We start from the raw sequence: 59,386 nt of genomic DNA on the forward strand, positions 1-59,386 counted from the left end.
GCTGTAGCCCATTATCTTCTATTTCACGCCTATAATTGTGACTCATTTATGGGCCTCTAGTCCACAATTAAAACTCTGCACTACTTGTATTCTGTCCAACCTCGATAGACATCATATAGGCCTATCGGCCCATGCACGAGGAAATTAGGTAATGGACTCTTACCTTGGCCCGAACTGTACCGGGAGAAATTCCCGGTGTTCTGACAACTTGATCCCGGGTGTTCAAGCAACATTTTGAAGATGATCCGATGATCCAACGGAGAAGCAGCGCCGTAAGACGCACACCTGCGATATATTTAAAAAAAGAAGCCTAACAAGCTATGCCTATAGAAGATGGCTTCGAACCCGCACTTTCCTGCAGATTTTATCCTCTCGAGAGCGAGTCGAGCTCTGTTCGATGGCAGCTTGACTTCTTGCAAACGTTACAAAGGACGCCCGTGGACCTCTCTCCGTCCTTCAGCCGCCGTGGACGGAAACTTTGAATATTCATCAAGTTGCTCTTTGATTCCAGGTTGATACGCTCGATATGAGGTGGAGGAGGCGATGGGGGCAGTGGGAAAAAGTGTGTGACCGTTTAGCGTCGTCAGCTGACCTGACTGTGAGACCCTGCAGCCTGCGACTTTAACTTCAACCGAAGTGAGCTGCGGTCAGCGCTGCCTCTGTCCACGGTCCTGAAAAGGGGGAGTATCTCTTGACGGGTTGGAGAGGCGTGTGTGTGCTGCTGTTATATGGCCCCGTGGCTATCTTAAAGATACCCCACGCCCCCCGCCCCTTCCTCCCTCCCTCTTCCTCCTTATCTGTGTTGTGGTGCACGTGTCTGTCTTTCAAGGCGCACAATAGGGGGAATTCGGCATTGCTCGGGACATTGTTGACATGCGTTTCCATCGCTGCGTCTCTCTTTTGTTTCGGTTAGAAATAGACCGCCTCGCATTAATGATGCAAGTGTGGACGGAGCATACACACACCGTTATGTTAGCTCATATGGAGTTACCGTTGGGCAATACTGACATAATACAAAATAAAAGAAAAGAAAAAGTCACTACTGAGACTATAGTTTAAAATGAGTGACGTTTTCTGTAGTAGTTCCGAATACTCATGGTTATGGTAAAAAGGTGCAAGTTAAAAAGTTTGCATCTTAAAATACAGTTCACTAATACGCCAAGGCTTTTTTTTCTTTGACAAAACATTGTCTCTAATTTATGCCTTCCAGTAAAATCTTTAAGCCGAGCGTGTGCCCAGCAGCGTTACTGGTGGACTATTTGGCCGGGTGCCATGCCTCATGCCTTTGACACTGTGCCAATTATCACCACACCGCCCAGAACCGCTCTGACGTAGTCCTACAGCTTTGATTCAATTTTACTCGCCCAGCACGCCAGCCCACAAGTGGTGTAAGCCAATTAGACCTATGCTGTTCATTAGTCCACTCAGGGCAATTAGCCTCCCAAACTTGGAAAGAAATCAGCTACCCTTTCTTTTTCTTCTTCTTCTCTTTTCTCATTACCTCTCACTGACTTTACACCCTCCCTCATCTCACGAACTAGAAATTTCACTGGCATGATGTCACAATTTTAAAAAAGCAAAACAAAAAAAAATTAACCAAAAAAAACAAACAGTGTCCATCAGATGTTTGTTTTCATGGACGAGAAGTTTTTGTTTCCCCAGGCAGTAGTAATCTCTGGTCAATGCGGATCTTTGTGCAGATTAAGGGAGAACTGGGAAGGAGCTGTACACAGTAACCTAAAGCCAAAGCAGCATAAAAGGAGCTTAGACAACAAGCACAACAACAGGACTGCTTTCCTTTTCCCTTCATCCGTTGTGAGAAGAAACTCCTTCCAGATTGCCTTTGCTATTTTGCACAAAGACGTGTATTATCCACGTTTAAAATGTGTTGAATTAGGATCTCAAATCAGACTTTTTTTACTATGTTGTTTAAAGAAGGAATCTGAGGGATTCACCGACCAACAACCCAATTAGAAATGTTTTGAAAGACTATGTTTTGACTGACACTTTTCTCTAAAAAAAAAACATTTTATTTTCCTGATATCCTCGGCTCCCCTGCGTGAATATCAAAATGAGCCAACCGCTAAAAACATGCCAAGGCTTTTATCCTGTTTTTGTTTGTCCTTTGTCCATGAAAACCTGGAGCATCATCACAGGAAATTGGTAAAGTATTAATACACCTGGGTCCTACTTGAGGTAGAAGCTTCAATCAGCCACTTAAATGGTCCTCCATTTTTTGCACCTATTGGAACTTGATTTTTGACCTTGAATATGAGCAGGTTGAACAGGCTCACCAGTCCCCCGTGGAATAGACAAGTCCCTTTTAAGGAGCACTTCAAAAGAACAAACGGCGTGCTGAATATGAAACCTAGGTTTCCCTTCAAGTGAGGGCACTTGGAATCGTTTCATGAATACAATCTTTACCCAGATCTGTTGTGTTTCTTGTATAATACAAAATGTTCTCAGCCTATGTTTGTATTTTGCACTGGAAAGGATTTCAGTTGGAGCAAAGACATAGGCCTATACCCTTTTCCTATCCTTTTTTTTCTTGCAGAAGCAAACAAACAACAATTGGAACATAAGAGTGAATTTTGAATGTACTGTCTCAACCTAGGTATGTCATAAGAAAACAAAATGGTATATGTGTGTCTATATCATTCTATAAATTATGTTGAGCCAATTTTTTTATAGCTTTGTTTATTTAGTTAAACAAATAGTTTTATTTTTTCATTAATTTTTTTTACATTAATTTAAGAAACTGAAACATGGTCCAAATTGGACCGTTTTCAAATGCAGCCCCTTTTGCTTAATCAGCAAAACATGAACCAAGAGCAGTTTTATGGATGAGAAATCTGTTACCACTGAAGGCCATGTGACATAAAATACATTAAGAATAATGAAAGATTTTGAGGGTATCTTCCTATAGTCTATAGCCTTTCTCTTCTCTCTGAAATGTACTTTATCTGATCAGAATTCTTGTTTTCATTTATATGAGGGTGTATTTGTTTACTTATTGAAGCACATTGTTATTTCTGCATTCTTGTGTAGGTCGGTCCACAAGTGCCACCGTGGGATGTCCTGAAATGTTGTACATAGATGTGTGTACATGCCATTTGTGTGTGTGACTGCTTATGCACATTTGAGTTGGGTGGCTGAGTGTTACCGCGGGGGGTCGGTGCGCACCCATGCCACCCCTCTGACACCGGGCGGCCATTGTGCTCCTGTCGTGATCAATCATGTCCTCCAAAGACTGGCCTTGTTCAAGAGGGAGGGGACCAATCACACGCCTCATTACCCTGGCTTGGTTACTCCTTAGCGCAGTAGTCCCAGGACACCGTCAGCCTGTTGCTGTCTGGAGGAGCAAGAGAGCAAGTGGGTGTGTGTGTGTGTGTGTGTGTGTGTGTGTGTGTGTGTGTGTGTGTGTGTGTGTGTGTGTGTGTGTGTGTGTGTGTGTGTGTGTGTGTGTGTGTGTGTGTGTGTGTGTGTGTGTGTGTGTGTGTGTGTGTGTGTGTGTGTGTGTGTGTGTGTGTGTGTGTGTGTGTGTGTGTGTGTGTGTGTGTGTGTGTGTGTGTGTGTGTGTGTGTGTGTGTGTGTGTGTGTGTGTGTGTGTGTGTGTGTGTGTGTGTGTGTGTGTGTGTGTGTGTGTGTGTGTGTGTGTGTGTGTGTGTGTGTGTGTGTGTGTGTGTGTGTGTGTGTGTGTGTGTGTGTGTGTGTGTGTGTGTGTGTGTGTGTGACAGATAGAGATATAGTTAGCAAGAGGGTGTCAAAGGTAGCTAGAGCGGTACATCTGACAGTGAATTTGCAAAATAATGGTAGACAAAAATTGTTTTTATTAAAGCTATAGTGCATAACTTTTCTGACCCCATGAGGAATTCTGAGTCAAAACAACATCTAATCTACATCAGGTAAGCCATCAGTGACCGTGCATGGATTTTATTCCCTCTTCTATAAATAATTTTTTTTTTTTAAGATATTTTAAGGCATTTTTATGCTTTATTGATAGTGCAGAGAGACAGAGGGGAGTGACATGCAGAGAACGACTGCGGGCGGGAATCGAACCCGGGTCTGCTGCTGGGCCCGGCCCGGGGGGGGCCCTTAGACACCAACTGAGCTAAGGGCGCCCCTAAATCCAGGTTGTTTCTTATAGCAGCAGAATATACAACTGAAACATTTCGTGGCCCTTCTTGAGCCCCTGTGGCAGTGTCTGGGGGTGACATCAGTTCAATAACATTGCCATACAGAGCCATGCAGAGAGAGAGTTTTGTGGAGCTGATAGGCTTTATCAACTTTGTGTCAACTCGTTTGGCAATGGCTTGAATGTAACCAACATTTATTTGGAAAAGTTACGCACTATAGCTTTTAATATTATTTATACTATAAGATGTTCCTAATCCGTTTTAAGATAGGTCAAAATCGGCTGCTGCCAGTCAGCAAAGGTATTGTACGTAAACTGAAAAACTTTAACCAATCACACATTCTGCAGGTATCAGATGCTGACCCAAAGAATATTTCTAAATGTTAGAAACCCAACCACCGGTCATATACTGCAGAGAAAGGCCCACCCTCTGCGTCCCCTGAGCAACCAGCCTCTGGTTTTCAACCATATAGCAAGCAGCTCTCATTGTTTTGAAATGGCTCCATCTGGCAAGGTTTCACTGACCAGGCCGGCCGCGGCTCGCTCCCCCAGCAGCTGGCTAAACTGCCCAACCGCTTTTCTGCTTGGCCCTCGGAGTAACCGACACTCTCTGGTGGCTTTGCCCCACACACACACACACACACACACACACACACACACACACACACACACACACACACACACACACACACACACACACACACACACACACACACACACACACACACTATAACACAATAACACACAAGGCTAACTGTCCCCCGGCCTGCCAGTCTTGGGGTCAGCTGGCCTGAGTCAGAGAAGGGGAGGGAGGTGTGCCGGAGGGGTGGTGTGAGGGGGTAAGAATGGGTGACACCATTTAGCTCTTTGTCATTCGCCCAAGCGAACTGAAGAAATGGATTCAGAAGTGTTCCATGTCCACTAGAGAGACATTGGAGATGATCTTAGAATCATTTTTAAGAAAAAACACAAAATGGACAATCCCTCCTAATAGCTCTTGAAAGTCAGCTATGCTTTTAGATTGGTGAGCATTCATCCCACTTTTTTATCATTATCAGGTCAACTTGATTGTCAATTAATGCAATATGTGCCAGACATACAGAGGAATCTAAAATATGTTTCTCTCTGAACCATGGTGCAAAGTACAAAGGATTTAAAAAAAAAAAAAAAAAAAAAATATATATATATATATATATATATATATATATATATATATATATATATATATAAAATATATAAATTCTTACAAAAGTAAGGCAAAACCAAATGGTATGGAAAACAAAATAAATTGAAAACATGCAATATAAAGAACATTATTTACAATACACTTAACTCCAACAGCTGGCACTTAAGCGTCAAATGCGGGTTTCATTATTTGTGCATGAGGGTCTACTCCAGGCTAAGGAAGAAAAAAAGGCTACCACCTCTGCCCAGCATCAACCCCTTTGAATATTGATATGCTAATGATGAACAACACAGGGAACAAAGCCTGGCTGCTACCTCTGGAAACCAATACAATGGCCCCTTCAGTCAGGCCTTGACACTTTTACCACCCAACATGTGTCCCCGTTTTCATGCTCAGACAATAAAAGGCCAACAACTGTCCATCCATTTATATGGGGGATGCTGTTACTCAGTTTCCGACGCACCGTCTGGGGACCCGACTGGTTACGGGTCTGTGTAACCCGTCTTTGTCCGGGCTGGGAAATATCAGCATTTTAGAGCAATGATAAGCCACCCCAGAGCCATAATGCCTGGGAGGTCAGAGTTCAAACCTTTTATACAGAGCTGAGGCTTGACCTAACTTGTCATTACAGATGTTGGTCTGCTGTGAACTCTATCTGGTTTGCAGGTTGTTTATTCCTGTGACAGAATAAATGAAACATTCTAAAGAGCTTACTAGTGAGATATGCTTTTACACCTATTTACTGGTTTAATGTACGTTTTTAGACCTAATCAGCTTTGAAAAACTTGATAGGATTTTTTTAAATTGTGTTAGGAATCATCCATGAAGCTGAGGATGGTGATGATTTGTGGTAGACAATTTAACAGAATCCAATTCATATACAGTATGTCTGTGTTGGCCAAAAGTTCTTCATTCCAGAAAATGTAACTTTTTATCTTGTTTGATTTTGCTGTTGGTAAAAAGGGTAGTTAACACAATGTTCAGCTAACACAAATAAAATTTCCGTTTAACAACGTAGTGAATTGAATGCATAATCCACTATTTTTAAATTCGGTATGTACATTTCATTACATTTAGGGGAATAAATAAAAACGTAGATATTCAGGATCCTGTCTATTGTGGGAAGGTTAAGGAATCCTTGTGAAATTAATTTTAAATCTTGTGTAATCTAAACTTATAAAATATGATTGAAATGTATTTCACAGGAGCATTGTTTACTTGACCATTATTTATCCTGACAGTTGGTTTGCTTTTAAACAAGATTACATTTTTTAAAATGTTTTAATACATTTCTTATACACATCTTAGATGAACAGTCTTTAGACCAAAGCTCAGGAGGACTTTCTCATGTTGGACATTTTGGCTTGAAAAGCACAGGTCTAACTAGCAACATTGATCATCGTGACAACTGCACCAGCATCGACAAAACCAGGCCTTTGGTATTGGTACAACCTTTATGGAATGCAGTCTTTATTACTGGTATGTGTCAGTTTTACAATTCAAAATGCTTTATAGGATTTTGTCAACATCAACATCAAAAATCAGCAAGCAAGTGCTGTCCTTACTCTAAGACAATGGTGACAGATTTAAAGGTCTCCGAAGAAATATTTCAAATAGCAGCGAAATTGAAGGCTTTATTGCTACTGTGCTGTGATAGATTAATGAAGAACAATTTTTTTTTATATTGTACTATGTTTACGTCTATCCAGATACCAGAGAGAGATGAAATGTTAAATGTATTCCACACAAAACTGACATGGTGAAAAAAACACTGCAAGTATGACACAAAATGCCGAAAACAGTACTGAACAATATCAGTAGAATGAGACGCCATGGCTCAATTTGCTTTTAGTAAGGAGGTCATTAGTGGCTGTGAGTGCTTCTAATTAAACTCTAATTGAAATTTCTGTTCCGCCCTTCTCTGTCTCTTTCTCTCTGTGCCTCTGTGTCTCTCTCTCTCTCTAAAGAACCCTCGCAGACAGGTCTAGTTCACCCTGTGATTATAGTTACCGTCTCTTTAGCATGAAAACAGCACCAAGTCCAACAAACAACAACAAACTAATAGTTTTGGTCATTTATTCTAAACCTCTTACTTACATCCATCAGAACTGTACCCCTACTTTGTGTCCACCTTTCATAGTCTCCACAGACCCTCATTGATCTATCCCTCTTCTCTCGCTGTCAGTAGCTGGAAAGAGAGAGAGGAGCACTGATTAGCGACTGTATGAGGCAACAGTGACCTCAGATGATGGATGTAATCATTCTGCTGCAAAATGAATGTATTTATTATTAGTAATTTATTTACTGATTAATCACACTCCATGTCAAAGCATACCAGACAACCCGTTCGCCATTAGTATCACGGGGTCAGCTGTTTAAAAGCTAGCATTCATCATGGTGTCGCTATTAGATGTCATTATTGCTGAACTTGTTGGGATTCAGTATAGGCTACTATAAAAAATTATATCGGGAACACTGTACAAATTTCATGGGACATTCTATGTTGTAATTGTTGTGAATAAGTGTTTCCATGAGTTTTAAGGAGTGGAACAGCTTCAAAATAACATTCCTTTTTCTTCGGTTAACCCATCATTGATGACCACTGTTCATCGGGAGTCAGTTCGGAATTGTCTTAGGCAAACAGGCTTACGGCTTAAGATGGATGTTTGTGTACCAGCTGATGGTGGACGGGCATGTTTTTTTTGCCTTTCTTTTACACTGAAGGGAGGGAGTGGGGTTGGTTGGAGAGGGGTGGAGGTGGGGGGTCTTAACATCACGGATAAGAGGCGGCCCGGCACACGCCTGCCTGACGGTCGCTAATCCCACAGTCTCAGACTCATGACCCACTTTCTTGGAGGAGCCTGATGGAGCAGCGGCCCTCTTATCCAGGAGCAGCATCCAGACGCAGGGCGGAGGGGTGGACCAACCCCCCTGCTCTGTCAAGACAAAGGAAAAGACAGACTCTCGTCAAGACTCCTGGAAGCCAAATAAGAGGTTCAGAGACACTAATACCTCAACCTGATGCTCTTATCATTCTATCTAATAAATTATTCAGAGTGCAAAAATATCTGTTAGCTAGAGGCATCATTTATTTTTTGTTCGCACCTGTTGTTGTGCTTAAGATTTCTTAGAGATGTATAGTATTTCAGCGAACCTCTTTCTTACGAAAATGTCATTTTATGCAGATGATATTATATTTTACTCTGGGAATACAAAAATTGATTCGGCAGAACAACATGGATAATATACTGACTTTGTAAGCATGATCTTCACGTCGGATGGACAGTGGTTCTTCCTGGGATGCTTCTTAACACCAGATGCTCATGTGCAATGCAAAGGCTTTGCTTATATTTACGAAATCAGGGAACTGTGAGACTATAAATAATATCAAGCAGAGATCCAAACCATTTCCTAATTAAACCACTGAATTAAGCAGAGATCATCCACTAATACAAAGGAAATGAAAAGAACAGCTTCTCGATTATTATGTCTTATCCCTTGGAAACATACTGACCGACATCATGGCACGCGCCACACGCATATAGGTCAACAAATGCTGCATTATATCATATCACTGGTATACATATACTTATTATTTTATTTAACACCACCCACCCCTCCTCTTCCCTTTTGTGTTGTTGTTGAACACATCTCCTGACGCGTACCACAATGCATGCCGCTCTTACTTCTCTCTTTATCTTAATCCCTGGCAGACTTTAAGTGTCTGGCATTGGGGCAAAATCCCAAACTGGAGAGGAGCATGTTTGGAGACCTAATCCCCTTACCCATAGACTCGAATTGCCCTCAATTCACCTCACCCAAAGTAGGCCAAGAACAAGGAGCCACAACAGAGACGCAAGCGGCTTCACAAGGGCTCAGCATTATTACGCTGCCAGACAGACGGACAGGAGTGACTTACATGTTGACACACACACACACACACACACACACACACACACACACACACACACACACACACACACACACACACACACACACACACACACAGACGGACACATGGACAGATGATGCATAAGCTGATGTACGGTGCAGAATGGACGCACATGCGTCAAGCTGAAATACAGACACACAGATGCTAACCTGAAAACCACACACACACACTTGCTTCCATGGTTTCTCTTTTGCACTCCTAATACTGTGCTGACCAACATACACTCTAACACACTGTCTTCTGCAGCACTTGTCTTTAAATATAGCTCTTTTCCTATTCTTCAAAAGTAGTCAGGTTTGGCCAGTGGAAGGGAAAATCGATCCGCTTAAATTCCAGTGTGTATATTTTCTGTTTCTCCTCATCAGATAATAACTTTCTTTGATTGTACGGCGGCTTAATGGGAGATAACTCTTTGTGTACAATGTGGCAGGAGGGGCTGAGTATAAGCTGTGAACACAAATCAATAATTTTCTAAATCACTTCCCCATGTGCTGTTTTCAGCAAACTATAAGCTTGCAAATATGCTGTAATACCCCGTGACTCTGGAAGAACACATGAAACAACTTTGAAAGGTGTTTGGTAATAGGCGGAGAGTGTTGCAATGCATTTAGTGACAGGTCATGTCTCCATGGGAACCCATGCAGCTGTAATGACAGGTGTAACTAAAGACATGTCAGCCTCAAGTGGTATGAAGATGAAATATTTCTTCATAAGAAATTGCGTGGCGGTCCCATTGTTGACAAAATACACCTTTGAAATTAACCCCTCTGTTTATGATGGCAACTTTATTCAAGTTTACCTCCCATGGGGTTACAATAAATCTTGATTTCCAAGTCTGCAATAAAATAACGCTGCCAAAGCCAAATGTACACTGACACTATTTAGTTGCTGTAGTCACTCCTCCTGTCCACACTGGCTGTCAAATGATCCCTCTCCCATAATGTCATTACAATGTTGATTCCAGGACAAAGCTAGTATGAGGCTTTACACCTGAGTAAAACATAGTCAAAGTTACTTTTTAGTACCACTTTTTCTCTTATTCTTCTGTACATGAATATGGTTATTTAAAAAGAATCCTGATTCCATTTCATGCTACAATTTCTTTACTGACTTCATGCTGTTAATGTGCTTTATAATCTTCGCCATAACAATTGTCGGTCTTATTATACTATCTATGGTCTTGACCCAAGACAACAGTAAGCTACAGTGCCACCCTCTGGTCACCAGGAGAACGTTTTAGAGTTAAAGCTCATACATTAAAAATATAAATATACTTACATGCTATACATAAGCGTACACAGTCAGTATGACAAATGCATGTCAAATTTAGAGTAAAATATTCAATAGAAAGATACTTGTTTTGTATTGGCTATGCTACCCGACAGCTGCTTGCATCTGTATATAGTGTAATTCATGCACACACAGGATATATGAAGCCCATTGAAAAAACACAGTAGACACAGTTACATGCTTTGCTGGAAGTGACACATTGCATGACATAAATCTATATTGCATTATGGAAAACTGTGGCTAAACTCAGTCAACGCAAATATGCTGCTGTATTTAGGGGATTGTGGGAGGCCTAAGCATTGTCTTGCGGATTGCTACAAGATAACGCACATTCAAAGAGGTTTAATGATAGAGCAGCCGAGAGTCTTCAAGCTGTGGTTGGAATCTCAGATTTAGAGGCTCATCCATTGCTTTTCCCTTTCTCTTCCGTCCCCCACTGCACCACTTCTGGAGAAGATTAAATCTGTAATTTCTTTTAAACTCATTATGAAAATTGTTTTATACCCCCCCTCCCTGCCCCCCCCCCACCCCTTCATCACTTAGTTTTGTATAGAGATTGCTTTATCATTTGTACCAAACTGCACATAAAATAGCCAGGTATTATTGTTGTGCCACGTAGGCCTGTCCTGCATTACAGAAATGAGAAAACCCCAGATGTTTCACTAGTAATCTCAATGACAAAAGAAACGACAACAACTCTGGTAAGGGTAAAAGGAAGCAATTGTAACAGATTCATCAGTTCTACACCTATGTTCATGCACATCTGCAGCATATCAGCATGTGTTGAACAAGAAGAATAAAGATGCGTGAGCTCCAAAGTTCATTTTAATAATGTTATTGCCTGCCAAAAATCGTGAACTTGCAGCTTGATTGGATTGGAAAAGTTGTATATTCAGTCATTATGTAGTACAGTGTGCAAATACAAAGCAACAACGTGCAGTATGCTGTTGCTCCTACTGCACAATTGAAAGAAGTTTACCATATTCGACATTTTATTTTTGACATTTTTATTTTTCTTAATCCGGATTAATGTAATAATTAAAATGCTAATCCTATAATAAACTGTAGCCCAAGCGCTCAGAACATTAACAGTATGTCTACCACTTAATTTAATCCCCCCCTCACACACACACACACACACACACACACACACACACACACACACACACACACATGCACTTCACTAGACACTGAGGGGTACACGGTTTTCAATATGTGGAATGCAAAATAAATGAAATGATAAAACAAAATATTGAAAATTAATATTTGATAAAAGAACTAAATGCACGTCTTTAGATAACTGTAAATACAACTGATTAAATCAATGAGGGCACAGAGGTAATCTTAAGAAAGCCTCACATGAGAGGTCAAGTGGTCTTAACCTGGCTTAAACTATGTATATATACATTATGATAAGCCCACGATGTACATACTTAGCAGTCTGCATATTGTGATGGAGAACTTACATATTGGTCTATGAATGGAGAGACACAATTTTCTAGCAGCACCGGGCCAAAAATGTCTTACTCCTTGTTTACAATCAGCCTCCATTTTTTACTGTATGTCTGTCTGTTTTATGTCACAATATTTATGAAGCTGAGGGCTTGGTATAGCTGTGAAGTTGGTCCTTAATTATGTGATTCGTATTTATTTTATAACCTTTTTTTGGCTTCTCTTTATATACTTTGACCTTAAATTCATGAAAGTATTCTGGTGTTTCACATTTTTGCTTAACTTGTTGTTTGTCCCTTCAACTCATTCGGTCACACACAGACTGTAGGCCTGTCACCTCCTGACAAAAGCTGTCCTTTATTTCCCTGGAAGAAAATCAATTCAGCAAACTCTCTAGTTAATGATTTCTCAGGTGCCCCCTTAAAAAAAAGATATATATATAAATATGCATTTTTTTTTGTGTAACAGAAAACAAACAGCAACAAGTGGAAGCATTTGCCAATCCAAAAATATTTTTAAATAAATCATTTATAAGCTGTCCTGGCTGAAGTATCTGCAAAAAAAGAAGCTTTAAAAAACCCTATTATTCTCAGAGTATGGAATCCTCTTCTTATTTTTCTTTCAATGGTCTCACTGTGGATAAACCCTCTGTATCTTTTGTGGCTGATAATCTAAACGTTGTAAATGGTCAACAACAACAGCATCAGCATCAAAAACCCCACTGTTTGTTTATCCCCCTGTTGTGTTCCTGTAATAACGAGTATGCAGTTGGAGCTGTGACTAGATGAAAAATACATTTACAACTCTAGATTCTAAACAGCAGAGTGAGGACTGTTTTTGTTCCCTAGTGGACGGGCAAGTGGACAAGGCACCACAATAGAAACAAAACAAGAAAGACAAATACATTTTAAACATATCAGCGCTTTGTGCTGTGGATGTTCTTTTCAGTGGTCAAACTTACATCATTCAGAAATAATTTCTCTCCATGTGTGCACCTGCACATTTCAGCCAATCAGAAATAAGTCAAAACTTTGTTGCTTTTGAGGCAACAGCATCTTACCTCTTGTAAAGAGGAAACACTAAGCCAAGGCTCTACTCATTTCTTAAGGTGCTTTAATGTTGAATATAATCATATGATATTGAATATAAACAGAATATGATTTGTTTTCTCAAGAGAAAAAACTGTGAAAATGGTTAAATTATCAGAAAGGATACCGATGTGACCATTGTGACTTTTGGCCAATGATGTGCCTAAGCCCAAACATTTTCAGCTTTTATAGTGAATCAGTACTATGATGCATTTTACATTAGTTTTCAGTAAGGAAACTGAATGCATGTCCACTTGAAGCATATACGTACTGACTGTAGTTCCTGTGACCCTTTGAAAGACAACACACAATGTTTGCATGATAACCTAATAGATGCAGGCAGATGGTTTTGTTTTTGGGAGGACAGGCTGCCTGCCCTCACAATAGAGAAACAAATTTGAGTTGCTCAGTTTTAAATCTGAAATCAGCTTACCTCAATCTCATTTTGTTGCTCCTTGTTTGTCCGTAATGAGCTGTCCACGGGTACGCTGCCTGCCACGCACAAGATCCAACAGATACACAGCTGGAGGATTAAGGCAAAAATGCACAACAAAAAACGTAAAGCAAAAAGACAAGAGGAAAAAAGAGAGAGAGAAAATAAAACAGCAAAAAAAAAAAACAAGTGTATGAAGTGGCTCATTTTGAGGGGCTTATTATTTTCAATGTTCAAGTAGAATTTCATTAAAATAAGTGGTTTCCATTGTCATAATATAAAAGCAGAAAAAACAGTACCGTGTAAACAGACAATACTCTAAAGATTAGTGGCTTGGTCTTTGTCCGCTTGGAACATTTTTCTTACAATCCGTGTTTGTCAAAGCAGAGCTTCTGAATAATAAACATTTGATAACATTAAATTGACATTTATTGAGGTAATACATAGACACATTGACACTGTTAATAATGTGACTAGCACGTCATCAACACTTTCTAAATGTAACCACAGAGAGCTATAGACAGTGAAATGATCAGTATAATGAAATTAAAAGAGATAACAACTCAATCATTTAGAACAGCGTGATGTACAGGGTATAACAGTAATTTAGAGCTTTAAGATAAGTTCTTTCTTCTCATAATTAAGATTAGAAAATTCACACTGCGATCCTTTAAGTGCATTGGAGATATTAATTCTGTTTTATCCTCTGTTTATAGGGCACACTAACACGATTTCCTGTGGGGAAAAGAGGCTCGGATGTGTGGCTCCATAAGATCAATAGCCTTTTTTCAAATTTTTTGAATCTTATTATATATCGTCATGTGATTTCCAGCATATTAAATCCCTTAGAGGAGGAGTATTAAGGATTGCTTAAAAAGCCACAAGAACCAATGCACTACAACCAAAACAACAGGATTTTCAACATCGCAGCACAACACTGTAGAGCCTCACTAAAAGAAATATATGTGTAATAACAATTTAAAGATTAGTTTATCATAGAAAAACAATATTGAGTTACCCTATACTATGCAACCATGTTTATATGTCCAAACCGGTCCCGGCACTGTTCCATGTCATGTGAAGTGCAATAAAAAAGCTATTTCATTACAAACAAATAAAGTCACAGACAGATGATGTAACTCAATAATAAATAGCCAAAACATTTTTTTTCATGAAAGTTTTAAAAATGGAAGAATTATAATGACGAATACAGTACTTTTTACATGGCTATTAAATTGTCTAGTTGTTCATGTTATTGTGTCCACTCTTGTGTAGTCCCTTTTACATGTTTTTCTGTGGGATCCAGCATGGGAAACAAAGACTTGTCATTCACTAATGCAATGCTGCTCTCTTGTGGTAAACTTTAGGTACTGCAAAGTCTTCTTAATTAGGCGATGCTCAAAGTGATTGGAGATTGGTTTGATAAATTAAGGCAATTCAAAAACAACATGGCCTCTTTCACAATAGGTTGACAGATATGAAATTCACATATAAAAACATATATTTTGTATTATGAGGGATCATTTCACAATTATTATGTGAACAATGGGATTACTCTATACTATATTAATATTCAAGTCACTACAATGCAATCAAATCTAATACATAAATGTAAATGTATGTATGGAACCATCACACATGCATTGGTGCATCTCTCAAAAATAAATACTAGATAAGCAAATGTGTAAGACAGGACCACGGTTAGGCTATTATCAACAGAAGCCAATTTTTTTTTCTTTTTTTTTTACATTCCCAGCCATTATTCAGGCTAGATAATGAGAGCCCCAGGAAACAGGATGTGTGTCTGCCTGGTTAGCACAACCACTGCAAAGAGCTTTCCTTGCATGCTGCTCTAATTCTTACACACAGTGTGATATAAAAACAGAGAAGCGTACCAATTGTATTCCGTGGCAGGACATGCATAGCTAATGAGGCAGAAGAATGGACTGGAATACAGACATATGCAACTGCCTAGAGATGGGTTGCATTGGCCTAAAGGACATTTTTAATATATCCAGTTTACTAATAGAGCTTGGCAGCATTCTTGAGATACAAAGTATCGCAGGGTGCTTGATGCCCCCTAAGCTAAGTATGCAATTGTCAGGGCATCACACCAGTGTTTAAGGGGCAATACGGTGAACTGCACCTCTACTTAATGTACAAAAAGGACAGTGAACAAACTGAATATGGATCTGCTATAAGCTAACACTGTATGTATTGTTAAGTGGGAGGTTGTTCCAAGGCTTTGCATAGAAGTTGATGTCACCACCTAGGAAGGTGGTGAGATGCCATCTGAATGACAAGTGGAAAGTCTAAGCAATAAAGGTGCAGATAGCTGGAGGCATTATGAGAACATTAAGGACAAGTTGAGAGTTACTGTGCTTGCAGCTTGAGACCGCTGACTCTGCTAATGTTGCCCATGACAGTAGCTGAATAGTGCTCTAATGACAATATATCAACGGTGGTTCAGTGACAAACACTAGCCAGCAAGCAACATGTCAGGCTTGAAGTTGGCATTAGTATTGTCCAACCAAAGATGATTGCAAATCAGTTTTATAGCTCAACAAGTTCCAAACAAGCTAACAACTGCCTACTTACACATACTGCAAGAACAGATCAACATTATTACCACTTGGACTCCTCTCCCTTGCCACCTGCTGAGTGAATATCTAACATAGTCATATGCAAGACCTAGTAGGTTCAATATATATTTTTGAATAATCTGTTTCTCCCAGGCCATCCATCCATCCATTTCCTGACACGCTTCACCCCAACTATATCCGTCTCCAAGAAGCTAGAGAGGAAACGTTTCTCTTTTGCCTTGTAATATTGACAAGCATACCTGACCCAAAGGTCAGTAATAGTACAGTAGTATATGCTACATCTGATTGGTTTCAGTAAGATGGAAATTTTGCCCAAAGTGTGTGAAATCTGCATAGAGCTACAAATGGATTGGTTGATTTCTCATTGGAAACACCTCCACATTGTAGAGGTGGTCTGTCCTTGTAGCAAGAAGATGTGATAGGTTGATGGAAGTGGTGAGAGCGAGCAGATACATGAAGTGTGAAGAATGTGGCAGGCATGCCTGCAAAGCGTCATATTCACTGTCAGTAAATATTGTACAGAAAGTATCCTAATACAAGAGAGTTGCAAGCCTGCAAGAGGTAGCCTATCATTACGTCTGTGGTTTTGGAAGAGAGTGAAACAGGCCTAAGGCTCTACCAGTAAAATAAGTGTTATTCAGCATTTTTCTTTTTACAAGTTATTCTTAAAAGAAAGGCGAAACACATTTGGGAGAAGAGACAAGAAGAATACTTCATTGTTCAAGTATAGCCTACATGTAGCCTACATGAGATGAGTTTGCACAGTTTGTCCTTCCTCACCGGCCAGTACGTTCAACGCTCTAGAAACTCCCCCACCAGTGAGGTCATCTCGTGGGCGGGACTTGTCTTTATGGTTTATTTGCACAATACCTCACTTCCTCAGCTCAGCTGCTGCCATTGCTGTGGTGCGAAAGGAAATAAGGGGCGGGAGGAGAGAGAGAGAAAGGAGACAGCGGTAAAGAACGAGAGAAGAAAAAAAGGGGGAGGGAGGGAGTGACAGAAAGAAAGAAAGGCGGAACGGCTGGGTGAAAGAAGAGAGGAGTAGCTTCAGCTGAGCTGCTGCCTCCGGAGGAAGTCATTTGTGAAGGGGGGCTCGTAGCGGGAGGAAGCGAACCAGGAAGCAGGCACGGTTAACAGCAGCGGCGGTTCGTTCCATGGCCCAGTCGGGTGCTAACGGTGTGGACCAGGATGTGGCCAGCAAGAGGTTGAACTCAAGGTTGGTAACAGAGAGGGCTACACGGGGCTAACAGGTGGGGGTGGAGGGGGTCAGCAGCCTCCTATAGCCTGGAATGGCTGTGTGTGGATAAAAAGACAAGAGAGGTGGTAGGGAGCGGCTGAAGAAGGTACAGAAAAGAAGGGTGGATAGTTCAAATACAGGCTGCTGCCACAACAGGGCTTTGCTAACTGAGGACGAGAAGCCCAGGCAGGCGTAACTTGACCAGCCAGATTGCACTGATTTTAAAAGCTCAGGTCAGGACCCACTGCTGAAGCCCCAGAGAGCCCCAGCTCCAAGCCTTGTTCCTGGCTCGGGTCTCTACAGTAGAGCTGCTGTGGCTGGAATGTGCAGACTGAGAGGAGCCTCGTCAGATGCAGTTTGTCTGTGTCCAGGTTTACACCATACGTGAACGATTTAGTTTAGAAGTGCCATGTAGGTGCAAAATGAATCTAACCTACTGTACAGGGGGTCATCATAACACATGGATGAATATGAACACAAATGCCCCCATCAGTTGTGTGGGAAGATGCCAAGGCCCTAACTGTCAAAATGTAAGCATGCAGTTTGACTCAATATTTGCATACTCAAATGTTCCCCGCTCATTTGCACATTTTCACACTTTTCTTTCCCTCACTACTGTCTGCATTTGCATGTCATAAAAACAACAGAACTATTCCGAGTTATGAAATAGGCTATCTCACACTTAGGGTTTTCAACTGATAAGCAATACTACTAACTGTTAATAGTAATACTGCTTTTATTACTTTCATTATTGATATTTTCTCTATGATTGATTATACATTTCCCTTTAAACTACTGACACATGAAGTAAAATGCCTGTTGTTACTTATTTAAGAGAATTGTCTTATCTTTACTTGACATTTGAACCATAATTAAACTAACCAACATTTAACAGAACAAAAGTTCCCTCTGTGTTTTTGTGTACAACCATTGTGTGACATTACACCCTTGTTAATTTTGAAGCCCATTGTCTATAGCACAGAACAAATGCAGCGTTGGGAAGTGACATTCATACTTTACTTTTTACTTTACTTTAGACTTTATTGTCCCCAAGGGGAAATTCTTTTTCACGTCACAGGTACATTTATGGGCCGCACACCGACAGACAATCGACAGAAACAAATAAACAAGCAGACAGAATATATAAACAGAGTGGGACTGGGGTGTTTTATCTTGGCCTTTTGTTAAGTGCCGCTATGGCTGCAGGTACCAGGCTTTTGCCATATCGAGCCTTCCTGCACAACAGGGACCTGTACCTGCGTCCAGAGGGCATGACAGTGAAGTGGCAGTTGAGTGGGTGTGTGTTGTCCTGTGCTATTGTGGATGCAATCAATGCGTGAGATGGCCTTGAGATTCAGCTCTGACAGTGTGGGTGTGGGGAGACCAATTATTTTGGCAGCTATATTTGTGACACGTGTGAGTTTGACCCGGTTTTTGACAGTGAGCATGTTAAAGAAGCAGGTGGAACAGTAGAGCAGGATGGGTTGGACAATACTTTGATATAACAGAAGGAGGAGATGGGGGGGGGGGGCAACATAGAGTCCTTTAAGTTTACGGATGGCATACAGTCTTTGGTGGCTCCTTTTTTGAATGTCCGTTGTGTGCTGGTCGAAAGTGAGTTTATTGTCCAGTGTGAGTCCAAGGTATTTAAAGCTGTGAACTGTTTCTACTGTGTCATTGTTGATGAGAGTGGGGGGCTGGGGTGATGGGGTACCTATTGTTATTTCTTTTGTTTTGGCTACATTGAGATGGAGGAGCCCTGCAAGGTTGGCATGTCCATACCAAACACACACGTGCACAAACGCACACACACAACGATATAGAGTGACTCACAGGGCTTGTTGTTGTGATCATATTGGCCGGGTCTACCCCTCTGCGATTGCTTTCCCTCTATTTTACAAACAGATACAGTCAACACACGACCTTTTCTACAATGATGGTGGTGGTGGATATGTGAATGTTTGTGTGCAAAATGATATATGTGGGTCATTGTCAACAAACAATTCCTGTAAAACCCTTTAAAAATATATATCTTTTTAGTATGGTTGTTTGGTATCCATTTATTGTATTTGTTGAATGTTGTTCAAATGAAAACAAAGTTAGCTTATTGATAGAAGGCAGTCTGAAAGACGTATTTAAAACTTGAAGTTAAATATTGCATGATATATTTTCTCTTGTCCTCATGAACACATTAAGTGTTAACAGTACAGGACATAATAGCTATTATCAAAAGGAGGTGTGCTTAAACATCACCTCATTGTCAAAAGGATAATATCTGACAATAGAAATGTGCATGCGATTAGATCCCTGTCCCGTTCTTCACAGAAAGAGACCATATCAAAGATCTTAGCAATTAGGCGATACTGTTTATGAAGCAAACCCTGAATCCATATTATATGACTCTAGTATGTAAAAAAAATTTAAAATGTAAAGCTTTACAAGAGAATCAGACAAAAGGACCACGAAGGAGACAACACTGCTTTAATTGAGAAAGACGTGCACAGCGAGAGGAAAACACATTCCTAGAGAGTTTCTCTTTGGTTTCCCTGACAACTAGCCATTGCACTCTGTAATTATGGCTGGATTACTACTCGGAGCACAGAGTTTCTTAGCTAAGACAACAATAATGGGAACAGTAGTGCAGAACCCTGAACATGAAACAAGGGTCCACCAATAAAGGTAAAAGTTCAATATTAAAAAAAACACCTAGAATTACATTTAAATTAAATGAATACATCAGGATTTAATCAGTTCAAATCTCATATTCAGATTTGTGTTGTATTTCTGAACATAAACAGAATTTAATATAATAAGTTTGACCTGGATATTTTTATTAATATAAAATATGAGGTGGAGTTACAGTATGTATTAGGTGTATTTTGCAGAAAGTTTTTAGGTATTTTGTATTCTGGGCTTCTAATGATTACTTTCAATATTGATTCCTAATTCAATAGTTTTTGTCTAAAAGATGTCAGCAAAAGTCTTCAAGCCTAAGGTTTAAGTTTAAAATGTCATGTTTGATGATATAAAGTTTACATTGATGTCAAAGTGCCAGGCAGGCCCTCATTTGACAGCATATATATTGTATTTTACTTCCAAGAAAATATTGGGGTTTTCAGTTCATATTGTAAGCTAAATCTGCTACTGAACTATTCCATAAACTTACTTACTGATAAACTTTTACATGCCACACACAAACCGAACCGCACCGCACCGAACCGAACCCTAGCCTAGAGTTTGTCTTTCTGTTTCCCTCATCTTTTGCAGTACAGCCTTTATGTGGCAGTAAACATGTTCATCAAAGTATGGTGTTTCTCAATGACGGATACCAAAACCTTAGACATGGCATGGACCAGCCTCTACCTCCCCAACTTAGTCCCTGAAACCTGTCCAATATCTTAAATGTGCTCTGCGCTGGTATGGTAACAACACTATGAGACTGTCTCTCTTAGACCACAGGCGGGCTATTATGGGATGACTATCTCCCAAACAGACCAATTATACTGGTAATAAGAGGGGAGAACGGCAGACAGATCCATTCTTACAGCAACCACAAAGATGGCAATAATGAAAGTCTTTGTCTTATTGTGTTATTTGCTATGCCTTTCTGTCCATAACTAATTATTCTCACTCCTGGTCCTTTTTTATGTCTGTCAGATTAGCCTTCAAGCTAGCTCTCTCAAGTAGTACTTTGATCAAGTCGAGTGGTGATATACTGGCCTTTTAAGTTTACAAATGTGCAGCTTAAGTTATTTAACCACGTCGCCAGGCGTTCTTTTAGGCGACACCCTTTTTTTCGGCAGTCTGTTTTACGACTCAGGCTTTTACAATTCTGTGGTAGTTTTCAGAGGCCTCCCCTACACCATCTGCAGCTGGACTGGGTATCCTCATGTCTTCCTTCTTGTATATTGTCTTTACTCTCAAACAGCAAGGACTGTTATCCCCAGTGGTAACCAGTTCCATGCGCTTTTCCAGTGTGATGACTTTCGACAGTTATTGCCAGCCCAGCTAAGAGATGTTTGGAGTGTCTTTTAGCCCCTGGGCTTGGAAATGTTGCTCCAACAAAAGTGACATTCTTTTGTCATGAGCAAGGAAGACTGTGTCACTTTGGATCAGCCTGTGAATGAAGGGGTTTTGTCTTGGCCCTAAAGATGGTCACTTGTTAAAGGGGAGTCCCTCTAGTAGTAGAAGTTTATGGCGTAAACATTCAAATGTATTTTTTATGTGTAAACATTCAAATGTATTTTTTATGTGTTTGTAGTTGGGTTGTCACACAAAGCTTTGCTTCCTAAACCAGAGTGATGATATGGCACCATTGTTTTGAGAGTTTTAGGTTTGGCCAAAATGACAATATTTATATTGTGAGATGATGTAAGTTGTTGTACACACACACACAATACTGTCTCTGTCTTTTATACCTTCCCTTTTAATATCTCTGACTGCAGTAGGCCATTGGAGGCTATTTTGCAATTCAAAGGCCAGGACAAACTCCATATGCCGGACACCTGTATCCAAGGTCAATTTTTTTTTGGGTGAGGTCAAAGAGGAAATGCGTCTCTTGAGTTCTGATCTCGGCCTCCGTAATCAGCATTGTTTTTTCCTGAGTTCTGCACATGAGCCCTTTTCACTGAACAAGTTAAACAAACTGACACAAACTCAGTATGTCTTAAAAAGCAGGAAAAAATCCTGGAATAAAATGCTAAACTTCCCAATACTACTTGGTTTATCTGTCTTAAACGGTAAACATTTTAATTTAGACTTTTTTCTTCACGTCTATGTTGTCAGTACAGTCTAGATTTTGTTGTTTGATAAATATGCACGAGTAGACACTTTTCTTGGCTGGAATTTCCATTAATAAAACAATTCCATCTAGGTAATGTTATGCCTCATTTCCACCGAGTAGAGCGGGTCGGATCGGAGCGGCTCAGAGCGGGACAGCTCACTTTTAAGAATCTCGGTGTTGTTTCCACCGCCGACCCTACCCTTACTGGTAGGGCGGGGTTTAGGCTGGACTGCGATAGCCGCCGCCAGATTGTGGGTCAAACTATCGGGCTGTGGAACAACTGTGGTCAAGCCAGCGGTCTCTTGTTTTTGCTTGGTCAAACCAGCCGCTTCTTTATTTATTCCCCCCTGTGTTGTGAGCACAGAGACGGCTCGATGCAACTGATAAGAGACGGTGAGCGAACAGCGCTGGCTGCGGCAGCTACGTGACATCGTAGCAGTGGGACACAGTGTAGCCAACTGATTCATTTAATGACGAGGAAAAACACCACACAATAAACAGTGCCGCGCTCACATTGTCGCCAAAACTCTCTTCACTCTAGCCGAGGTGACTACAAACGGCGGAAATGATTAAAACCAGCCGCTTCTTTATTTATTCCCCCCGTGTTGTTGTGAGCGTGTATTTATACTATCTATGGCGTAAACACACAGAGACAGTGAGCGAACAGAACTGGCTGCGGCAGCTACGTGACTGTGGGACACAGTGTAACCAACTGATTAATTTATTGACGAGGAAAAACACCACACAATAAACAGAGCTGTGCTCACATTTTCGCCAAAACACAAGACTATCTTCACTCTTGCCGTTGCCGAGATGACTACACATGGCGGAAATGATTCTTTCGACCAATCAAATGACGGCTCCGCCGTTTCGGCACCCTTTCAGGCGGCCAGTACCCCTACGGAGGAGTACTGAGATTTGGAGCGGCTCAGAGCGGTTAGGTGCGCTTAAACCGTACCCTACCCAACTTTTGGCAAATGAAAAGCCAAACTACCCGGACCGAACCGCTCCGATCCGACCCGCTCTACTCGGTGGAAACGAGGCATTAGTGAGAGACCTGGGAACCGTACATGCTGTCATTCAGGAACCCAAATGCAACAGAGCCTTCAAGCATGTTACGATTTACACTTGTGTCAAGCTTGTCAATTCACGTTAATGTTCCCATGGCCTTATATGTGTCCGCACAGGAGGAGTGTGAGCAACACAACAGCGGCAGCTGCTGAGTGCAGGTCACCCACATTTTGGCAGCGTAAAAAGAGGCTTACCAATTAATGAGTGCGGATCCATACTTAAATAGTTTTTTTTTAATAAAATTATTGAAAATGTATCAACCCATAGATGTGGCATTGATATGTCCCTTACCTCATCTTCCCTTATTTGCCCTTGCCGGCGGCCTAATCCTATTTCTGCCACTGTCAGCAGATAGTTGGATTTATTCTCGTCCAATCATGGCACTGTGCAGTCTCTGCAAAGTAGGAGCAGGACCCTGGATTAGTGCTTGTCTCTCTCTCTCTCTCTCTCATTCTCTCTCTCTCTCTCTCTCTCTCTCATTCTCATCCTGCTCTCCCGTCTCCCATCATTGGGGCAGCGGTCAAGTTTAGAGGTGTTGCATTTGATTTGTCATCACTGATTGTCCCCTCTTCTCTTTCACCCAAAATACTTCTTACATTACAGACCCGTCTCTTTTTAAAGCAATGATTTGTAATGGCACGGAACAACAATGGATCTTACTATCACAGCTGAGGACATGTTGAAGAGGACTACAGGAGTGGACACATTTCTATTAGAACTAAATAGACTTATTTTAACCTCTTGACTGAAATTCCGTAGGATTAATGAAGCATGCACTCTTTGGACATTGAAATCAACATGTTTTTCCTCTGAAACACAATTGGAACTGGAGCTGCTCTTTCATGGAATTTTTCTTACAATTTGCCCCTGACCTGCTTGGCTACAGTAGAGGGTTCACAAGTATATCTTTTTTTTTCTAGGAACATTCTCGAGGATTTGAAAAGCAGATGTGATTCTTGGCCGGTCTGCGAACTGTGCGTAGAATTTCCACTTTGGATTTTGTCCAGGTCTGGTTCAACTCTGCTGACGTTGTGGATGCTGATGGAGTGATAACACGAACAAAAGGGACTTTGAACCTGGAAATTTGATGTCAATCATTGTCGTATCACTCCAAGTGGTAGCATTTGCAGTATCACGGATATGTGTGTACTGCTTGAATGGACTGCAATCTCTATGTAGAGAGTTGCTTATTTCCCCATATTGTTTGACATAGCTGCGGGGCTTGTCAACCTTTGTTTGCCCTGATGGCAGCCGAGCCTTGCCCTCTGACTGGAGCTGAAAGAGCTGTGTGTAGACTGGTCCACCATGGACCCCGACCTCAAGCCATGCTCAGGCCTTTACACCTGGAGCTACAGGTGTATGTGGACAAAACACGAAGCAAACAAAAACATAGGTACTACTAGAACACTGAAAAATCTGTTCTATGGTAGTGTTGTTAGTTAGTTACTTAGTTTGCAAAATAAGACTTTGCAAACTAAATAACCATGTTGGTTCTAGATCGAAACAAGTTGAGGGAGTTTGACAAGAAGATCCCTTTGTGAATTTGAATTAATAACATGTTGCAATAAATCTTTTCAACGTTGAAATGAATCCTACCATTGACAGTTGTGTATTTGGGAAGCAGGAATACTCAGAGGAGACTTTTTCATCTACATCTTCACCTGACTACAAAAGGACTGCATAACATAGGATGAATTATTAAATGGTGCTCAATTAAATGTGTAGATGAGCAACATCATTACAAGAAAGCTATTCATATGTGTTGGTGAATTGAAACGTTGCGTGAAAAAAAAGAGGTAACAGTAGATTAAAAATAAAAAACAATTAATAAAATCATAATAAGCCCTGACCAGTACATATAATGTGTTAGCAATTGACTGATATTATTTTTGGGCGAGGAGGAGTGTTAAGAAAATGGAGGAAGGGTTTCTTGAATGTACCCGTGAAACATAGCTCTTCTACTTAGCCTTCATTTGAAATGACAACACAGCACACATCTCTTTGTTCTACTGAAGAACGGTGCCATTTGACAAACAGATTAGATCCAAGGATAATCCTATTTTAACTATACATTCTCTAGTACCTTATCTGGAGTTTAGAGAGCTGCGACCAAATTGACCGGTCTTTTAGTTTATTCTGGATTCTATAATTAATCCGGGGTGTAAACTTTCTGGATAGAACTTGCTGATGAGCTCTGCATGTGTGAAATTCATTTTTTTCTTCATACAAAATAATATCTTTTCATACAGTATAGCAAACGTGAATAATTAGTCTCTTGAAAGTCATTTCACGTGATGCTTACTTTTCAAACACTGTAAACACCGTTGTTAGTCAGTGGCATTGATCTTGCAGTTGCCATGGCAATCAGTGTACTGTCGAAGAGGAAGGAAGACTCCTCTTGACCTTGCTTTTGATAGTTATTTCTGGAACATTAGCTTCTTTGAATGTTCAGCTTGGCAATGTAAGGGAGCAGAGATTCACTTTGATCACGTGTAGACAGACACCGAAATCACAAAATAATTGCTTTGCTGATTTCCCCCATGTTCACTGGACCATTGACAGTAACGAATGTAGGCCTATCGGTTAAAAAAAAGAGTAAGAAATACTATAGGCCTATTATGCATATTGTGTGATTGCTTTTATTTTCAAAAACTACCAAAAGTGTGGAAGGGCATACAGCTAAATCAGCCAACTAATTATGAACTAAATGTCTTAAATGTATTCGTCAGACTGATACGAGCACTAATGAGGTAAAAAAGTGCAGCAACTTTCAAGGTACCCAGCCAGCTTAGAACCTTAGACTGAGTTGCTAAGGCAACAAACCACACGTATGGCTGCAGACCTTGTTGTAATGGTTATCCTGGAAATTTTTATCTCCTCCGTGAGAAGATGTTGCACTGCCGCTGTAATAAGTGCTCATATTACTTTACATTAGTCTCTCTCTGATGGTGCTCATACCAATGTGTTATTGCTATTTCCCATTGTATGAATGTGTCAACCTGTGTGTGTACTTTTTAGGATGGAGGCCTCTTGCTTGGAGTTGGCCTTGGAAGGAGAGCGGCAGTGCAAAGCCGGGGACTTTAAAGGAGGGACAGCGTTCTTTGAGGCAGCCGTGCAGGTCGGTACGGAAGACCTGAAGACCCTCAGTGCCATCTACAGCCAACTGGGCAATGCTTACTTCTACCTGAAGGAGTATGGCAAAGCCTTAGAATACCACAAACATGACCTTACTTTGGCCAGGTAAGCAGCATTCTACCTTGTTTACATAGTTGCTATCTACTGCTAAGTCAAAGTAAGGTGTCAGGTTGCCAATACTTGTTGTTGTATGAACAAACTTCTTTTACTAAATGAGTTATGCGGTTTACTAACCACTGTGTTCATTTCAAGTTGAAATCTTTTTCCTCCAGTCGGATAATAAGGGGTGTGAAGTGTGCTCAGGCCGTACATGATCTACAGTATTCAACTGAATTTTGAAGAAAATCTTGTTTATCCCAGTATTCAGAACTGCACCAAACCCATGTGAAAAGTGTACATTGTCAGGCACTGAATGCATTTTTTTTGGATAAATCGATGATTGTAGCAGATACAGAAACAATACAATTTATGACACATTCAGCTGTGACAATCTCTGTAGCCTGAATGCAATTCAATTAAAAAGGACTTATGGTTTTAAACTGTTGTTTAATATTGATGAAGGCTTTTAAGCTGGGTAATACTTATTCATATCAGCTACAATCAGTTTCAGCAATGGGAGCTCTACTCTGCTGTTTACCAGTGTGTAGGAATGATATGATAATGAGTCTGCTATTGGATGTGAGTTATCCCCGTCATCAAGGACAGATTTTATTTAACTTTTCGTCAGATGCATTGCATATGGAGGAGCATCAGGGGGTTTCATTTTGAGTCAGACAGTGGAAATTCCAAGAAAAAAGTGAATAGACTTTCATATAGTAGCAAGTCGACAGCTACCAGCTGGATATTTGGCTTGTATGAGTAATCCGGTCCCCTGCAGTGACTGCAGCTGCTACTTGAACAGGGAAGCAATCAAAGACCCCAGGAGATTTACCTTGTTATTAGGGCGCACTCACACTAGTGCCGTTTGCCTGTTCCGTGCTCAGCACGATTCAGCACGATTCCCCCCCCTCCCCACTCCCCCCGCAGGCCCGTGCTCACACTGCTCGTGGCCTGGGCATACTTGCACCGTGCGCGTTTAGGATTTGGAGCGTAGTCTACTTGTAGGCTACGACTGTTTGTGAATATTTTCATCCGGCCAAATTTGCATCAAATATTCCACTTCCACATTAGAGCAACGAGAATCCTTAAGCTATTGTTTTTTTTAATGTAGCCTTGACGTAATAGGTCGCGGTGGACAGTCTCATATTTGTGCAGCACGCTGTTTATTATTAATATAACGGCCCGTCATCAGACCATACGTACCGGATGGTTTTATACACATCGATCGCTCCATCAAATCCAAGTCAGAACTTTTTGTATGGGCAGAGATCGTTTTTTTAAGTGTCTTTATAAAGTTTCTTGTTAAACCTTAGCGTAGGCTACTGTTTCCTTATCACCGGGCCGCGGTGTGTTGTTTTGGGTGCGTCTCCACCGCCATGCGTAAATGCAGTTATGACAGCTGACGGGAGGAAAAAGAAAAAAAATCATCTGACGAACGTGAGTAAACACGAAAACATTTTTGCTTTGCTTTCTGAGCCGACCTAATTAGCTCTCTCCCTCTTTTATTAGCCCACACCTAGGCTTACACACACGTCAATTCTCACACATTATAGCTACAAGTCCAAGTGGTGGGCAATTCTGGTGCCGACTAGTAAGGCAGCGGACGTTAACGGACAATGCATCCTTAATAAATTCACGTCAGGAACGCCGCCTGTGCGCTTGCTTGTGCGCGTGTCATCTCATTAGCATCTGTACTTTGGCCACGGCACACCTCTCCCAGGTGTGCCGTGGCCAAGGGGCTGTTCCGTGCTGGAATACAGTTGGCGTGGTCACACTAGCCAAACGTTCTAGACTTTAGTATGCTAATGAGCTTTGGCACGGGGCCGCGGCCCTAGTGTGAGTGGGCCCTTACATTACAGACTCACCAGGGCTTCTGGGGACACGGTCTCAGGAAGTAAGCCACCCAATTAAAATAAAATGGCACAGTATCCACCGATTCATCTGAATAGCTGTCATTTAACTAAAGAACATTAACAAAACTGTGGTCCTTACTCCCACCACTAAGGCTCAAACGTGTTTCTTTCTGTTTTCTCAGAACAATAGGAGACAAAATTGGAGAAGGAAAAGCCAGTGGAAACCTGGGCAACACATTAAAAGTGCTGGGGCGCTTTGACGAGGCTGTTGTTTGCTGTGAAAGACATCTGGATATTTCTCAAGAGCAGGGCGATAAGGTAACACACATGTTTTTTTAGGATGTAGGATACGATGTCCTCACGAGTCCTCCAGAAAACTACAATACATTCAGAAGTTTGCTGCCTGTATTGTTTGTTTTCTACTTGTACGGCATGGAACATGTACTACAGAATCTTTTATTCATATTTTACAAATACAAATGCTGTACTTTTTTAAATGTTTGACCACATTACTGAAGGCATATGTGAATGCACACTATTCGCTATCTGACCTCTGCACTACTGTCTATGTTTGTGTGCCTCTGCACTACTGTCTATGTGTGTGTGTGGATGTCTGGGTTATATGTCTTTTATATTTTTATCTTTATTTTTTCTATTGTTGTTGTTGTTATTTTGCCTTCATGTTGACCTACTGAATGCACTATGTACAGCACTTTGGTCAGTGCAAACTGTTATAAGTGTGCTTTTATAAATACATTTTACGTACTTACTTACTTACACACACAATCTTATAGATTTATTTTTCTTTTTGTGTTTGTAATTGATCCACACACATATTTTAACATATGCAGATGAATCTTTCTGCTTTCTTTTCACTCCCGTTTAGGTTGGAGAGGCCAGAGCACTGTATAATGTAGGGAACGTGTTTCATGCCAAGGGCAAACAGCAGTTATGGGGCTGCACGCAGGAACCAGGGGACCTGCCTCTTGATGTCAGAGACACACTGCAAAGGGCTACTGGCTTTTATGAGTAGGTATTGTTTGAGTAATGAAAGCATACAACAGATGGATGGATTCAAAACTGTCATACAGGCTTTACGTAGAAAACACCCCAATAATGATATATTTAGAATATTTAGCTTTTCCAAGATTAAACACAAACATTTAATTTAAATTGGCATGTGGTTCTAATTGGATCCACACTTTTCTGGAACTAATTTCAGGAAGTTATTACCCTTTATTCTATTCTTGAATACATCTGTGCCTGCGTGGCACATCTGGATTTGTTATTTTTACCTTGCAATGTTAGGATGGAGAGAGAGCCTCTGCGCAAAGAAAACATATAAACAGTTTAATTTTTATTTTATTTTATAACTTTATCTTTGTGTTGTCACCAATTAGTCCATACTTGATGTTCCATTTATTAATATATACTGTTACATACATAATTTACATACTGCTACTAAATTGGTGGCTACATATCTCCGTAGGATGAACTTGTGTTTGGTCAAGGAACTCGGAGACCGAGCTGCCCAGGGAAGGGCCTACGGTAACCTGGGCAACACCCACTATCTACTGGGAAACTTTGTCGAGGCGATCAAGTTTCACCGTCAGGTGAGGAATTCAAAATGTTTGCCAGTGTCATATTAATGCTTCTAGTGCATATATAGGAGCTAGATTACAGTCTCATTGTGTGCCAGAGAAAAGCAGGGACCTTGTGTCGCCAGAGCAACAGCTCGTCGTTGCCTCTGACACAAGGTCATTCACTTTGCAGCTAGTCAGGAATTTGAAGACACTAGATGGCAGTGGAAATCCAAATCAAGAGACAGTGAGAGTTTTGTCATCCAGCAAGGAATACAATGATATCATCTTCCCTTATTTAGACTCACAAATACTGTCAACAAAAACCTAAACATATCTTCCTGTTCGGTGCACAGGATCTTTGTTTTGCCTTCGTCCAAACACATTCAACTGTAGCTTGGGGGTGTTTCTGTGACTCTGTGGTCATGACGTCTTATCCAGTGTTTTCCCTCAAGCCACATAATACATGATGTCATTGTCCTCGTCATCCTATTGAGGTTTGGAGTCTTGGGTTTTTAAGTTGTAGATGCAATCAGACCAGACTGCTTTCATTTCAGTGAAGGAGCTGGTTACTGGCATTTGCTTCCTGTTGAGGAAAAGACCTTACCTGTTGGTTAGCCTTGCACACTACATTTGACTTCCTTCTAGACTAAAATGTTCCATGCAAAATAGCAAGATTCGCTGATGCACGGTGCACCAGTTTGATAGTGAATGTGAAACTGACCTTGCTATTCAAATGTATTTTACTTTACTCATTGCATTTCATCCATTTCTGTATGATTACGGTTTGATCTAAAAGAAACATAGTAGAAGCATTAGTGGCAGTGAATGCGAGGACGGGGAGAGAGTGTAAAGACAATATAGAGTTTGATTGAGTCCCTCACGCTTTGCCAACACACAGTGAGGTCAGTAAGGTCGAATGGACATGAGAAGTTAACATTCTATGCAATGTAGCTGCTAAAAAGAAGAGGCTAATTGCAACCATAGTGTATTAACTGGATTTGACTTGACCTTTCGTCCCTGTTGTTTTCTCAGCGATTATCCATAGCCAAAGAATTTGGGGACAAAGCAGCAGAACGGCGAGCCTACAGTAACCTAGGCAATGCCCTGATCTTCCTGGGCCAGTTCAACACGGCTACGGAGTACTACAGGTGAGGGGGAAGAGGGAGAGTCTGACATCTAGTGGAGGAAAAGGTGAAATGAACCAATTCCTGCAAAAGTGGAAATATGACAGAAGTGCAAATTTGAAAAGAAATAAATGTCTTCATCTTCAGCGTGTCTACTTTATTCATCTATTCCCTCTGTTTCTTTTTTTCTTTTATAGGAAAACTTTGCAACTGTCCAGGCAGCTGAGGGACCAGGTGATGGAGGCTCAGGCCTGTTACAGCCTGGGCAACACCTACACTCTTTTGCAGCAGTATGAGAAGGCCATCGACTACCACCTGAAACACCTGTACATAGCCCAGGAGCTCACAGACAGGTAGAATGAGCGTATTAAGCAATACTCTAAAATACATACTGAACAAGCATACATGCTCCAGCACAGGAATTAAAAAAACAATTAAATAAAAGTTACATTCGTTAATGTTCATGTCTCATTAGAGTCGGTGAGGGCCGTGCCTGCTGGAGTCTGGGCAATGCGTATGTGTCTTTAGCCAACCACAAACAAGCTCTCTACTATGCACGAAAGCACCTGGACATTTCGAAAGAAGTAAGATTATTATTATAATTATTTTTAAATAATGAAATATTTCAGTTAATCTAATTTGACCCGTCACCTCTTCATGTGTTCCTTAGATTGGGGACAGAAACGGGGAGTTGACAGCCAGGATGAATGTGGAGCAGCTGATGGAAGTTCTGGGTGTCAACGAGAGTGACCTCTCACCCTCAAGTTCAGAGTTTGAGATGCAAGGTGACATATGGATGACATATATAATGCTTTATGATGTGTCAATTGGAGAGCTTTAAAGGTGCTCGTGTGGGAAGATTTTGTTCCCCTTAAAAAAAAAATGCTGAGCTGGCTTCTGTCGGTTGCTTGACATTTAAAGGCCAGGACACACCGGCCCGATAATCGGCCATCGGACATGGTCGGAGAGTCTGGAGGGGGCGGGGACACAAATCTGTTTGGTGTGTTCTGTGCTGTCGTAGATGTCGTCGGGCTTCTTTTCAGCCGATTGAACATGTTCAGTCGGCGTCTTTCAGTAGGAGCAATTTGATTGGTGGAGAGCTAGCAAATCAGTGAAGCCCGGAAGTGAGGCGGGTAGCACAAACAACTGACAACAGTATCGTATCGCTAGCCATTGTTTTAATGTGTTTGTTTGTTTCGTTCAGCGAGTACTCACATGCATCAACCCTTCTTGACTGCTCGACACTCTCTGCTAAAAATGGTACTCTTTATGGTCCATATATATAAATACGTATTTATATCTATGTTTATGGTCTAGAGAGCTGTCCCATCATTTCCGCTTCCGTTTTTTTTTGGGACAAAATACAGATTAGCGCCGCCTGCTGTTATGGAGACATTACGTCCCACGCAAGCGCAGCGCGTACGGAAAGTCAGTAGTCGGCTCGGTGTGTTCTTGCCACTTTTTTGGCCGCGACGGGGAGACTGGAGCTCCCTGAAACGGCAGACTCCATTTTCGGGCGATGGTCGGTAGTCGGACCGGTGTGTCCTGGCCTTTAGGGACAGTCATGACGTTGTTGTCACTTTCCTCATCTAACTTTCTGCAATTGCCTTTCTCAAAATGTTGAACTATACCTTTAAAAAAATAAAATCGTATGCGCAAATTCACAGCGTGGGAGAGTCTCGATTTAAGAGCCCTTGATTTACCGGATGTTTTTCATACACTAGCAATGGAATGACACAGGATCCCACCTTCTAATAGCATGTCATTAAAACATTATATTATCACCGTTGCCACCAATTAGAATTGTTCAGATAATGAGACAGGTGTAAATCAAACTGACATTGCCTCTTGGTCTATTAGTCTAAATGTAACAAAGTAGTGGTCTTTGTCCTTTAATATTACTGAAGAGCTTTTTTTTTTTTGCATTTTTAACAGTAAATAGTATATAATAAATCAATGTGAACATATACTTAGAATTTTACCTGGGAAAAGGATGGTACGCTAAACTCATGTACAAGTACAATGTCCTAACGAAGCAATACTTTTAGTTTGTACATAACACTTTAAGCTGGCGCGAGAGGTGAAATGGTGACTCAATGAACTGAAGGCTTTAGTTCACATTGGGTCATTGTTGTCTTCCAATCCCCACCAATGTTTTTCATGTCCTCATGGAATCTGATTGATTTAATCTTAAAGTTAGTTACTCTATTTCCTCAGTCATAGCAAGGGGAGAGGATGCAGCAGATGAGAAAGCCAAACTGTGTGTGTGTGTGTGTGTGTGTGTGTGTGTGTGTGTGTGTGTGTGTGTGTGTGTGTGTGTGTGTGTGTGTGTGTGTGTGTGTGTGTGTGTGTGTGTGTGTGTGTGTGTGTGTGTGTGTGTGTGTGTGTGTGTGTGTGTGTGTGTGTGTGTGTGTGTGTGTGTGTGTGTGTGTGTGTGTGTGTGTGTGTGTGTGTGTGTGTGTGTGGCTTCTGTTTGTGTTTTTGAGTGAGTCTGTCTGTTTGCACTCTACAAACATAGGTTAGGGCGAAGTAGTCTTGGACCAGTGCTTTGCCATTTCAGCTAACGGAATTGGGGACAAAAATATAATGGCCATCCATCCATCCATCCATCAAACTGCTCATATCAGCAAATGTGTATTTATCAATCACCTTTTAAAATCTATTTTCTGATGTTTTTAAGATCCTGCTTCTTTTCTTTTTTTTTTACTTTAAAGTTTGACAAAAATAACGTGTGGTTTTGAGTAAGCTGACTGAAATATTGCATGTGTGCACAAGGTGGCCATTTAAATGTAAAACTGACTTCAGGTCAGACAGATGTACATAAACAGAGCGACAGTGTTTGTGTTGTGTCTGAACTCGGGGCTAGATGTGGAGAGAAAAGCGAAGGTTGTGCACATTTCTGAGGGTAAGATGAAGGCTCTCGTCTCTCCCTCAGCCTCGTAAGAGCCCGAAATGTAACAACGACCCGAAATGTAATAAAATTGTTTGAAGATAAAACCCTAAATATAATAACTGGTCGATAATGTAACAAAATGCTGGCCCCAAAACGTAATAACTTTTTGCCCATTAATGAAACAACCTATTATATTTTGGGTCAGTTTTAACATCATGGAGAGAGCAACATGTAATTTAACTTTTTCTTATAGTGTAATACATTTATGACATTATGTGTCAATCATTTTTGGATTAAAGGGCTAATGTTTTCAATATGTAGAGCATAGTATGTCATACATATGTAAAAACTGACCCATAATGCAATCAGTTATAACATGGGCAAAGGGTTATTACATTTTGGATTTTATTACATTTTGGGTCATTGTTACATTTCGGGCTCGTACAAGCCTCACCAAAATGGTTTGTTTCTAAAGGGCAGATAATAATAAATTAATACATTATGAAATTGATTATTACTCAAGATTCCTTTAATCTTGCATTTTTGGGAGCATCTGAGAGGTATAAAGGGAGGAGTAGAGAAAACTGTATAATCTCTATATGTGTTTGTGTTCGTGAAGCCTCCTTCGGGGCAAAAACTCACACCCATGCCATACATTTCCCTCTCTGGTGCAGAGCTGGCAAACACACTCCTATTCAGATTGTTTGCTCAGTTGTCTGCCTTAACCACATCTCCACACTGAACATCACAGGGCCCATCCTGACATGACAGTCTGCTGCAGTGGGGGGAAAACAAACAAAAAAGCGCCTTGCATGCATGACTTGATTTTAAACTAAACTGTTTGAGCGATTCTACAGTAAATATAATATACTTTTTTGGTTTTGTAGTAACTTTTATTCACTTTGATGTATTTTTCTTCTGTAGGAGCGCGACCCAAATTCACCAAGAGAAACAGCATGGACAGTGTAGAGCTGTGGAAGTACCCTTCAGATAAGGTGATAACACTACAGAGTGTAACGTGCCTGTACATGTGACACACACACACACACACACACACACCTCCCCAAAGACTTCTCAATAACCCTTCTCCAACAATACCTTCTTTTACTTTGCAGAATGGTGAGAACCAAGACTCGGAAAGTATACCCAGGAGGTCCAAGAGCCACATGTCCCAGCCGGGTAAAAGGAAAGGCTATCCCGACAGCCAGTCATCGGATGAAAGGCCGTGGTTTGACTCTCCTGTCGACACTGATGACATCACGGTGCATGTCCCACCACCAGTGACAGTGAGTCGCTGTTGTTTTTCTTTCTTATTAGCTTTTTACTCTTACCCTATTATGTTCCTATCGTGTTGCCTAGAGACGGGAAGCAGGACCAGGAAGCGTATTGGTACGTATGGTATGGAAAGTTGTATTTGTAAGTGTTTAATGAGGTTGCTGGGGTACATTTACACACAACTACCTTTTTTAGATATACTGCATTTGGCTGCATTAACATTACACTTATTATGTATTAAAAAAGCCAAAATGTCAAGAATTTAATCTAGGCATTTTCCTCTTCTTTTTTTTTTAGCTGACAACAGAAACAAAGACTGCTGAAGCTCTTGATTATATAACTTGCCTCAGAGTATTAAGCATCCCTGCCTTAATATCAGTGCCTAGTTCACATTGCCATGCATATACGATATGCTCACACCGATTGATTCAGTGAGAGCCCTCCTGAGAACAGATAGGTTTAATTTGTTTTCTTCTTCCTAGAAAGCATTAAAGGGACTGCTGAATTCACCTAACTACTTCATTCCATTCTTGTCTTTTTCATCTCTTATCTAAAATGCCTGCAGGGCTTCTGCTTTAAAGAGAAAATTAAGGAAATTAGAGGGATTTAAAATGGTACATTTCCCTTAATTTCCCATGAGGTTCTATAGTATGATGTGAGAAGAAGTCAGATACAGTGTAAAGGTGTCTTCTCATTAAATGCCCACAGTGCTCCATTATGTCGTGATCTAGATCCTTATTTAATGTGCTGTTTTTCCACAGCTGTTGTATCCCTACGCTCCTAATAATCACGCCTTGTTTCTGTGACAATGCCAATTGTTGTAATCAGCAAGCTGACATGCAAGAGTGACAATTACTGGGCAGCATGATGATAGTTCATTACAAGGTACTAGAAATAGCAACCACAGCTCAATGACAAACCCTTTAACTGGTTTAAACCTTTAACTTTTTAAAGCCAGTCTTGCATAGGCAGTTGGAAAATAACTTGACCTCACAGAATGAAGTTTATATTCGGGTATTTTAAATTCCACCAGTTGAAATCATGTTTGGGGTCAACAACCAATCTTACCGGTCAACAACAGCAATGTCAATGCAATGCAAAGTTATTCCATCCACTTTATAGGTTAGTTTTTTTATTTTATTCTGGATCACTTAATGCATGTCCATGTGTATTGTCTGATCCCTCCCGGGCTGGTAATGACATACAGTATACAGTTGACAAAACATTCTCCACTTTACAACCATCAACTCGCTTATTTTGTAGCTTTCAATCATATCCCGTAGTCATCGTCAGCAGATGGAATTATCTGTAGAGGAACCGTAGATCTTCAAACTTTGCTTGACAGATAACTTTGACCTTATAAAGGGAACTTAATGAAACTATGTAGCTGCTACTTACTTGCTTGTTGCAAAGCATTTTGACCTTTTTCCAAGATTATTATTTTGTAAGTTGATTTTGTTCTTAATTCTAGGTACAGTGGTTTGCTCTCCTAAATGGTAGGGTCGTATCAGCTGAGGTTGGTTGACGCCTTTTGAAATGATCTTAAATATGAAACTGATGACATAATGCAAAGCGGAAAGTTTTAAAGCTGCACGTGCCAGGCAAACAAAAAGCCAGAGTCCTCACCAGTTGATGATCCATGTGGGAGACATGGAAAAAATAAATAAAGAAACAGCGTTGTTCTTGGATTGCAGAGAAGATCTGGTTTAGTCCAAATATTTTTGAATATGACAAGGTCAAAAAGATATGACTGGACAGTAATGAAGTACAAATAGTTGATTTTGTATTTAGTTTCTTTAGGGTAAAAAAAAAAAAAAAACATGTCAGTAAGTTTCACGAGGTAAGAACGCACAGTGGCGATTAGGATCTAGGAAGAACCGCCACTTGTCTTTTTATTCTCCTCCGTTCACACACAACTTCTCCCCTGCTTTCTCCCTCACCATCACCACCATCACGTGTCATCCTTTCTCTCTTGTTCTGTCCCTTTGGCCTACTTGATTAATTGGACAATGGCGAGAGGGAAATGAGGAGATCCACATAGAACACGGGGCCAAGGACACATACTACAATAACTCGAATGATAATTATTTTTGTACATGCACGTTAGGAAAACCTTTTCTTTTAAAGTGTATATTAAAGAGCTTTGTAATGTGAGTTTTGGAAGTTTGAGTGGCTTTTGTCAATCTGAGCGTAGTTGATCTCTACTGGCTGCCACTGTTGGCATGCACTTTACTCATGCCTGTCTGTACCGATACTTCCGCCCCCCTCACCCCCCCCCCCCCCAACACACACACACACACACACACACACACACACACACACACACACACACACACACACACACACACACACACACACACACACACACACACACACACACACACACACACACACACACACACACACACACTCACACTCCCCTCTTTTGCTGATAATGTGACCTTGATCCCAGAACCCCCCTGCTACCCATAATGAGTTGTTTTCCCACAGAGGGTTGAACAGGACTAACATGGCCTGCAGGACGGACACAGACAAGAGAGGGAGTGAGATAGAAAGGACAGAAAAGAGAAGGATACAACAGAAGAGGAGGAGGGGTTGGATGGTAGACATTGAAAGAAGGCTGTAATGGAGTGATACAAGAGGAGAGGAATGAAGAAGGGAGGGAGTCGAGTACAGCAGGGGAGCAGAGAGAGAGAGAGAGAGATAGAGAGAGGGAGTGATGTGAAGTGGGGGAGAAGGGAGGTGTGATCCAAGCGTGCGGACAGAGCAAGAGGGAAAGAGAGCTCAGAAAGACATGAGCGAGAGAGAGATAGTTGGATAAAAAGAGGACAAAGAAGGAGTGCTGCTGGTGAGATGTTTCATTTATGTTTTTACAGCTTAATTAACAACAGATGCAGATGATACCCGAAGTTATTAACAGTCTTTTAGTTTACACTTTTTGACACATTGTATGTATGAATTGTGCTTGTGTTGTTTGTAGTTAATATATAGATGTTTTGGTAAGAAGTCAAACACTTTTAATGGTAAAGGTTAGGTTTTGCTGAAGCAATGTTTGATTTTTGTGACACAAAGGCTGAAATAGAAAAAGGAAAAGATAAGTGAAATCAGGCGCCTGCTGACGCTGACCTACTTCACATTTGGCTGTAAGGTGATTTTAACTTGATCCACTAGTTGGTGTTAAACGTATCATATCCTTATTCTGGCTTGATGGCACATTCCAATACTTTTATTTGTTTGTATAAAATGCCGCATTGTTATTGGTGTACGTTTGTTAAGGCCGGGGGTAGAGAAGAACAGTCAAGAAAGCTTTTATAATGGGAACTCTGTCAGACTCTTTTCTGTTGCTATCACAAATTGCATTTGCTATGTAGTTATTGTTGTTAATTTTTCTAAAACGTAATGTGTCTTGAGTCCTCATCCATTGTGTTAAGTTTGATGTTTAAGAAAGTGCATCTTTCATTACCGAACATTATGCCACTATATAAATATTTTTTTTCTTTTTTACAATAACCATGAAATTACTTATTTAATTATTGTATCTTTAAAAAAAAAGAGATATGCATTCTATGTATATTTTGTAAAGGATATTATGTTAACTTCTAAGGTGAGTGTTTTAATGCTTAAAAAGACTGGCTATTGGTAAAAAATGTCAGCATAGGTTGCCTTATTTATTTTAACTTGTTGAAACATTTGCAATTGAGATTATTTAATTGAGAATGTTTGGACATTTTGAACTCCAAAAATTAAAAAATATGATCAGGAAGGTTTTCCAAGGGCAGTTGTTTCTTCTCCAGGGTACCAAGCTATCTTTAGTAAACCTGCTTATTGGAATGGACCCCAGGGAAATGTCTGGATAAGCTTTTTTTTTTTTTCAATGATTTAATTGTTTTTCTATTTTATTTGATAGGTGAAATGTTGACAAATTTCATTATCTGGCTCAACTTTACTGCAACCAGTAGATGAGTTCTCACTCAGTATCATAACATCGCGGCCCCGGGTCGCCAGAGTATTTCCGTAGCACTGATCAAACATAATAAATTCCACGTCTACTTTGCTTTCTGTGTATTTGGAGATAAAACATTTTTCATGCAAACATTATCCACTTGAGTTTCTAAGCCTAAACCAATTAGCCTAACTGTGACGCTGGGAGAAGGAGCATCATTCATGTGATGATGTCGGTGTTATCTCAAAACAAACAATGGAAGTAGCACAATCGGATGGTTGACTATCAGCCTGGGTGTAACATAAATAGGATTCAGCCAATCAATGATTAGAGCTCCATGGTCAATGCATGGTCAGCACTGCCAATTGAAATTGAAACCTAGTGAAGTTGGTGTTCAGCAATTCCACTGATCGTTTATTAAAGGGGCACTATGCAACTATGTTTGTCAGAGAACGTTATTTTTTTTAAGGTTTATTCTCATAACTGAATAATCATACTTTCTTCCAAGGAAAATGGGATCCCTGGAGCTAAGTTAGAAAGCTACCTGAAAAGTTACTGTTTCACTGTTGTTGTTTACAGCAGAAGGGTCCACAGTTTTCTTTCCAAACATATTCTAGTCTCAAAATAATTTTGTGATCCAATTATTCAATACTAAAAATAACATGTACCGTAGTGTAAAAATGTTTTGTAAACTAACTGCAGGCTCTGCAAATATAACAAATCCCCTCCCCTGAAACTACATTGTGCACCTTTTAAGGTTTAAACATGAAAAAAGAAATAAACCAAAAATATAACAATAAAAGTGCAACTAGTACAAGGTGACACTACATTTATTTATATTATTCCATATTCAAGTTATAACTGATCAACATGCGTAAAGACAGCCTCTCGAGAGCAGTCGGCCATTGAAATATTTGTTGGTATTTCCATCTGTTTTAACAGCGTGTCACTATATGGGCCATTTTATTTCAATCCAGGTGGCTTATTTATCATACGACCTTCCGTATCTAGGCCAAGGTAGCATCTCCAGGAGTGCCATCCCTTGTGAGTTAATCAGATTATTCTTCTCTAACAAAAGCTGTAGGAGGGATAATAGGGTCCAGTCCTCACCTGTTTGTGCTGAAGAATAGTAACATGTGTTTTGACTAACTATGTCACGTCATTTTGACTTACAGAAGCTAGGCCGGGACCCCTCAGATGAAGACTGCTTCTTCGACCTCCTTAGCAAGTTCCAGAGCAGCCGCATGGATGACCAGCGCTGCAATCTTGATGAGTCGCAGGACGGAGACAACGGAGAAGACGGCGAGAACTCCTTGCTGTCCCTTAGCGAGATGCTAGGTTGGTTGAGAGAACAGCATACATGATTTTTTTTCCCTCTTTTGTAAGCTTTTTTGAAGACACCTAAACTCTGAAGAGTTGCATCAAATACATTTGCGCAAACTGGTCTCTTCCCTTTTTCTCCTAGATCCCACGTTTACCACTTCCCCCCAGACAGAGGAGTTGTTTGATTTGATCGCTAGCTCTCAGAGCCGGCGTCTTGACGACCAGAGGGTCAATGTTGGGAACCTTCCGGGCCTGAGGATTACCCATAACAACCTGGGGCACCTTGTGGGTGAGGGAGACCATCAAGAACCCAGCGATGACTTCTTCAACATGCTAATCAAGTGCCAGGCAAGGACACAATTAACATATGATTTGTTTCTTAAATCTGATCAAATTGTTGTGTAGGGAATATAATAAGTTCTCCAGACTACTCTGTTCAAACCCTTCTACAAGGAACTTTTTTTGTCTCTTTTTTTCCTGTGATGATCAAAAATGTCCTGTCTGTTGAACTGATTCGTAATGTCCTTTGAGTGTGTTGTCCTGTGTTGTATGTACAGTATATGTGGTTTGTGATTTATTTTATTGTTATAAAATAAAAATAATATAGACACATAAATAATGAATAAATAAAATCAAGCTCCCCTTAGCTAATTTAATTAGCCTCTTTGCACCACTTTTTATTTTTGAACAAATCCTATCATGTTATGTCACTCAGGCCTCTGCACTCATACATGTATTCATCTTTGTGACTTGCAGTCCTCCAGGATCGATGATCAGCGGTGCTCCCCTCCAGAAGATGCCCCCCACGCCCCCACTGTGCCTGATGAAGACTTCTTCAGTCTGATCCAGAGGGTTCAGGCCAAACGCATGGACGAGCAGCGAGTACAGCTGCCAGATGAGGACGAAGAGGAGGAGGATGACAACCCTGAGTCCCCCGACCAAGATCCACCCGCTGGTTTCTCCAGCTAGGACTTGGTGAATAAACGCTGTGCACAAGTTCACGTCAAAGAAATTTAAAAAGGCAAAAAGGGGCAACAAGAAAAAGTATGAGCCACCATTTTAACGGCAGCACTAAAAAGGTGAACTAACAAGATTATTATTTTTTTTTTAAATAACAAGTCAAAAACTCAATGTGCAATAGGTGGTGCCCTGTCAAATGTTCGCTCGATGTATTATGTTTCTAAATGTGTGTGTGTGTGTGTGTGTAAAGAAAACAGCTTAAACAAGAAGTTAAGCTCGGTGGTGTGGCGGTAACATGATAACAGCAAAAACCACGAAATATATATTCAATCTAATGCCTTAATCAACTTCTTTTTTTTCAGACTCAAGATTGTATTAATTTGTAGAAGCACATGACGGGCATACAATGTAAGACGCAGACCTTAAGTATGATTCTTGGAAATCACAGAGATTTAATGATAGAAACAGAGTTGGTGAAAACATATCGTTTTTATAAAAACACAAATGATAATGTAAGTACAAACGAGTTGTCCCCCCCCCCAACATAACCTACCGGTTCAGTTATCGCACTCTGATCAATGCTGCTTTTATCCTTCAATTCCTGTTCCCTCCGCTCACAGACAATCTGGTGTTATTTGTGAGCTAACAGTATTAAACAGCCTTCTTTACTCACTTTCCACTGTTCCATAACCCCTCTTAATTTTTTCGGCCTGACAACACAATATGATTCGTTATAAAGGCCAGACTGAGTGAAATAGGATACCCCACATTACATGTTATTTCTGTGCATTAATGCATTTGCAAAAGAGCACCTCTTCACAGAGTATGCAGTAACCAGGGCTAGTGGACGAATGATACAAAACTAACTGATTTTTTTAATAGATTCAAGATTAGATTTGTGTCGTCATTCCAGCTCCAATTAGTGTTTCTGCTTACCTTTTAAAGTAATGTTCTCTGCTGCCCGTAATGTATTCAAGATCCAACAGATTAGTCAGACCACTGCTCACTGCCATTGTTATGATTACTCAACATAGAAACAGAAGCATGTGGATAAGATGGTTGTGTCATATTCTGAAGAATCTTAAGGCCGTGAACAATATTGAACGACTCATTCTATCTAGTTTGTGCTGCTGGTGTGCTGCCCCCATATGGCACAAATGTTGTATTACCTCTGGAAAAATCCTGTCCAGTTTATTGGGAATGAAAGGGCAACATTGTAATAATATCCCGATACCGTAAAAGTATGACCATTCTCAGAACTCCACTGCTTTCAGCAACTTGTTCTGAAAAAACGTGGAGATTTTTTCTTGCTAAAGTAAGGAAAATCAAGTAAATCTTGTGCACATTTCTATTCATTTGTTGCCATAAGTGTTCCAAAATAGGCAACAGAGGCACAAACTGCGGGAAGGTAATATTAAATAGTTTAGAGAATCTGTATAATGGTACTTTGTACAAAAAAATATTTGCCCTCACCTATGTGCTTGCTTTTTACTCCGAAGTGCATACCTCATTTTTGTATCTCAAAGCATATGAACCGTAGATATTCTGAACCACGATGAACGGTTTTCTAACAGTTCATAATGGTTCTATTATGATTCATCAGTCTTTGATAAACAACACATTGGGAGCTAAAGTTAATATTTTCTTTTTGTTGTGAATTAACATTTTTAGAAAGTACCTGGTACGCTTCTATGTGTCTCTGCCATAATTTGTACATATAAAAGTATTTTGTATTTATGTTCCGTTTGAGGACATGAATATGTCCCCTCATGCTTTTAATAAAATGTTTCAGATGTTTCTGTGGCTCTTTTATTTATGTAATTCAGTTTTGAATAGAGTAGCGTTTGTACAGTTTGCGCACACTATTTCCTCTTTTGAAGTTGAGGGAAAACACACGAGTAACACTGACCTCTATGGCAGAAAAATCATCATCACAGTCAGTGAATGGAAAATTACCCCTAGACCAACTGAGGATACCACAATCGAAAAAGGATTGGATTTCCAAAAGCTTTAGTCTCTAGCGAAACAAAACACACAGAGAGCTGACCAAACTGGGTGTAACTTCCAGTTCGGGTTGCATAACAGACATTCAGTTGGAATGTAAATAAAAGATTGAACGTTTAGATATTTTTTTCAGCTTCGGTTTCTAGTTTAAAAATGTAACAATTTCCAAACACACACCTCAATGGTCTCATTCCAAATAATAAATGAACAATTATTATTATTATGACACCTGCTACACCCATGTCTTGACATAATATTTTCAGTTTTAAATAATTTTGCTGGGTCAGAACAATACATGAAGCCCAACGTTTACAAGTGTAAAGGCAGACTGCAGTGACAGTCATGTGCAGCCATATCTTACCTAATGACCTGATCTAATGATTTACACTTGAGCACTCTGCCACAACCCTCCCTCCTCTCCCCTGCCTCTAATTTCACCCCTGCCACCTCCTTTCCATCATCCCTCTCTCCTTCCCTCCCTCCCTCCTTTCCTCCTCTTACCCAGAATGCAACGCAGCCTGAGCAGGCTCAGCTGAGCTATAAAAAGGCATAGCATGGGGGAGGAGGGCTGCCGTACAGCAGGAACTGTGCAGAGACACACATACGGGGATTCTGGCACAAGCAGCCCCTTGCACTGGGATCTAGAGCCACAGCACGAAAAAGAGAGGTCAGTACAGAGGACAAAGGCTCCGCAGAGGAAAAGGGAAAGCCCGGAAAGGACTTTGTCAGAGGGGAGTGGTGAATGGAGAGATGTCAGAATGAAAGAGTGTGGGCAGCCAGAGTGGGCAGGGCTGTTTGACAGGATGGAGAGTGAGAATAACAGAGAGTGTAATGGTCAGCTGTCATCTGGTGTCTCCAAACACTTTGGTTGGTCACACTGTTTGGAATGGATCAGGCATAGTGCAAAAGGCATGCATCTCCTGTGTGCCCTTCACAGTAATGGCACCCAATGCATGCTTACTAAAAATTCAAATGTACTTCCATCACTGACTTATCATTTCCTTTAGACAATTGCTCTGACATTTCACTGCAGATTGGTTTTTGCCTTTATTGTAAATACATGTTAACACACTATCCTCCACCTACAACCAATAAAGGCCATTGTCATTCAGAACACTAGCCTCCATTCCTCTGCCATGCTTCTATAGCCCCAGTTATGGTCACTAATAGCTGAGCTCTGTTGTATTCTTGTAAGCGGATGCCGCACATTGAAGTGAACCAGTGAAGCTTGCGATTGGTAACCACGCTGGCGTCCACACAGCAGCCACGGCTTACACTAAAATGATCTCGCTCCATCCTTTTCACAAACACCACGGCATATCTCCCACTGCACTGACGTCAAAGGGTCTCCTGTTTCCCCATTAAAGGAACAGTACATCCAATTAATTTGCCTAGAGTGCCTTCTGTAACCAATGGTACGCGGACAGAATGCACTAGCAGTGTGCTTAGGGATTCTGTTTACACCCCAGTTGCTTTGAGAAGCCTGTCAGTGAATGCTCGGTCGCCATGTGCTTTAACAGCTGTAGACTGACAGTCTGAGTCTTTTTTTAGCAGGTTTATACAAGAGTTGTAAGACATGAGGGTGAGAGAAGGCGAGGGGTCCAGTATCTCTATGTTTCAATTCAAGGGTAGAATTACACACAAAAAAACACATGTCCAAATTTCAAAAGTACTCTTCTTAAATTTTTTGCGTTAACAGCACGCTCCGTTATAGTGTACCAGATACTGCATGTAGTTGTGTGAGATTCATGCATTTTAATAACAGTATCACAATGCAGAAAAGCCAATGTCATTTTGGACTGCAGAGTAGTAGTTTTCGCGTTTCAGAATTCAAATTGGTATTGAGTACAATTCCCAAAACCAAAAAACATGTCTGACAAGCCCCACGAAGCAGGAGACCCAAACGAGGGGCACCATAATAGGCCAGAGTGGGATTCCCGAAACAGGATCTGTGCTGACTCAGATGCCAGCCAACCCCATGACATTTACACAGGCCACTGACCACTGATATCACACTGGAAACCTGAGAAGCAGCGCTGCCCATACTGAGGAGTGGTTGCATGTGTGAATGAGTGAACAAGCTGATAGCATCGGCAGCTTTTGTTCCATTTGCTAAACTCTGCGTTCTCTATGTGTGAACTCTAGAAACCTAGAAATGTTGACCATGATTATAGTTTCACTATTTCCCCCTCCTCTGCTGCAGTGTAGAGCTATATACAGTTAAAGACTTCCTCACCTTTCCACAACCTCTACATTCCTTAAAGCTTATTTATCAATCTGGCTCTATAGTGACGGATTTGTTGGGGTAGCAGGCGTGTGCCGACAAGTTGACACATGCAAAACGCCATATTGTCACAAGGTGAAATTCAAAGTATTCTTAAACCTGACCTATTGTCAGTGCTCCTTTCTCATATAAAAAAGGGCAAAGAAAAACATATCTCTTATTTATCTCAACCCTTAATTGTATTATTCTTATCCACAGTTACACACATGTAATAATGTATGCCATTATGATTTTATTTTGTCTGCAGTACTGTATGTTCTCTTGTCTTCAGTGACTGAGCCAAGATACTTAAATCCAAGCTGCGAACTCCCCACCTCACCTCATAAATTTAGCCCTTTGACCTTTTCACAAATCTGGCTTAACGAAATTTACACCAGCAGCTTTCCAGGATATTTGATCACCGTAGTGCGCGCATGCATGAAGTAACGGGGTGACAAGCAAATACAATGGCCAAAAAAGGTGAATGCAGGACTCTATGAAAAGGGGGACACTCTAACACAAATGTAGCATTTGATCCAAATACTGCATATGTACAAGTGGGCATTCTGACTGTGATTGAATACTACAAATCAATCAATTCAATTAATCTTAATTACACGCACAATAAACAACTGGATTTTGTTCATGCCATGGCATCGTCAACTTTGGCCTCCAGAGAACTTTCCTATAGTAAAATCAGGCGCGAATCTAGGTGGTTGTGTGTCGATATGGGGAACACCTGTTGAGCCAAATCTTGAAGTTATTTAAAGTCAGTTCTCTCTGAACACACCCCATGTCCAGCCTAAGATATCTATTTATACATGCCGCCACCAATGACTCCACACGTCCTCCTTCCTATTTTTTTTCTGACTGCAGTCTTTAAGTCAGAAGTCAAGGGAAGAAGACAGTGTAAACGGGAAACCGCGTGGCTTTAGATAATATTCAGTACTGTCATACAGAATGAACAGTCATTTATTTTCCCGCTCAAATGCTAAAGGGACTAGAATAGCTGTGGTCCTATTGTGAACTTGCAACATTAAAATAACTTGCTTCTGCTGTCTATTTTACCGTGAGAGTAAACAGCTTATTATCAAAGATGAAACATGCTGTAAAAGCTATTTGATATTGCTATGCTTTATGTGAGTCGAGTAAAGCCACATTGTAAAGTCTTTACAAAAAAAATTGGAATTTTTATTTTTTCGATATTTGCACTATATACAAATATGCTCCAATATCTCATCCCTAATTTGAATAAGTGAACACAAACATTACCAGCAATATTATAACTGTCACCAGTAAAGCTAGTTTTAATGAATGATTTCAAGAGTTAAGAGTTCCATAGAATTTAGCCGTACAACGTAAAAAATCAAGAATGTTTTAAACACAACAACGCTGATTCTCTGAATAGATACACACAGTTATGTAACACTCAAAGGAAATGACTTTGGGGAAACAACTGTGCGACCTTGATTATGCAGTTTCAACAATATAAATAAAAAGCAAGTAACTGTCTGGACTATCCTTTAGGATTTTAAATCGAAAGCAGTTCAGTTTTAGAGTCCATAATGTTTGCATTTGATAAACTATAAAATGATGAAAACATGATTGACAAAGTTTCACTTTACTGATCTTGCGACAATCACCCCTGCCTTTAAATGAACCAAATAAAAAAGATAAAATGGAGAGAATCAGTTTACCATAGAACATTGGAATCTCTCCATAAAAGTGGAACCTACTCACACTCAATTAGAATGTCTGCCTGGTTCAAAATATCTGCTGCAGTGAACCTAATTAACTTTTTTCTGCGTCCCTTTCTGTGTTTCAGTTGAAGGAAAACCCTCATAAAACGCAACACAATGGCAGGTAAATGATATATCAACTAATGATTTATGATGTGGAAAATGATTCTTTGTATTTTTTAATCATATGGAGGTAAAATAAGACAGAGGCAGACTTGTTGTGTTTTCTTAAACTCTACTGCCCTCTTCTGGTGAATTTGGAGACATACAGTGGAGGTCCTACATTAACCTTATGAGCATACTGTATTTAGATATAGAATTCAATTTTTTATTTTAATAGATTGTTATGATGTGACATTGAAATAAATCAAAAATACACCATTCAATAATCCAATCAGCATTTGATATAGCTGCAAGCATTACTTTACAATATGGTTTAGAAATAATCCAATTAGTATATTTTTTTATTTAAACATGTTGCTCTTTTATTAGATTTTATCATTTAGACTTGTCCCTGTTGTTCCATGTGAGCAGTTATACCTGGCTACATTACATTATTAGGTGACAACAGTTGCCATGGCAACACTGTTTGAGTAATAGCACAAACCTTCAGCAAACAGCCACAGTAAAAAAAAAAAGCCAGTGGGACACTGTGCCCTGCAGCTAAAACAATGGGAAGTATGTGTACTGCTGCTGATCCCACTGCATGCATAAATGATGGTTTGTAACAGAAATCATTGACTTTTTTGTTGTTGTTGTTGTTGTTGTATTTATTGTTTTGTGTGGGTGTGGAACACACTTACATTGGGAATCCTAACCTCTTTTGTCTATACTTATTTCAGACAAAATTAAAGATGCAAAGATCATCTTTGTCGTCGGTGAGTACACTCAGCTAAAAATGGTGTCTAATTTTTGCACCACACAAACCCATTTTGGCACCGAACATCTTTTCGCTCATGACATATGCACGCCTTTTTTGAATGTTCTTAATGCTTTTTGTCTGTCTGTGTGTCAGGTGGGCCTGGCTCTGGAAAGGGCACACAGTGTGAGAAGATAGTGGCAAAGTATGGCTACACCCACCTGTCATCTGGGGACCTGCTCCGTGCTGAGGTGGCCTCTGGCTCCGAGAGGGGCAAGAAGCTCCAGGCCATCATGCAGAAGGGAGAGCTCGTGCCACTGGTAAGAGAGTGGAATGGGAACTGTATAGTTTAATTTCATGATTCTCTGAAAAGTATTGTTTTTATCTTTCGAAATATATAAGCTCTAACAATGCATACTCAGTTACCGGTGTATGAGGTGCACCTATACTGTAGCAAAGGCAGCATACTACTGCAATACATCCTATACCTTAGTGAAGTTTATGATGTTCAGTTTTTGTGGAAATAGTACCAGAGAGGTGTTGATTTAACTTTACAATCATTTTTGGAGACAGTGTGGCTTGTGGTGCTGTCGAACTGTATTGCAATATACCAAGAGTTTTTATTTTATATTTTGAATTTAGTCTGCCCATGTTGATACGGATTGGACACAATAATAGAAGCACCTGCCAGTGTAATAATAAACAGCCAAGTGCCGTACTATTGGGAAGGTTTGATCATTGCGTCTTGTCTTGGGTCTTGTTTCTCAGGACACAGTCTTGGACATGATTAAGGATGCCATGATCGCCAAGGCTGATGTGTCCAAGGGCTACCTGATTGATGGCTACCCCCGTGAGGTGGTGCAGGGCGAGGAGTTTGAGAAGAAGGTAAGAGAGGGCATGAGGTGTCAATTACATCATTCACTCTCACAACAATAGAAAGAATAATTAAATGTAATTTAACTCAAAAAAGTACTTTATATATAGTGTTATTATTTTATAATATCTTACTTGTTTAAGCTACAGTATATGTATACTGATAACACTACATATTACATACCTCATATACAAGTTATGTTCAGTACTTACATTGTGTAAATATTTGAGTATATTGTTCATACTTGTTTACTTATTCTTATATTAATGTTGTTATATTTTTGTTAGATTACACCTTGTTGCATTAAGCACATATTCTTACACTTATTTCTTTCACATGTTTCTATTCTAAATTGGAGTTGGAGAACTGTAACGAACGAAATCCCCCCCCTCCACCCCACCCCCCAGGGATCAATAAAGTATTTCTGAATCTGATTCTGAATAGAAAAAACCTTATACTGTAGTGGCATTCCATCTGTATACTTCAAATATTGATACCACAATCCAGCTGTAGGCACAGTAACTTAGTCTGATGCGAATGACATGAGATATTGTTTCTGGTTCAAAAGATTTACTGAAAAAAGGTCAAAAAATATACAAAGTCACACGTCACACGGTAAAGAAATATTATGCTCCCGTGCCTATGGGCAGCTGTCTTCCCAACTAAAATGGCGCGTGTAATACGTCACAAAAGTAAAGCATATGGCCTAAACATATTAAATATTACAAAATTACTTTAGCTGAAAATACACTTATAAAAAGCATGAACATGAACTATAAATTATTATGAATTATAAAAAACACATTACTTCCACAAATATTATTAAACAATTTCTTATGCTTTGTGCATCTGGCTCTTACACATACTGTAAATGCAAACTCTCTCTCTGATCCTAGATCGGCAAACCCTGCCTGCTGCTGTACGTTGATGCCAAAGCAGAGACCATGGTCAAGAGGCTGGTGAAGCGCGGTGAGACCAGCGGGCGCGCTGACGACAACGAGGAGACCATCAAGAAGCGCCTGGACCTGTACTACAAAGCAACAGAGCCCGTCATCGCTTTCTACGAGGGCCGCGGCATTGTCAGGAAGGTGCGTATGAGTGTGACAGCTACGGTGGGGAGAAAAGTGAAAAACCAAAACGTGAATTGTGTGTACAATCTAACATAGTTTGACATGTTTATTTGGAACATATAAAAGGAAAATAGAAACTGTCATACAGAAAATAATTATATGACATAGAAAGCATAACTAGATACATGAGTGGCTTGAACCAGGCCTGCCCAGACAAATGACTGGGCCCCTGAAAAGGTCCTTTACTCGTACTGAACTTGTATCAATGTGCATGATGCGCTTATTCCTACATAAACACATACCTGTACACAGGGCCGGTTCTAGCCAGTTAGATTAGGGTGGGCTACTGGAAATAATAGTGGGCAGAGACACCGACGAAGCGAGCGTGCACAGAGCGCGAGCGGAAATGTTGTGCTCTTGCAAGATCTCTGCACCTGCTTTTTGGCACATTTACTGTAACATTTACTGTAATGTAAGCTTTTAGACACACCAATGCTGTAAGGGGGGGGGGGGGGGGGGTTCCCATGATAGCACTGCTACCAGAAGCTTTCCTCATCAGTATAACAACCATCTGCTACCTTCGTTTAAAGGCTAAATATGTAATTTTCTGATTTTCTTAGAAAATAATAGATAAAATATACAGAATAATTTCAAAGACACCTCAAAACTTGATGAAATATCACAGTATCTCTGAATTGAAAATACAGTTCTGCTAGCAGAAATACTGATATTAAGGAATTTTCCGGGGGTCTAAAGCCCTTGAAAGTTCCCTTTTTTTCCTTTCTTTTCTGGTACCCTGATTTATGTCCAGGTCCTGGCATCACTGATCTTGCTAGGTTAGCTTGCTCATCATCAATGCATGCAACGGTTTTGAGGGGGAAAAAACGACCCATGATACTTTTAGTTTTTCAATATAAAATATGATATATTTTACCCAAGTAACAATGAATAAAATGTTTTCTTTTATAGAAAGTTCTCTTGCGAATATAGCGTTCATAATAAAAGGTTGGCTAAATTAAGTAATCTGCAAAGCCTGGTGGCTGGGCCCTAGAAAGCTTTCCCACTTTCTACCCCTGGCTTGAACACTTGATGATTGGAATGAACTTACATGTTGGAAAAGGAGTGGGAAGAAGTCCACACTTATTAAATCCCACACCTTCTCCGTAAATCGTTGTTATTAAGCTTCCTTAGTCATAGTTGTTATTAATATTTTAATTGTATTATTATTATTATTATTATTATTATTATTATTATTATTATTATTATTATTATTATTATTATTATTATTATTATTATTATTATTATTATTATTATTATTAATTTATTTATTTTAAACCATCCAAATATATAATTTTCTACAAATACAATGTATGACTTATATGTTTATATCAACTATGTACTATAATTTCCTGCATATTTCTCAAAAAATGTTAAACATTCATAGCGATATACAATATATTATCTCACTAATGATATATTTAAACATTAACACTTACATTCTCGTCATCTTGTTACGCCTCTAGGTCGACTCTGAGCTGCCCGTGGACGAGGTTTTCAGCCAAGTCTCCAAAGCTGTTGATGCACTGAAGTAAAAAACAACATACACTGGATGAACCGTGTCTGGTGTCTGGTTGCTGTTGTTGTTTTTTTTGTTTTTTTTCTCAGAATCTCCTATTCATAAGAACAAAACACGAACACTCAGCAAAAAATATATCACCCCTCCCACTCATCTTGGTAAACAATACTTGGTTAACACCATTAAGGATCAAAGATTGCCTTAACTCCATCCTACTACAGCAATAGGAAATCTATACAATTTTAATCTCACAGCTTCTGGAAATCCATTTGTTTATAAACCTCTTTATCATTGTCTCGCTTCCATTCTGTGCTCATCATCTATGTGGATGTAGCCAGGTAAGATCTCAATAGGTATGCAAGAGGTGACAACCATCTCCTAACCTTTAAGCCACCATGCTCACTCTGGGGGCAAACCTGCACTTTACACAATTTTCTTTTTGTCCCCTCCTTTAACCCTGCCATTCAGAGACCAGCATTCATGGGAAAATAATAGACCTTTTTTATGGTTGTGAGCATTGAGCAATGGCAGAGGTCAGCCACTGTGAACAAACTGGTGAAACTCTGCATACATGTAAACATTGTCGACATCATACATTCATTAATTCATATTAACCCATTTACAACTCTATTCAAAGCACAGAAATTATCTAGTTTTTCATCAAGGTGTACACACATGTAACTTGGGTATCTATAAAGTGGTAAATGTAAAAAAGAAAGAAAAATAAAATAAAAGTATAAGGAAAAACATTTCATTAGAAATTACTGGTAACTGTGTTTGAATATTTCAAAGACACCCTTTCCAATTACATGCTATTTGCATTACCGCTATTTAAAGCTATAGTACGTAACTTCTGTTGCACTCATGAGGAATTCTGAGTAATAACAACAACACTGACGGCGCATTTACATTAGGTAAGCCTTCGTTGATCACGCATGGATTGTATTCCTTCTGCTGTACATCCAGGTTTTTTCTTAGCAGTACAATCAACAACTGAAACATTTCTTGGGCTCTACTTTCTGAGCTGCAGTGTCAGGGGGCGACACCAGTTTTTACACGCTGCTATACTGAAATATACAGAGAGAGTTTTGTGGAGCTAATGCACTTAATCAACTTTGTGGTTTGGCGATGGCTTGAATGAAACCAAACCCCAAAATGAGTTTATATGAAAAAGTTACGCACTACAGCTTTAATAGTGCACATAACAGAATTGTGAGTAATCCTGGACAACCACATACACAGACATAAACAACACAAACACAAGTTGAAAAAGGAAACGCTTCTCTGTTCCGAAAAACATGGTCAAGGTGCTGCAGCAATGTAGACACAACAGGATACAGGACATGCTGCTTCGGCCACAGCTCACTCCTGTTATTATAACTTGTTCCTTTGAGCCCGGGAGAGGACCAACAGGTCTTCCTTCGCCTCTCACCTTCATCACACACACACACACACACACACACACACACACACACACACACACACACACACACACACACACACACACACACACACACACACACACACACACACACACACACACACACACACATCCAGCTGGCCCGTGCAAACACTGCAACAGGTATCCGGACTACCCTCCAAGGAGCGCTCTGATCATGACTGCGCGGCAGGGATGAGGAAGAGGAAAACGGCTTCTGAGAGAGAGAGGGGGGGGGGGGGGTGACAGGATGTGTCCATCGGAAAGTCAATCAAGAAAAGGCGTCTGTAAGCACTTTCATAAAGCCATCGAGGATGCGGCCTGAATGCGAGGAATGCTGCTCTTACCTCATAAAGGTGCAAAACAAAGGGGAAGAAAAGAGGTGGCAGTGGCGTTTATCACGTACAGCACACAGAGAAAGAGAGAGACGCATAATGTCGTGGGGGAGAGACAGGAAACCATGAGCCGGCAGTGATGCATTTCAAGAACTATGACCCAATTTAACACATTTTGTTCTTTAAGTACAACACATTTGAACATTTCAAGACAAAGTGACAATTTTCTTAAAGCCCCTTTGTGTAGGATTTGAACATTTCTGACCTCCTGTGGCGAAAAGGTGGACAGCACCGGGCTACACCATTTTTCAATTTAGTAAAACATTGTTATCTTAAACCTCACCAAGTCTAGTCATCCGGCCTGTGTGATCAAATCAAAATAAAGTAGCAATGCAAAGACCCTACCATTAATAAGATATAGCAGACAACCATTGTATACGGCATATAGTAAAGGAACAATCAACCACAAGTGCGCATACTGTAGCTGCTGTCTGACAGCTATGGATATCACATACCAGTTTCATATCACCTACTTGGAAAAGGGTCATTTTGTCGATGAATACTATAGATTACGTACGAAAAACATAGTGTGGCATATAGCATAAGAATAAATAAATCAAAGCTTGTAACAGACATGCTGTATGCATGCACACTGTAGCCTACTATGCATGCCTATTTTATGCATGCACACGATACTATTGTTTCTGCTGTGCTAAAATAGATAAGCTATTAGCCCATAAAATGAACTATATGAGCAGTCTTGAGCGCTAAAGAAATGCTTCCCCGTAACTGAGCCATCCAAGGGTGACACATGGACATTCCAGGCTTGTACATGTCTAGCTTGCTGAAATGACAGCCCCCACTTGTCACAGACAATTCCATGCGGTTTGCGGCTCTGTTGCAAAATTAACCAGAAACACTCTCTTTACTGAATCCTTACTGCACTTCAAGCAAAACATTTTTGTTTATAGATTCAATTTTGCAAATGGGATGTTTCCATGATGAAGGCCCTGTCAGTAAGCTAAACCATTGGGGTTGTAGATGTACAATACATTAAATGAATTTTTCGAGGTGACGGGCTCTAGCATCACTCTGGGATATTAGAGCTACAAGGCCATGCGTCAGATCCCCCCTCTGAGGAACATAAGGAAACGTGTAAGCTTGTGCATATACACGTACAGTTTAGGCCCCCCTTCTCTCTCTCTCTCTCTCTCTCTCTGTCTGTCTCCTCTGCTATGCAGTGTGGCGGACTGGCTGGCTGGCACCACAGAGACCCGGTGGCACCGTGCGGGAACCAACGTCAACCTGTGATGAAAGACGTCGGCCGATTGTTTCCTGTTATTGAAACACTACTCATGGGTGGGCGTGGAGAGTTTTTTTTAGGGGGGCGGCTCAAATAAAATAAAAAATAGAAGTGGGAAAGCCATTAAAGGCGATTGCTACAGTAGAAGTGTCCTCTGGCCAGCCCCAGACGTGATGGAATACCTCAAGCGGAAGCCAAGTGTGACATATGCCTCGGCCGCTAAATCCAAGAGTCGTGTCAACTACTAGAGGATTGCAATCATTTAAGTATCACAGGAGTGCAAGTTGGGTAAAATTGTCTCTACTTAGCGGCTCTGCCTGAAGGGACGAGGTCGAGGCAAGTTCAGAGAGTCAATGAGCGGAATACCAAGTGGTCTTAGTAAACAATAAGGCTCTGTGTGTGTACGACTGTTGTTAAAAGCACGGTGGGATTTTAGCACTCTAACACACGCCAATTACTCCCAATTAGTCATTAAGCTCTTGCACTCACGGATTAAATAGATTGGCCCCTTTTGAGTGTTTACGGATCAAGTGCAAATTAGGCTCTTGTTCAAAATAACTGCGCCACATATTTTCTTTAACAGTATCTTGTGCACGTGTGAACCACTTGCTAAGATTTCAATTTAGCGCTTTACTGCTCAAGTGGGTATCAATTCTCTTAAAGTACAGTGGATGGAGACGTTTCACAATCCCTGCCATGCTGAGAAATACTGATCACATTGGCAGATCACCCCCCCCCCCTGGCTGACAAATGCAGGTAAAGAGTTCAAACCAGAGCCACTGTCACTCTAGTTGTGATGTTTTCTCGTTGCTTTGCAAGGCCTCCACTGTCAACTTCAAGACTTGCGATTACCATATGTGTGACTAAATCTGTAACAAGCTATTTTAGTTTTGTCCTGCGAATGCACTTGGTTCCTGTGATGTGCAGGTGCAGTGTGTTCCTGAAACACACATTTGAAAAAAAGGGTAAATTAGATAGGCTTTACTTCAAAAAGTCTATGTCATCTTTTTATTTTTATATTAGGATTAGGAACAAATTTAACTGAAAATAGCTTGCCTAGCTTTTTTCTCACCAAAGAAAATATGCAAAAGGAGAGTGCTGGTGCCCGCTCTCCTGCTGTTTACCAGCGTTACTGTTAGTAGAACACATGACAACACACACACACACGCACGCAAAGCAGGCACGCACGCACAGACAGACAGACAGACAGACAGACACACACACACACAGAGCCAGAAACAGGGGGGAAACAGACAGAGGGGAAAACAGAGACAGTTTGGCAGAGTTTTGATATTATTCTAATGTCTTTTTTTGCATTGTTGAAGTGTAGTCTGTCTGTTTTTCTTTCCTTTTTTTTGCTGCTCCTCTGCTTGGCCAATAGTCTTTGTGTGGGGAATTGATCTGACGGAATGATGACTCCTGTGAGTCTGTTCAGCACAGAGAGGATGTTGTGTCTACTCTTTGCTCCTGTAGTCTGCAGTATTTTTCCTCACAAAGTCCTGTCGGTGCAGTCGATCGCCAAAAGATAAAGAGCTTTTTTTTCCCATAAGTTTGGTTTGTTAGGTTTCACCAGGATCAACAAATCAACCAAAATGATTATTTATCAAATATGTGGATGCAAAATATGATATGAAACATTAGAAAAAACCAACGTCCTATTCTGATTTCCACGGAATCTTTCGGCTCTGTGAGTTAATGCTCACTCATTGCAATCAGGTGTGTCTGGCACTGATTGGCTAATTGAGCCCAGGTGTGAGGAGGTTATATATGCCCTGATACCCCAGTGCTCATGGTCTCGCCCTCTGGGATAGTGAGAGGTTCTCTCTGAGTGCTCGCTGTGTTTAGAGTTCAAAGATAACTGTTGAGTTACTTGCCTATTCTTTCAGTTGCTTGGCAGTGGTGGTTTAGTTTGTTGTTTAGTGTGTTATATTAAAGGTGGCCTGTGTGGCCCTTACAGTTCTGTGTTTTTTGTTTTCTCCCCTTCCCCATATTCGCATTAGCGATTTAGTGGTTATCCCTCCAGGGATAACTTTCAGATGCCCCTGGGTCTGCACCTGTGCCCCCCCAGTCATTTCAATCCCAGTGCTCCCACTCCCAGTGATGGGTTGTTGGGCAGACTGCACAGTTTCCAACACATACACAAACAGTAGTAACACCTGTTGAATTCCCACAGTGAATGCACAAGTCTCTTTTGTAATTATGTCTATAGCTCTGACTTTTCAATTAAACTGGACCTGGACACCCACGGTCCACCCACAGAGGTATTTTCACATATTTTGGGTTGATTGGACCACCTCTCAGGACTGTGTGTGTGGGCATGTACGGCCTGAGCTTGACAGACCTTTTTTTCACAGCAGTGAGATTTACAACATTAGAAAAAGACTTCATTCCATTTAGCCAAGCTATACTTCCAGAGCTATGGTGTTTTTCACGCCGTCTTGATCATAAATGAATTTTGTGTCACTTTTTCTTTTTACCAGGTATGAGTTGTCAAAATGTCTGCCGTTAAAAAAAGGACTACTCTGCATGTATTGTGCCCTAGGCGTGTGTTTCCACCCACTGACTTTCATGTGAATTTTAAATAAGTGACTTAACTGTCACTTAAGCCTCCGAATCACTTACAAGATGAGAATGACTAAAAATGACTGACACCAGTTGAAAAGCTTTTAAATAATTGCCATGTGCATGTTAATGGATTTGTTATGACGGGTCAAGACTCAAAGCGGTTCTTTATGGGTCATTGAAAAATGCAATAGTTATTTTTTTAAACTTTTATACTGCTCAACAACAGCAATTAAAAAATGATTACAGAGGGGAGAATAATCGGTCTAATTTCAGAAAGGTTTTAATACATATCACTAAATGAGCAAATTTATTTCACAGCATTTGCATTATGAAACAATGGCATCACGTCAGGACAACTTGGAATATTGAGGATGAGGGGGGAAAACTGTTGCTATTTGAAGTCAACCTCCAAATCCTTTTCTCCTTTTTCTCATACTGCAACATAAGTGGTGCCTGCATGAGACAATACCAACAAGACACTCATTGTGCTTGCTGTGCCCATCCATACCGATGCTGTTGTCAGTTCATTTGCAACACACACTGAAGCAGACACGTGTTACACCACACCGTGAACCAGATGTGTCTGGTGTGCGGTGCAGATGGAAAGCCGGTGAGGGTTCTGTGAACACTTCCAGACAATTGTGTTCTCTGTAGGGGGGCACGTCTTGCAAAATTATTGTATTTACGTGGTTAGCCACATTGCAAATGCATTCCAAAACCTAAAAAAAGCACCAAACAACAATCAGACAGACACACAGAACACAACACATTGCAATCTTTATTTTTTATTATTTATTTTTTACACACAAAGAATAAGATACAAAACAGGAAGTAACTTCACAAAATCACAGAGAAGAATGAGGAACAGTAGAATCTCAAGTGCATGGTTACTTTTTCTGTTTAGTTTAAGGGTTTTAGACTAATGCACAATCGAATTCGAAGAGGTTGTATTTCTCCTTAAGTTTTCTGGTTTAACTCACTAATATACCTCATTTGTTTAATCCATACCAAAATGTAATGTGCAGCAGGATTGACACTTGACATTTTGGTGTTGTGTGACAACCTTATAGTACATAGATGGAGTCATCCATATGTTCCCAGGGTCATATATAGCTCTATATTTAAATATATACTGTATATACTGTATATAGGCTATATATATATATATATATATATATATATTTATGGTATTATAGACACCACACCAACGGACATGGTATTCAGTGCTGGTGCTGGAAGAAGAAATGGCAGGCAAAACTCATCACTAACTAGTTCAATGTTGAGGAAGACCAGTCCAATATTCACAGTGACTCTTGCTATACTGTATGGCCTATGTTAAAGGGAATGGATCATATGACCCTGTGACAAGTAGTCTCTGACAACCTAAAACCTTTTGAAAAGTAAATGTAATGTTTGTTAACAGAGTATTGAACTGGAAACAAAGGGCTCTGGGCTCCAACATTGATGACACGGCTGTAGGAATACACTACATGTGGCTAAGAAAATAATTCAAGACTGGACCCACAAACTACAACACAATCTTTACCAAAAAAAGACTTATAGGTTATCATAGGGTTAATAAGTGGACTATGGACATGCTGGTACATGGATTTTTCTTTATCTTTGGAAGGAGCCAAGCTTGTTATTTCAGCACTACTACTTTAAGTTGATGCTAATTACCCCCTGGCATTAGGTAGCCTTAGCTTCATATTTGATGGACAGTTATTAAAGTGATATCGGACTTCTGTCTTTCACCAAATGCAATTATAGAGATAGGACTAATGTCCAAGTGTCCAATTACATTGTGTTAGCTAGCATTTAGCTTTAAAGGGCTCCCAAAGCTTAAGGTGAGTTGGATATAAGACTTTTTAATACGTTTTTAATGCCACTGAATGAGTTTTTAAGTTGCAACGTTAGAAAGAAAAGTATTGACAATATGTCT

At 40.3% G+C, this 59,386-nt stretch overlaps 2 protein-coding genes across 2 annotated transcripts; both read left to right on the top strand.

The window, feature by feature from the left end:
• The first annotated feature begins 17,139 nt into the window (after positions 1 to 17,139).
• On the top strand, positions 17,140 to 43,209 carry gpsm1b (G protein signaling modulator 1b). Its single transcript, XM_080046336.1, has 14 exons — positions 17,140 to 17,355; positions 26,249 to 26,470; positions 28,500 to 28,635; positions 29,204 to 29,346; positions 29,807 to 29,930; positions 30,933 to 31,048; positions 31,222 to 31,377; positions 31,500 to 31,608; positions 31,695 to 31,809; positions 34,842 to 34,912; positions 35,033 to 35,203; positions 40,311 to 40,473; positions 40,601 to 40,806; positions 41,215 to 43,209. The coding sequence occupies exons 1-14, from the start codon at positions 17,294 to 17,296 to the stop codon at positions 41,425 to 41,427; spliced, it is 2,007 nt and encodes a 668-aa protein (XP_079902462.1). The 5' UTR covers positions 17,140 to 17,293; the 3' UTR covers positions 41,428 to 43,209.
• A 764-nt stretch (positions 43,210 to 43,973) lies between these two features.
• ak1 (adenylate kinase 1) lies at positions 43,974 to 51,837 on the top strand. Its single transcript, XM_080047298.1, has 7 exons — positions 43,974 to 44,089; positions 47,511 to 47,548; positions 48,267 to 48,302; positions 48,440 to 48,603; positions 49,052 to 49,168; positions 50,054 to 50,245; positions 51,751 to 51,837. Exons 2-7 carry the CDS (start codon positions 47,542 to 47,544, stop codon positions 51,817 to 51,819), a joined length of 585 nt encoding a protein of 194 aa, XP_079903424.1. The 5' UTR covers positions 43,974 to 44,089; positions 47,511 to 47,541; the 3' UTR covers positions 51,820 to 51,837.
• Positions 51,838 to 59,386: the final 7,549 nt, after the last annotated feature.

This window comes from Ammodytes marinus, assembly GCF_949987685.1.
Source record: "Ammodytes marinus genome assembly, chromosome: 18".
Classification (NCBI taxonomy): Eukaryota; Metazoa; Chordata; class Actinopteri; order Uranoscopiformes; family Ammodytidae; genus Ammodytes; species Ammodytes marinus.

What these genes read in the sequence shown, in the direction of transcription:
- gpsm1b (XM_080046336.1), top strand. Translation starts at nt 17,294, where the DNA reads ATGGCCCAGTCGGGTGCTAACGGTGTGGACCAGGATGTGGCCAGCAAG. An exon ending in AGCAAGAGGTTGAACTCAAG is followed by an intron (nt 17,356 to 26,248) that starts GTTGGTAACAGA and finishes TGTACTTTTTAG; the next exon opens with GATGGAGGCCTCTTGCTTGG. An exon ending in TTCAGAGTTTGAGATGCAAG is followed by an intron (nt 31,810 to 34,841) that starts GTGACATATGGA and finishes TTTCTTCTGTAG; the next exon opens with GAGCGCGACCCAAATTCACC.
- ak1 (XM_080047298.1), top strand. An exon ending in AAAGATCATCTTTGTCGTCG is followed by an intron (nt 48,303 to 48,439) that starts GTGAGTACACTC and finishes TCTGTGTGTCAG; the next exon opens with GTGGGCCTGGCTCTGGAAAG. An exon ending in GCGAGGAGTTTGAGAAGAAG is followed by an intron (nt 49,169 to 50,053) that starts GTAAGAGAGGGC and finishes CTCTGATCCTAG; the next exon opens with ATCGGCAAACCCTGCCTGCT.